The 72,089-nt window shown below is 32.5% G+C and overlaps 6 protein-coding genes across 15 annotated transcripts in view; 4 read left to right on the top strand and 2 right to left on the bottom strand.

The window, feature by feature from the left end:
* The window catches only part of LOC130824146 (centromere protein C), a 7,367-nt gene extending 16 nt beyond the window's left edge, over window positions 1–7,351 (top strand). The window contains exons 1-11 of the mRNA XM_057689037.1: window positions 1–433; window positions 1,743–1,921; window positions 2,066–2,154; window positions 2,252–2,363; window positions 2,464–2,636; window positions 2,753–3,540; window positions 3,653–3,725; window positions 5,008–5,072; window positions 6,550–6,766; window positions 6,869–6,976; window positions 7,072–7,351. The exon at window positions 1–433 is cut by the window's left edge and continues 16 nt beyond it. Coding sequence (XP_057545020.1) covers window positions 299–433; window positions 1,743–1,921; window positions 2,066–2,154; window positions 2,252–2,363; window positions 2,464–2,636; window positions 2,753–3,540; window positions 3,653–3,725; window positions 5,008–5,072; window positions 6,550–6,766; window positions 6,869–6,976; window positions 7,072–7,199 — 2,067 coding nt within the window. The 5' untranslated portion in view covers window positions 1–298 and the 3' untranslated portion in view covers window positions 7,200–7,351. The remainder of the gene's footprint in view (window positions 434–1,742; window positions 1,922–2,065; window positions 2,155–2,251; window positions 2,364–2,463; window positions 2,637–2,752; window positions 3,541–3,652; window positions 3,726–5,007; window positions 5,073–6,549; window positions 6,767–6,868; window positions 6,977–7,071) is intronic.
* An 11,033-nt stretch (window positions 7,352–18,384) lies between these two features.
* Window positions 18,385–19,863, top strand: LOC130826449 (F-box/kelch-repeat protein At1g80440). The gene has a single exon (XM_057692040.1). The coding sequence runs from the start codon at window positions 18,535–18,537 to the stop codon at window positions 19,624–19,626; it is 1,092 nt and encodes a 363-aa protein (XP_057548023.1). The 5' UTR covers window positions 18,385–18,534; the 3' UTR covers window positions 19,627–19,863.
* A 13,631-nt stretch (window positions 19,864–33,494) lies between these two features.
* Window positions 33,495–39,212, bottom strand: LOC130822659 (uncharacterized). Its single transcript, XM_057687676.1, has 5 exons — window positions 39,085–39,212; window positions 37,404–38,583; window positions 35,465–36,291; window positions 34,830–34,886; window positions 33,495–34,073 (listed from the first exon to the last, which is right to left on the bottom strand). Exons 2-5 carry the CDS (start codon window positions 38,410–38,412, stop codon window positions 33,828–33,830), a joined length of 2,139 nt encoding a protein of 712 aa, XP_057543659.1. The 5' UTR covers window positions 38,413–38,583; window positions 39,085–39,212; the 3' UTR covers window positions 33,495–33,827.
* Window positions 39,213–47,639: 8,427 nt separating this feature from the next.
* LOC130814187 (protein MLN51 homolog) lies at window positions 47,640–55,625 on the bottom strand. Of its 2 annotated transcripts, XM_057680258.1 has the most exons (12): window positions 54,675–55,625; window positions 52,523–52,625; window positions 52,174–52,379; window positions 51,455–52,086; window positions 51,248–51,370; window positions 50,819–50,924; window positions 49,716–49,838; window positions 48,904–48,959; window positions 48,763–48,808; window positions 48,445–48,665; window positions 48,194–48,280; window positions 47,640–48,091 (listed from the first exon to the last, which is right to left on the bottom strand). In XM_057680258.1, the coding sequence occupies exons 1-10, from the start codon at window positions 55,199–55,201 to the stop codon at window positions 48,638–48,640; spliced, it is 1,950 nt and encodes a 649-aa protein (XP_057536241.1). In that variant the 5' UTR covers window positions 55,202–55,625; the 3' UTR covers window positions 47,640–48,091; window positions 48,194–48,280; window positions 48,445–48,637. The 2 variants fall into 2 exon arrangements, with proteins under 2 accessions (XP_057536241.1, XP_057536249.1); XM_057680266.1 differs by having other exon boundaries at window positions 47,640–48,280.
* A 2,771-nt stretch (window positions 55,626–58,396) lies between these two features.
* LOC130817670 (uncharacterized) lies at window positions 58,397–59,449 on the top strand. The gene is made up of 2 exons (XM_057683544.1): window positions 58,397–58,744; window positions 58,839–59,449. Exons 1-2 carry the CDS (start codon window positions 58,397–58,399, stop codon window positions 58,986–58,988), a joined length of 498 nt encoding a protein of 165 aa, XP_057539527.1. The 3' UTR covers window positions 58,989–59,449.
* Window positions 59,450–63,196: 3,747 nt separating this feature from the next.
* Window positions 63,197–68,425, top strand: LOC130814147 (nuclear pore complex protein NUP50B). Of its 9 annotated transcripts, none has more exons than XR_009042324.1 (3): window positions 63,197–63,401; window positions 63,531–63,568; window positions 65,037–66,568. XR_009042324.1 is itself a non-coding variant. In XM_057680213.1 (3 exons), exon 3 carries the CDS (start codon window positions 66,613–66,615, stop codon window positions 67,900–67,902), a length of 1,290 nt encoding a protein of 429 aa, XP_057536196.1. In that variant the 5' UTR covers window positions 63,197–63,458; window positions 63,531–63,568; window positions 66,575–66,612; the 3' UTR covers window positions 67,903–68,425. The 9 variants fall into 9 exon arrangements, 5 of the variants coding, with proteins under 5 accessions (XP_057536196.1, XP_057536204.1, XP_057536188.1 ...); XR_009042321.1 differs by having other exon boundaries at window positions 63,197–63,458; XR_009042323.1 differs by lacking the exon at window positions 65,037–66,568 and adding an exon at window positions 63,957–65,030.
* The last annotated feature ends 3,664 nt before the right edge of the window (window positions 68,426–72,089 follow it).

The raw sequence follows: 72,089 nt of genomic DNA, 5'->3' as shown, positions 1-72,089 counted from the left end.
GAAATGTAGCTGAACCCAATCAAACAAAGACCCATAATCGTCCTTAATTATGGCTTGATTCTTGAGAGTTGTCTTGTAGCCGACTAACCTCCCGCCCTTTCAAATTTCAAAACTGATTTCGTCGGATAAATCAACTAACTTACTCTCTTCCATAAGATACTCTATTTTTTTTCCAAATTAGGGCTAACTTCAACGGTGTGAGATACTCAAATTTACCCCCAAATTCATTTCCAATTTCTATTCCTTCGCCAATTTAGAGATTAACGCTCTTAAAAAAGCTTACATACATTTGCAAATTATGGAAGCCATCAGTAACGGCGACGTTTCTGATCTAGTCGACCCACTCGCCGACTACCCCTCATTGTATCTCTTTCCTCGCACATTTCAATCTTATTCTTCTTCTACTTCTGTCCAAGATTATTTTAAAGAAAGAGTAAGTTGCTTAACTCATTCTCTTTTCCTTTTTGTTTTTGATAATTTTCGTTAGTTTTAGAGCTGGTTTATTAGTCCGGTGTTCTGAATAATTGTGATTATTATTCAATTAATTAGTTCATATTACTGTACTTATGGTTTATTATAGTTATTTATGAAGTTTAAATTTTAGGGTTCTGGCTGTAGTTTCGTTTCTGAGAATTTTAGGAAATTTTTCAAGCACTTGTTGGTATGTTAGTTGATTTTGCTAGTTGGTTTAGGGCTGGATATTAGTCTGGATTTCCAAATAATTGTGATTATTAATCAATTAATTAATTTGTCTTACTGTGTTATGGTTGATTGCAGTTTTTTGAAGTTTGCTTTTTAGGGTTTTCTAGCTGCTTTTTCGTTTTGAGAATTTTGGGAAATCTTCTTTTATTTTTTTTATTAAATTATAAGTTTGTTATTTGATCAGTTTTGTAGGTTGTTGGAAAACTTGATTTTTTTTTTTTTTTCTTTTTTTCTTTTCCAAAACTCTGGAATTAGAGATTTCACTTTAAAATTGGTTAAGTTCAAAAAATTTGAACTTTTTGTTTTTATTGGAAAGTCTGAGTCGGTAGTTCTGGAATGCGGTATAAATAGGAGAGCTGACAAGGCGCTTTTATGTATTAAGACTATTGCTAAGTACTTGTGGAACTGCTTGCTATGTACTGTTGTTCCGTTAGGTTTCAGATGCTGTATCACCCGTATGCATATTTTAGTTTATCCCTACGAGGGTATTTTGATTTCTGGACTTGAGTTGATGGTTTTAGTAACCTTGTTTGAGTTGAAACTATGTATGTTGTCGACATTGTGATATCTATGATAATTTTTGGACGTGTGATAGTATTTTATACGACAATCAAATTATTCAGTTCGTCCCTTGTTTCATACTTGTATTTCCATTTGCTTTCAGCTTTGAAAATGGTATGAAATTCTATTACAGATATATAGTGCCTTCAACAAGTAGGAATTTTGGCTAATACGTAACTAAGACCTCCATCCAATCTGGAGAGTGTATAGAAACGCTTAAAACTTTCCTTATTGACGCCTACCTACAACTAAGCGGGTCTGATGTTGCAGCTTTCTGTTCCCTGCAAAACTCGATGCAAAGTTGTCCTTAACAACCTTACTTTACTCTCCCCGAATTTTTAGAAACCAAATCGCTGATGTTGGTTAATTGGGTTGTATTGTTTAAAATTCCTATCATGACGATGTTTACAGAAGGAAAAAACCTATAGGTCCACTTAAATTGTTTATATAGATTTCTGCTTACGTTGCTTTGATTGCAGTTGTTGAGTAATCCCGAGAAATGGTTGGAGCAAGGAAAGGCCATCCTAAAAGACAATTCAGATCAATCAAAAAATGATAATTTAGCAGCGGTTTTTGCTGGAAATGAAAGAGTTCCCCCAAAGAGGAGACCCGCATTAGGACTTAAGCACTCTAAGTTTTCTGTAAAGCCCATGAATAGGTAATGAAACAAGTTAAAAATGGGTTTACCCTCCATTTTGTAGTTGTGTTGTTTTACATATTCCTACATCAAACTAGACATTATAACAAGCTATAATGCATTAATGCATATCAACTTTTATTGTTATTGTTGTTTGTACTACAGTCTTCCTGCTGCGACTATGGACTTTGATATAGATGTTGCTAAGCTAAGTGATCCAGTTGAATGTTTTGCCGCCTTTGAAAGGATGGAAAGTAAGCTATAGTATTTTAGTCTTCTAACTTAGAATTTATGTTCTTAATGCATGGTAATTTACCACTCATATCACTTGTTATTGCTGAATAAATATAGATGCCAGAAAGGAAGTACAGAAACTACAAGGTGAGCCACTCTTGGACTTGGATCAAAATGGTCCATTGTTGGCTTCTAGAAAGCGACGACCTGGTATTCGGGGGTTAGAGCGGTTAGCAGTTCTTTTTTTCTTCTCGTGTTTGCTATCTGTCAACTAATGCCTTAACGAGTGATTGGGAATGTGTGAATTTGACTATTTTAATCTGTTCCAGGCGGCCATCCACCTACGTGCATCATCCTAGCCCTTTTAATATCTTGGCAGATGTTCATAGGACCTCTTTGCCTTCGCAAGAGTCATTTGATAATGCCATACGAAGCCCGAGTCATAATGATCTCCTAAAAGATGCTAATGTTATGGATGATTCACAAACTGTGAGAGCCACCGGTAGGTCAATGTTGCTAAAGATATTTGTTCAATTTTATTTTTGAGAACTCTTATTTTCCGAACACTCATGGTACATGCTAAGTAGGATGATATTTAATCTGTTGTCTTGTTTATAGGCTCCAAATTGACGACAACTAGCAACCACAGTGAGCTTGATGAGCTACTATCTTGTGATTATGAAGGATTAGATGAGGACGGTGTACAAAATCTCCTTTTAGAAAAACTACAGATTAAACCTGTGGACATTGGTAAATCATTCCTTCCTAACTGGCGTGCTCAGCGACCTGAATCTTTGGCTTCAACCTCAGTTTTTTCAAAGAGGAATGATACTATATATCATCTCAGTGCTGGGAGTAAAAATGTTAGGAGCAGAGACCAATTATCTCCTGCAAAATCAAAAAGTCCGTTTGCTTCCATATCATTACTGAATAGACACATTGCAGAGCGTACCCTATCGAAGGACCCCTACTTAATTAGCCACTTTGATGCATCACCATCAGAGGCTACTGATCCTTCAAGAGAGCCTGAAAAAAGATTGGGTCTGGGCTGGCAATCTGCTGAGCTTGATGCAGGGAAGATTTTGTGTGAACTTAGGAGATCTTCTGCACTTGGAGCAAAAAAAATAGCAGTTACCGGTGAGAATTCTTATGTCTCTACCTTGAACGATGTTGATGCCAGTACTGAGCATAACGAAATGAAGAATGCGGTTGGACAATCTGATCAACATGGTAATAGGATGGATCCACCTGAATTAGAGCGACCTCCAGAAAATAAAGAAGATACTATTACTGTTTCTGGTAAGGATCCACCTGTCCAGGTACCAAAGGATGTCGATCAAAATTCACCTGCCTTGCTGTTGAAGGATGTTGGTCAAACTATTGAACCTGAAATGCAGGAGGATGAGGTACATCTGATTTCAGAGCTTGGCGATATGTTGAAATTTCATTGTTGTCATTCTATTTTTTGAGATTGTTTTAATTCGAATTTGGTTTTGGGACACTTAATGGACTGAGCAGGTAGCTGCAGAACAGTTCTCTGCACGACAACGGCTCATGTTCGAGGATGGTATGACCACAAGTTCTACTAGAGGTAACTAGTTACTGGAACAGTGTTTGTGTGATTTATATTTCAATAGGATTTGTATTGTGCCTTGTGCCCTTGTTAGCTGTTTCTAGGGTAGAGGTATAATTCTTAAGCAAGCTAGTATCAAGAATCTCTCTGTGTGATATATACATAAAAAGGAAAAAGTAGCTTCATTTAAAACAACAGGCTCAGTCTTTGACTCTGAATGGAGACATACAATTTGAATTCTGTTCATGACAAGCAAAGTGTTGATTCTTGTATGCTGATTGTCACTATTTTATGCAATACTGTTCCTGTACTTGGGCTTGGGACCAACAATGAGTGTAGGATCACTCACTTGCGGTTACCTTATTTTTCTAAAATCATTGGACTCTTGATGCAAGAAAAAATATTGATATACAACAGTGTGTACCGACGTTGCTTTGTTGGAATTTGTCATAAATTAAAGATGTACAAGAGCTCTGATTACCTGTAGTAGTATTAATGTGAGGCGTGAGCAAATAATATTTCTTTTCTATATGCACTTGAAACTTGCAATAAAAACTGACTCTTTACTGTTCAAGGTGTTGTTTGGCCTTTGGCTTTATCTTAGACTAGGTATTGCTGGTTAATTATTTACATGCAAAAGGTCTTCCTGTCCTTTCTTGGGAGCTGAACTGAGGAAGTTCCTGGAGTCGCTTTTATATTGATGATTTTTAAATGCAGAAAACATGAATCAATCATGTATATTCTATAGAATTGATAGTATATAATCATAAAACAAAATTTATAGGACGTTTTTTTGGTAATGGCCAATGAAAAATTTAAACATCAATGGCATTCCTGAGCTGCCTGTTCTGTGATAGCCCTGATAAATGATGTTAGCAATTTAATTTTTCTTCTGCTGCTTCTATTGAAACATGCCACTGTTCTTTTACTAAAATAGACATACTCCCTTTGTTCCTCTCATTTAATATCATTTTTCATTTTGGCTTATTCTTCCCATTTTACATCCTTTCTATTTTTGAACAATGGCCCACAAATTTCTTTAAATGTTATCCATACGTTTTAACCCTCTTTTGTTTTCATCTACACAGTTCAATGTCTTTCTACATTTATTACCAAATATCTACATTTTCATTAAAAATATACCAATTTTCTCTTTGCTATTATCTTTGATAGAGGAGTATTATATTGTTCTATTTTGATGTTATTGAGATGAGTTTAAGGTCAAATTTTGGGTTTCATGCCTTTATTTACTTCTACACTCTCTTTTGTTTTCTGATGTGCAAAATACTAATTATGGCAGTTGGAAAAGCTGGAATGAATGAACCATCAGATACAGAAAACATTCCTGTTGAAGGGCCTTCAAAGGTTAGTATATCAAACTTAAGTTCATGAATGAGTAGGATTTTCTGAATTAGCTTTCAACATCATGAATATTAAAATGCTGTGGTGATCCGGTGGATACAAGCCCATTTTACCACCTCTGTTTCTCTATATTTAGGTTACTGTAGCTTATAAAAGTGAGGAAAGTGATGTCATGAATATGTAAAACACATGTAAGGTAAGGAGGAGGAAAGAGAGAGAGACAAAGAGAGTGAATGATCCTTTCTCCTCTGTCCAATTTATACTAGTTTTTCCTTTCTCTAGATTTACCTTCTAGAAAGATACTATCTAATTGACTCATACTAAAATACCCAAGATAAATCCTACCCCTCCTACCCAACATATCACATGTGCACACAAGAGAAGTTTTTGTATACTGGGATTATGTGTGAACGACATTAGGAATTAGGCAAATAAAAAGAAACGTTTTAATATGGAAACATGGACAAGCAAAAAATAACCAGAGAGAGTATTTAGTATCCATTTGCATTAGCCTCAGCCATATAAGCAGTTTCTTTTCTGAAAAGCTTTGTTTTTTTGTATGTCTTGTTGCAAAATTTTTGTTCATAAACAATGTATCACTGGGCGTTCTTGGTTTGATCCAGATGACAGCTTCTACAAGTGACCACCTTCTCCCACCCTTCTTTATATTTATTTTCAATTCCACTTAAACCTGCGCAATCTTTAAGTTGGCACTCTGTCTGGGCCATCTGTATATCACACATTTTCATCTCATCTTAATAGAAAGTAGAAGTGTAGAACATTCAGTGTGGTGTTTTTGTTGATTAGATATTCTGCTCCTTGAATGTGAAATTCATTATTACTACTGAACAAATATGAGTCTTCTTGGTTTGTTCGTTTCTTATTTTTTATGTTTTTATTGACTGCATTTTTGTTTTGGTGGTCGTTGAAACCACTCAAAGTACCTCGAAGCCTGTATATAACTTTTGGTTCCCAAAGACATACAATATTGAAGTTTGATTTCTTGGGCATTCAGCTATTGTTAGCAAACACTACTTTTGTATTTTTGTTGTTTGCCCCCCTTCCTTGCCCCGTTCCCCTCTTTATTTTGTTAATAAGTAAAAGTATAGTAAAGATGCAATTTTTATTTGTATTTGTCCTTGTTCATACCAGCTATTTCTAGCAGTTAGAAAAGTTGTGCAGCGGACTGAAAAGGGTGTCTGTTTTTTTAATAATACTAATAAGTGCCATGCCCCTCGTCTATCTGTAAACCTTCTTGTTGAGCTATGCCAGTTTATATACTACCCTCAAATTGTCATGTGTTGTGGAAGAAATATGGGAAGGGATTTTTTTCTAGTGCCAGATGGTGTTCCTTGTGGTTTGTCTAATAAATGACTATTTGGATTTATGCTTTTGTTCAAGAAAGCTTTCCTTATCTTTTTCGTGAACCTCATTGCAGTATTGGTGGTATGTTTTACAAATTATTACGTCTGTATAACAGGGAACTATAGGATCTTTCAAGAAGAGAAATGCGAAGGGGATATTAAAGGCACCATTTGAAACAGCTGACTCTGAGGAAGCAGTGATGAAAGACAACCAAGTCGTAACGTCTGAACAAGATGCCCCTGTTGCTAGAGAAACTCGGAGTAAAAAGAGTAAAATAGAAGGTGCTCAGCCTGGACGGAGTAAATTGGAGACTCGTCGATTCAGCTTATACGGTAATACTTCATTCATTTGACATTACTGTTTATTGCCTTTCGAGTTTCTTGACGTATCTGCTTAGGTATTTATCATTGTTCACTTTCTCAACCCACTTGCAGATGCCGGTACGAAATGGGATGGTGGGGTCAGGCGAAGTACTAGGATAAGGATGAGGCCATTGCAGTTCTGGAAAGGTGAACGTTTTTTGTATGGGCGTGTTAATGAAAGTAAGTTTTTCAATTGTTAGTTGTGAAGTTTCGGATTGGAAAACATGTAGGACTTCTATTGTTGATTTCTGATAATTTCAAACATTGATTGGCAGGTCTAGTGACCGTAATTGGGGTGAAGTATGCCTCTCCATCAGCTGATTCTAAAGACCCTGGTATCAAGGTGAAATCCTTTGTATCTGATAAATACAAAGATCAGCTTAGTTTTGCTGCCTTATGCTGATGTAAACAAAATAAGTTTAGGACTTCTATTGTCTGTAATACAAAATTATGAATTTTTCCATTTGAATTTTCCTATCATAGGTTTAAAAAAAAGAACCAGTATTAACTTTAATTCCTTTCTGGTGAATGCAAAACTCTGGCCGAGTTTGCCTCCATGCAGTGAAGTCGATAGAAAATATTGGTACTCCTTATGTTTATAATGTAGTTTTATGAACTTTTTTTTTTTGAAGTAAAGTGTTATGAACTTATGTATATATATAATTCCCCTTTTGAGGATTCACTTCCCTTTCATCGTTTATTTTATCGGGTCATAGTAGGAGAATTCCCTACAGACAAGGGAGAAGAGAAATGAATTTTTATTGCATTGAGAATCGAACACAAGGGTGAAAACGAAAAAGAAAAATCTACAACCAATAGCTTAACCCATAATTTTCTGCATTAATTGTTATTATTATGTCAAATCATTGATAATTACTTAATAAATACGGAAAAGTTAATTAAGTTTGGAATCGTGATTAAGTAAAAATCAATAGTGTTACGATCTGTGAGTCCGGGTAACTCGTGTCGACTTAAATTGATAGTAAATTGTGTACAACTCAAAAGAAATATTGAATTGCTCTAATTCATGTGCATTTGTCAACATTTTTCTTATTTGCTTTATGGCAATAATAAACTATTGCACCACCCTCTTATCCCTATTTTCCTTGGACCATCTCATTTTTTAAATCTCTATTCTCATAAATTTAAATATATCCTTCTCTCCCTATCTAAACTAAAATATTATTTGTATTATCCACGACTCTAAACAGTATCCAACATGGCAACAATGCTATTAGCATCATTAAAACACCCATTACCCATTACATAAATAATGGTGTCTGGTGTATTTCATACTAGTTACTTACTTTAAACCCTCATTACTTTCCTAATATAATTTTATAATTAATTAAATAATATAGAACAATCATGTTACACTAAAATGGAGTCGTGAGAAAATATCCACAAAGACAAACAAGAATACAAAATATAAGTGGCAGGTTGAATACTAATTTTACATGTTTGCTGAACCAACTTAATTGTCACTCTTTTTTTTCATATGTAACAATTTATACAATTCAATATTAATAAAATTTTTTAATCAAATCATATAAGCTAGCATCTAAATATGCTTAAACCTAAATTTATCCATACTGATCGATATCATTAGGCATCTTACACTTGTTCAAAACTGTATTTCACTTTCTCCCCTCACTTGCCCTCTCCTCTTAATTGTAAAAGCTTTAGTCAATATCAAAGCAAATTGGAACAATGCATATTGGCCTACTCTTACAAGGTTACTATTTCACTTAAAGACAACAATTGTGTTGATTGTTGAAGAATACAATTGAGCACTCCTTTCATATGTCTTGACAAAACTATTGCTTTAATTTAACAATGGTCGTCTTAATCTTTTATCTACGTTTCAATTTTGGCTACCTTTTTCAATTTTTGTTTTACGTAGAACTTTTTAATTTTCTTTCAGATAATGATTTTCTTTTAAGTATGAAATCGAAAATTATAAACAGAATAGTCTTTAATACTTTTTTATCTTATTATTTTTATTTTTTAATTTTTTTATTACGGAGTAGGCTGAGGGCTTGCAGTAGAAAGCAATAAATCGAATTTAAGACCTGGCCTGAGAAAAATATTACTTGTTCCATACACAAAAGGCATATTAGTAAAAACAAAAAAAAAAAATCAATGAAAATTGAATTTTCATTTGCATATAGAAAGTGGTTATTTTTTAAATAGTTTAGGCTGACCTAATTAAAATCGTCTCACAGTGAAATGACCTTAATAGAAAATTAGTGTATTTCTTATTAGTGATCTTTATCATACCCAATGTCATTTGAAACGTAAACATTGGAATCAATTCCTTAAACAATTCTTCAATAGCTTGGTTGATTAAACATCTCCTTGAAAAGATTGTACGCAAAACAAGTATATTTGGACTTGTTCAAAAGGAATATAACGTGATATAGTTCATTAAAAAAAACAAAGTTGACTTTTAATTTTCATACATGAAAAGGTTATAATATGAGTGAATGACGTAAATGGATAACTAGAGTGAAAGAATCAATTTGAAAGCCAGAAATACTTAACCAAAAGAAATATAAAAGTGTTTAAATATAAACATAAAAAAATATTAATGAGTATAAAATATCAGATATTATAAAATTTCAATCATCAGCATAACTTTATATTTTATTATACGATTCTAAGTGATTCTAAATTTCTAATGATTATACGACCGATTTTTAAATCAGTTTAGTATCGATTCGAGCAATCCAGATATTAGAGTAAAATTTATAAAAATTGTTAAGATTTTGGTTCATCAAGTATATGGAAATTGATTTGCTTTAATAAAAAAAGGTGTATACTTAGTGAAGGGAAGAGATTGAATGATGAATAGGTGAAGAAATAGGAGTAAAATTGATTACAAATGTCATTATCAATCGTTGTATGATCATTAATCATATTATCTAATATCAATGGCTATGGTTGAATCACCACCACTTTCACTCTAATGCTTATTAGCATGGCCCATGCTTAGTCGATCGGGTAGCCAAATAATGCAAATTTGATAAGATTTGATATTTTGTTGTCCTCATCCTTTTAGATTAATTTGCCAAATATACCAAAACAATTATTAATGGCCAACTTGTAATGTTCTATTTAAAATATAAAATATATAATCTTTCAGATAGTATATATACTTATTATTTAATTGAATAATAAATTTAATGTAGAAAAAGTGAGGAATCATATGTATCAAAAAATATTAAAATAAATTTATGTGGATAAAATATGGGATCACAACTATTAAAATAATTTTTTAAATAAACTTAGTGAAAACACGTAGAGATTATAACCAAAATAAAAATATTAAAGTGATGTTAATGAAAAATATATAAGACCATAAAACATTATTAAAATATTAAAATAACGATAAATAAGATTAATTATGTCATTTGTTTTTTTTTTCATTCTAATTTGTTTGTTGCTCATTATGTGCTGGCCTGGTGGGCATCTATAGTTAATGTATCCGTTATGTGTTTGCTATTTTTAAGATTTTTTTTTTCTATATATAGTAAATAGGATCATGTTATAAATTTTAATATTATTTACAAAATCATTCACAATTAAAAATGCTTATGAGTCCGTAATTCTATTGAATTTTCTCTAGATTTACTCCTATTTTTCATTTAGATTTAATTTTTTGAGAACCAATAGTGGTCAGCTCCCAAAGGCCAAAATAGAGGTTTTGGTCAAGCTCTAGGATCTTCAAACCCAAATACAAATCTATTTTGGACTCATTTAACATCCAAACCCGCTAGATTTGTCCTAGACCTGCCGTACCCACTTTAGACCCGACGTATTACACAACTGAAAACCAATTTTAAGTTCGTTGAACTATTTCTATATTAATTTAAACTCAATTCAGATTTATATATAACCCATAAATACATTTTAGTACTAATGAAACTTTCAAAATATAAAAAGTTTAAGTATGAATAATTAAATTGAGACCCATTTAAGATCATAGATTCATCAGACCCGACAGACCTAGATTCGGGTTTGAATATAGGTCCACAAAAAATAGTCTGGATCTAAGTCCAATTAGACTTGACTCATGACTAACCCTATTCCTCATCTTTATTTCATCTATAAACTTCTTGAGTCTATTTATCTTGTGCCTCATTTTAATATTTTTGAACCCAATTTTATTTATTTCAATTAATAGACTATATAATTTTCACATTTTATGAATAAAATAACCTCATCATTAGGATAACTGATAAGCTATGTCGCAAACTATAAATTAAATACTAAATTGTCTCGATTAAAATATATACTACTTTATTTAAGAGGAATCAAGGTTAATTATCGTATCTTTCTCTTTTGGCCTCCCCTCCTTTCAGTCTATCTAAATTTGGGCATAAAAGAAACAAAATGAGGCTAAAAAACCTTAAAACTCCAATGACAAACAATGTTTCTCTATTTCAAACGTTGAAGTGCATAAGAATGTCCTAAGTTAGGGATACAATCATACAAAATGTACATTGACCCTAAATTAGAAGCTCAAATTATTTTGGACGGTTTCAAGAACTCATGCCAAATACGTAAATAAGGATAGATACTTGCCAACAATTAGGCATATACAGGTGTGATTTCTTCAATTGCTTCATCTTCCTATTCCCTCCTATAAATCGAAAATTGATGTTATAAATGTACGAATATGGGAAGACATTTGCATGACCAAATATTGATTCTAGTCGTACGCTACTTCATTTCCTTAAACGTATGGGCGGTGGCCTTTTATATATTGTTGGCTTGCTCAATTCTTTCCATAAGACTTTAAATTTGTGATACATAAATTGTTCCTTGAGACGGTCTCAATGAGACACACACCTTATATATGGGTTAAATAGTTCATCTTATACATATTATGAGAATATGAGCGCTAGTTTGAGATCGCCTCACTGAGAGATGATCTTTTACAAGAATAGCTCTCTGTGATATTGGAAATACAATATAATATAAAAATGGTTATGGGTCGATTATGAGTAAGATAAGTCAAATTTAGATCCAAACTCATTCAATCTTAGCAAATAGAAGTATTAACTTATAAGATATGAATGTTTTAGATCGTGATCAAACCTAACCATTGTTATGGTGCAACATTGTCTTAAACTTCTTAATTTATGTTAAAATGAATCATAACTTAATTATTCTTATTCCACTATTTATAATAAATGAATTTTAAACGTTAAAATTGAATTCAAAATGAGTGAAATTATACTTAAAAATTTAAATTAGGATCAACAAACACAATTATTATTATTCTTATAAAAATCAAATGTTAATTAAAATCGGATCAGAACAATCCCAATAATATGTTACACTCATAACTTAGGTCACGTTTGTGGGATAAAACGCAGGTTGCGGAGTTAACTTCAGATTCATTAGGTCCTTCTCGCTGTAGAATTTTTTTTTTTTTTTTGAATTGAGAAACTCTTTGGCCGTGCTTTCTTTTATGGGTATGAGTTGCCGCCTTCCTTCCTACCCAGATCCTGATCATAATTTTCTATGAGTTAGATACACTATATATGATGATGATCACGACTCATTACCTACAGCTTTTTCGTCCCAATGAGACAACTAATTTTAATGAAAAAAAAAAAACTAATCTCAAATGTAGCTTATTCAATGAAACACAAAACTATATTTGTATGCATGTGTGTATTGCGTTAAATGGAGATAAAACAAGCAACGTGGTAAATTTATTGTTCAGCTCCGCAAATATGTTCGGGCAAGTAGCCCATGATATACGCATCCCCGTTGTACATTATTATTATTATTATTATTATTATTATTATTATTTATTAGGCCATTTTGTCTCTTTTCTATAAATTATTCTCTGAATTCTCATATGCAAGTAAAAAGTAGTGCACTTAACTTAAGGGTGGAATTTCTATCTGTCTTCTTTCTTTTCATTAAGGAGCCTAATCGTTGAATTAGGCCAAGTACACTTATACTTTACTTCAATGAATATAATATAAGTATTTTATTATCCACTTAAACTTCATAGTCACCACTTATATATTATCTATGACGATCGATGGATAAAATTTTCATCTTTATATCTGCTTACTTAAGTATGTATTCAAATTTATCTTTAACTACTATGCACAACTTGGTATAATTATTAAGTCATCCTGTTATACCTACCTTATATTCGCCTCATATTCACTCAATGTCTGCTTCATATGCATGCGGCTATGCACCCACATCATAATCACTCCTTATAAATTTATTTGCCTTTTTTATTTTTATCAAAACTTGTTTGTTGATTAGAGAAATCAAATTTGTGGTGAATTATTCATCATAGGAGTATCATTTATATGGAAACTAAAATTTAAATTTAGAAGTACAATTTTGAAAATTTCTATAAGTCAAATGAATATACCACTTTTAACTAGCATAGGAGTATCATTTATATGCAAATTAAAATTAAAATTTAGAAGTACAATTTTGAAAACATTTTTTCTATAAGTCAAATAAATATACCACCTTTAACTAGCCTATTTTAGGGAATTACTATCATTATACTTTTGTCAATTTAATGAATAGATAATACTTTGAATATCAATTTTTTTGTATGTGGCCCTTTATGAACCAAAAAAGACGTAATAATGTTATTATAATTAATTTTGAAAATTAAGAATTTAAAAAAATACATTGATTTTCAATGAGAAATTCCACATTGTAACATCGAATTTTCATAAAACACTAGTGATAGTACTTTTGTAAGATTTTTCCACATGGTAGCATCTAATATATGCCTTATCTAACTGCCGCAGCATTTTCAGTTAAATTTTTGTCAATTTCCGTTTAGTTTACCATTTTAACGTTTCTATCCTTAGTAAGTGTTGGTTGTCGTCTTTATAATTTTTCCTAAACCATTTTTATGCCCTCAAATGTTTAATTTACCATTTAATTCATCAAAATGCTCAAATGTTGAAACAATTTTGTTTTCATTCAAATTGTTGTCTTTATAATTTACCCCACTTAAGTATATATGTATTAGTGCTTGAAATGCACCTTTTGAACATTATAATCCTAGTTAAGTACATTAAGTGAATATTACGGCTTATGTAATAGTTCTTAAGGCACTTTTTGTCAACAATGCGAACAATTTGAATGAAAACAAAATTACTACAACATTTGAAAGTGTTGATGAATTAAGCGGTGAATTAAATGTCAAAATGGTGAATTAAACATTTGAGAGCATAAAAATGGCAACAACCAACACTTAATAAGGGTAGAAACGTCAAAATGATGAATTATATGGAAATTGACAAGAATGTTACGGAAAATGCTACGGCAATCAGACAAGACATAAAGTGGATGCTATCATATGGAAAAATCTTACAAAAGTGCTACCACTAACGTTTTATAAAAGTTCGATGCTACTATGTTGAATTTCCTATTTTCAATTAACATCAACTTTTCATATGTCAACCTTTAATAAAATGTACAAGTATTTATTAAGTATAAGATTATGACTAAATTCTGACACAATTTATATCTAATTGTTTGTGACGGTAATTATATATTTACTCTCTCGGAAGTAGTAAATGTAACTAACAAAATGATATTATATTGAACATAAGTCATCAGTCAAATGATCATCCAATCGTTATTTAATTATATTTTGTACACATTGATTATTATTTTATTTTATCAAAAATATTTTGTTTTAATAACAATAATAAATATATTATATTTTTCTATTTTTTTATAATCTCAATACTAATAATTCAGTGTATGGCAATAAATGAATGTAAATAAACCCAAACATGGAGTTGGGTACGGCTTTTTTTTTTTCACTTAAAAAAACCTTAGCCTCTATTAATCATTTTGGGGCTACTACGTTAATTATGGTTGATGTAAGTCCTTAATCTCTTTATTTTTATTTTTTTGTTTTTGGTTACAAATAAAGTTCATTCTCTATACTATAAAATTATTCTATTTATTTATTGGATTCAATCTACCCATATATTGGGTTTTAAAGTCTCTCATGGTGAGGATTTAAAGTCTTGTTATCAATTCGATAGTAAAAAATATATGACATCATCAAAGGTATTAATTTGGCCATTAAAATCAAACAACGATGTTGAAGGAAACCCTTCAGTCGTCTAGATTCTTTTACTCATCGCTTAGCTAACGAAACATCAGTTTTTAATCAAACATCACTTCTTTGCCTAAAATTCTTATCCGTATGCGTATTTGTTTTGTGACATGTTCCATGATCTATACGCCTTTCAATATTTCTATTTTAATTTTTTCAAGTCAATAATTAACAAGAATTATTTATTTTCTCATACTTCAAAGATTTCATTCTATTTGTCACATGAAATAAGCCTTTTTTCTTTTTAAATATTTTATTAATTTACTTTATTTTTAGTTTTTGTTATAATCAATAATATTTTATTTTCATCCAAACATTTTATTGAATTTTTAATCTCGCCAAAATATTTTTTTGATATTTTTTATTTTTTCAAATGACTGTGAGATAAATTTAGTAGCACTAGGTAAGTACTGAGTAGCACCTTTTTCTTGAAAAAGTTTGTATACTAAGTAGAAGAGTACTTTTCTGAAATAATGCTTCTATAATATGTTCCCTATTTTTCTAGTAACCTCGTAGGATAGTTTTGTTTATTCTGCCACTTGCAAATTTCTAATGTTCTTTTGAAAAGTATTTTAGACCAAGTGTTGAATTTTTATAAAAGCTAAATATTTGGAAATAGATAAAAAATGAAATGAAATGAAATTGTATAATAATATTAAAATATAGTTAGAATGTGTATATGACATTAAAAAGTGATGGATCTACTTTCAATATTAAAAATAATGTAAAATAAGGACATTTTAAAATGAAAAATAATGTTAAATGAGAGGGACAAAGGGATTATGAACTTATGTAGCATAGTGTTTTCTATATAAATATTCTTAAAATCTGAAAAATTTAAAAAAATAATGTTAAATGAGAGGGAGAAAAGAACATTCCAAAAATTTTCTATTTCAACTCGTAGGTTAGATTTTGTTATTCTTAATTATTATACTTTTAAATTTTGGTGTAATTTACTACTGGCAGCAATCTTCAAATTTATTTGGTAACCAACTTAGTGTAATAAATTATTAAAAATAAATTTTAAAAAATTAAATCAAGTGTCAAACATTAAAATTTTTAAAAAACCGACTCAACTAGGAAAGTTTCAATTTTTCCTCTATTTTTAAAATATAAGACTTTTACATGTTGATAACCTAGAAAACATAATACTCGTACTAAAGTGATAACATTGGAGCTTACTTTGATTCCGGACTTGTGTATTAGATAAAATAAAAAGAAAAATTGTAAAAAATAAACCAATGAAAATATACTCAATAATTTTTCATTTTTAAATAAACTCACACAATTATTGTTTTTCCTAATTATTGACTTACAAAGAAACTTTGAAGATTATAATAATGAATAAGTCGATTCATTCTTAGCAAATATGTCTAATAGCTGGACATACTTAAAAATAAATATTAACTAAATTTATTTTAAGTGAATCAAAAAATATTGATTTATTATTAACAATTTTCCAAAAAGAAAAGGTTTATAATAGATTATAAGTGTATGTGCTGGAACATGACCCTTAGTCCCAAGACCCTGAAAGAGAAGAAACCCCAATCACTACCATGAACGAAGGACATGACGAAGCAACCAGGACCCCTTCAGAGGTCCCAACTCTCTGGAAAAGACGACTTAGCCCCCTGAAGGACTAAACTTACTCCTCAGCTAAGATTCAAAACAATAGAACTCACAGAAGCAATAGGGTCATATCAAAAGGACCCTGACAGAGAATGAAGAACATAAATACATGCAAGATGGTTGATCCTGCAGAATGATGGCAATAAAAACGATGACGTGACAGGAGACAACTGCAGTTATGTGCAGAAAAACTGTCAATGCTTGTATAAGACAAAACACCACACCTACCTCGTACCTTACCCATATAGGTGTACTAAAAGACAAGGAGGGGGGGACCATGGTGTAAGGATTAACAAATCACTAAACGCCACACAAGCTTACAAAATATACTATTTCTCTCTCCATTGATCTCGAGAAAGAATCCACTTAAGGTAAAAGTCTAAATTACCATTAGAGTTTTGGGGACCTTTCCTAAGGCTTACCATTATAAATATACGATGCTATGCATCACTAAAGATAATGTAACTTTTTACACTGAAATCCAAGCATTATTTTCCTATAAAAAGATAGGTCAGATTTCTTGCTAGCTTTACCAGAAATTCTTCCATAACCCTTACTGACTTAATCATCGGAAGAGGACTCCTAGAGGACCCCTCTCCAGCCCTCGTTTGTTACCTTGTGCATGAATACGGAGTGAAATAGCCGGAAAAGCAACTCAGATCTCCCCCAGTAGTTCATAGATACTGTGAACCCTAAAAGGCATTCTCTTCATCATTGCTGAGAGTGTTGATTGTTCTATTCACAGCCGGAACAATATGAAATAGTATTCACAGCAAAATCAAGTAAACATAAAATTTTTTTAAACAAATTGTTTTTATAGAAACCAAGTTGCACAAATTATGATACTGCTTAAAAATAAAATTATATCCAATAGAGTATAGGATTGAGATGTAACATATTAAAGAACCATGTGACAAGAATTACAGTATATCACACTGATTACCTGATTCAACACATAATTTCTAAAAACTTTTTACACAAAACTCAATTATTGGCTTTTTAAAAGGGTGTTGCTAAACTTCGCCACCCTTTTCATTTTTTCGCCACCCCCTCCAAATAAAATTACGAATTTGCCCCTGATTTTTTAAAAATTACAATTTTGCCACTCATTTCAAATTTTTTATTTATAATAATAATAATAATAATAATAATAATAATAATAAAAACAACAATAATAAAATTAAATAATAATAATTATTATTCAAAAAAAAAAAAAAATTGAGTCGCCCAAAATTGGGCAACTGAACCATGGTCGAGTCGCCCAGATCTGGGCGACTCGACCATGGTTCAGTCGCCCAATTTTGGGCGACTCAACCTTTTTTTTTTTTTTTTGAATAATAATTATTATTATTTAATTTTATTATTGTTGTTTTTATTATTATTATTATTATTATTATTACTGTTATTATTATTATTAATTTTATTTATTATTATTATTTAATTTTATTATTGCTTGTTATTATTATTATTATTATTATTATTATAAATAAGAAATTTGTAAGGAGTGGCATTTTTGTAATTTTTTAAACTACAGGGACAAATACGTAATTTTAGGGGGGAGGGGGGTGGCGAAAAAATAAAAAGGGTGGCGAACTTTAAGAATTGGGTTTTAAAATACTCTAAAGCCGTTACCACTAAAACAAAACCCATCAAAATCTAGACAAACTGCGGATATTTCCCTCCATTCAAATACTTGCACCACATATTCCATCATTTTTTTAATTTTTTTTTTAAATTTCTTGAAACCGACTTGACATCACCCCTTTATTTTTGTTCTAGAATCTTTAGCTCTATTTTCCCTACTTATCTTCTTTCTGCTTTTTTCTTTCTCTATAAATAACCAAATACTTTATGCTACCTTTCCCCATTTCTATAACGTCCTTCAATCAACAATTCTAATTCATAATCTTCTTTTTCTTCTCAACTCCATCACTGTAGTCCCCACTTTCTAATTTTAATTTTGCTACAAAATATGGATTCTATAATTCCGGGTTTGATTGATGATTTGGGTCGGGAGTGTTTAATTCGGGTCCCCTTTAATGAACTTCCAACTGCAGCTTCTGTCTGTAGAAATTGGAAGTATGAGATGGAACTTCCTGATTTTTTCCGTCAAAGAAAGATGGCGGGTGTAACCCGACCCGTTCTTGTGTTGGCTCAGGCTCAAGTTGAAGACCCGAATGAGAAGTTGGATCCTGGTGTGAAGCAACACCCATCAAAACCTACTTACCGGTTGACGGTAGCTGACCCGGGTTCTGGAACTTGGGTTCATCTACCTCCGATTCCGGGGTTGCCCGAGGGATTACCCATGTTTAGTGGGTTAGTTGGGTCCGGGTCGGATCTTGTAATCGTTGGTGGCTGGGATCCGGTTACATGGAAAGCATCGAACGCTGTGTATATTTACAGCTTTTTAACAGGTAAATGGCAGAAAGGTGAGGATATGCCAGGTGTACGAAGATCGTTCTTTGGATGCTCTGCTTCTGATGATGATCGTACGGTTCTCGTTGCTGGGGGCCACGATGAGGATAAAAACGCCTTAAATTCAGCATTATTGTATAGCATAGATGAAAATAGGTGGGTCCCACTTCCCGACATGAACCGACCACGTGACGAGTGTAAAGTCATCTTCCACGGTGGCAAATTCCACGTCATCAGCGGTTATCCAACGGATATGCAAGGATGCTTTGAAAGAAATGCCGAGGTGTTTGATTCATCCACGTGGCAGTGGTGCCCAGTCATCGAGGAATTTTTCGAGACCGGGTCAACTCCGGGCTCATGCATAGCAGGGCCAGACGGGCGGATATACGCTTGTATAGGAAGGCGGAGTGCTGATGTGGCGGTGTATTTGGGGGACAAGTGGCAAGTGGTGGCGGAAGTTCCCGGTGAAGTGAGAAGCTCACAATGGGTGGCTACATGTGGTGATAAGGTGTTAGTAATAGGGTGCTTAAAATTTGGGGAACCTCTACAAGGTTACTTGTTAGATTTGAAGAATCTTAAGTGGAGCAAAATTGATATGCCTAATAAGTTTTCTGGTCCTGTTCAATGTGGTTGTGTATTGGAGATATGAGATTTTTTTTTTTAATGTCAAAAAATGTTGCAAAATCAAAAAAAATTGGTATGAGATAGTGTAAAATTTAACTAATTGTACATGAAACGATGCAATTCTCTAGTATAGTGTATACCATAGTCCATAAGCATAACTTTAGGCTTAGATTACAAATTACAATACTATTTTTAGTCTACTTTTTTGTTTGTTTTGTTTTGGTGATGAACTTGCAATATAAATAGTACAATTTTGTCTTAATTTTGCTTCACTTTAAATATTGAGTACTTTTGGATTTTATTACATTTTTATGTTTTGAGTTGTCTTACATATATTTTAATAATTTATATTTATATTAATCAGTTAGGTGTTTGACAAGTGTGAATGAGAATTAAATTATTTTAAATTCAAATTTTAGGGTTGAAAATATTATCTCTTATTTATTATATTTGATTACCACTTGAAATTTGAGACTAAATAGTTACCCTTACTAAGGATATGGTTTTGGGGATTTTGGTCAATTTAAGTTCCATATATATTTCTATTTTTGGTTAAAAAAAGGATTTTAGAGTTCTTTTCTTACATTTTGATTTTCTTCCTCCGTGTTTTTCTATATGCTAACACGCCTAAGGAAAAGATATTGAAGGGATAAATAAAACACCAATTCTTTAATAAAATTAAAAGAAATATACGGATTAAATGTACATATTAATTGGACTGCAAAGAGGTGTTTTAACATGGCCCAAAAAACTCATTGAACTCTATATGAAAGCAGACCAATTTGGAGTTACCGTACATTATAACACTTATAATTCATTTGGTAGTCAATATTGTAAAAAATTTGGAGTTAGTTGTTTCCCTTTAATCATTTCAATTTTTTTATAATTTTTTTTAATGTTTTATCATTTGAAAATATGTTATTAAGTAACAAAAGAAAATTATGAACAAAAAAACTTTTTTATGATTAAAAATTTATTACTATAAAAATAGCACGGTACAATTAATGTAAATTTACAAAATAAATTATTTTTATTACCATTAATTAGTACTAATAAGTCAACTGTATATGCCACTAGTAGGAAGTAGTAACACAAATAAGGGCGTTTAAATTTTATAATAATGGATAATCAAGTCAAACTCATAAATTTATCTGACTGTCTCCTATTTAACATTGCTTTTTGAATGCTTTTTTTCGCATGATTTGTGTCTCTAAGACTCTAATTGTTATTCTCAACTCTCTTTCTTGTTTTTATTACTTTTAGTGAAATAATAATTAGAGAAAAACCAAGTTACTTGAAAATTTTTGTGAAGATTAAGAGAGAATATTTTTGTAGATAAAATAAAGAGAGGGAAATTGAGATATGGGCGAATTTGGTATAGAGCACTCGGTAACACATAATATAGCAATTAAAATAACATTCTATGTGTCCCCAATAAATATATTGACTTTCAACACGATCTAAAAACTAAAACGCGAGCATATGACATTTTTGTGAATGTTGTCTTTGTTAACTTTGAAGCTATATCTCGTGAATAAACATCATAATTCCAACTGTTTGTCATTTTTTTTCTAGATATAGTTCAATATACATATATATGTAAGTGTCTAATCGCATCATATTTAATAAGAATGATATCTATAGTGTCAATACATGCTATTTTAATACTGGGTACAAAGTTGCCCATCCAACATAGGCTTTTAGTACTGGTTTTCAGGATAAGAAATTAAATTGTAGAGAAGAAGGTCGAGTTTAGAGAAAAGATCATGTGGGGGAGACTCAAAGGGGATATGGTCACAACCCCATCAAGCAAGATAAATTTATTGAGCTCCCAAGTCAGTCAGAGGATATGAATGAAATGTTGGTGAACATAGCAAAAACGATTAGAAAAGTGGCAAAAGAGACCTTGGGGGTGTCGTTGGATAAACTAAAAGTGTTCAAAGAGTCGTGTTGTCGTTGGGTAAACCAAAAGCGGTAACGGAGGCAAAAAAACCATGGTTATGAGGACTTGTATCGGAAGCTTGACACCAAAGAGGGGGAGAAGTAGATTTTTAAGTTGGTAATGACTAGGTCCAGGCAGCGGCAAGACTTAGAGGCAGTGAAATACATCAAGGATGAGGGAGGACGAGAGGATAGCAAAACCAGATAGCTTCAGTATTTCTCTCAGCTACTCAAGGAGTCTAGGGGGCCAAAGGAGGCGGATAATCAAATTTCTGACGTCCAAAGACTACTGGAATATGGGTAAACGAGTGATATTACCACAGAACAAGTAGGAGAAGCTCTCAAAAAGATGGGGAGAACAAAGGCAGTCGGGCCAGATAACATCCCGATTAAGGTGTGCAGAGGTTTAGGAGAAGAGGGAATTTGTTGGCTGACAAACCTCTTTAATATTGTTTTGAGGACTCATAAGATACCAGAAGAATGGAGGAATAGCACACTAATACCTCTGTTTAAAAACAAAAGCGATGCGCAAGTATACAGGAACTATAGAGGTATCAAACTTCTAAGCCACACAATGAAATTGCGAGAAAGAGTGATAGAGAGGAGAATTAGAAAGAAAACAGTGATTAGAGAAAACCAATTCGGTTTCATGTCAGGAAGGTCAACCATTGAGGCAATTCATGTTTTGAGAAGATTGATGGAAAAATATAGAGAGCGAAAGAAAGATCTGCATATGGTGTTCATTGACTTGGGGAAAGCGAATGATAGCATACCACGACGTGTCATCTGGGATAGCCTCAAGGCTAGAGGTATTTCTTCAGTGTACATTGAGGCTATATGGCATATGAATGACAAAGTTTCAACTAACATTCAAACACCGGTGGGGATAACAGAGCCTTTTCCGGTTAAAGTTGGACTACATCAGGGATCGGCTCTAAGCCCTTTCATTTTTATTGTCATTATGGAAGAGATTTCTACATCTATTTGGGAGACGAGACCGTGGTGCATGTTATTCGCTGAGGACATAGTGCTGGTTGCAGAAATTAGAGAGAAGATTAATAATAAATTGGATGAGTGGAGGGAAGCTTTAGAAGGAAAAGGGTTGCACATTAGTCGTACGAAGACCGAGTATTTGCGCTGTGACTTTAGTAGGACATCACCGGTAGGTGAACTAGAGGTTTCCATTGATGAAGCAATTGTTAAAAGTACGACCAAGTACAAGTATTTGGGATCGATCATTCAAAGGGATGGGGAGATTGACGGAGATGTCAATCATCGTATACAAGCGGGTTGGCTCAAGTGGCGAGCAGTCACCGTGGTGCTATGTGAAAGGAAATTCCCAAGCAAGTTAAAAGGAAAATTCTACCGGGCGGCAATCAGACCTGCTCTGCTATATGGGAGCGAATGTTTGCCTGTAAAGAAGATTTTTGAACATATGATGGAAGTTACAGAAATGCGTATGCTGAGGTGGATGTGTGGGCACACATTGATGATCGAATTAGAAACCAAGAGTTTAGAGACAAACTAGGGGTAACCCCTATTTCTAGAAAAATGTACGAAAATATATTGAGGTGGTTTGGACATGTGCAGAGAAAGACTTTCACCGCCCCTGTGAGGAGGGTAGAAAGCATTATAGTAGAGGGTAAGAGGAGTCGAAGAAGACCTAGGAGAATTGGGATGAGCAAATAAAAGTTGACTTACATGAGTTAAACCTCTCGGAGTGCCTGACTAAAGATAGGGATAGTTGGAGGTGCCATATCTATGTTTTAGACTACTGATGTCCTCTTAGATTAGCTTTTAGTGTTCTTGCCATCTTGCTTCTCTTGTTTCTTATTATTAGTTTTTTGTTTTCTTTTATTTTGTAGTTGATTCTACTTATTTATTTTACTTTTATGCATTTAATTTATCTTTTCTGTGTAGCTACGTCTCCTTATCTTTCTCGAGCTGCGGGACTCTTTTGGTCGCACTCTCCTTTATGGGTATGAGTTGTCGTTGTCCTTCCCTCCCCAAATCTTATCCATAGTTTTTCTATGAACGGAATACACTGGATAGAATGATGATAATGATGATAACATGCTATTTTTTTTAATACCACAACAAAAAAATGATTTATAAATGTCATAAATGCAAACCTATAAAAAGTATTCTAAATTTTAAAATATATGCATAGAGATGTGGAATGCCTAAAAACAAGATCTTACATAATTTAATATTTAGTTTATTTAACGGTGAGAAGGTAAAGTTGAAGCTGGTTGAGAAAGTAGCATTTTCTTACTCATTGTAATAGAGTATTTAATTATAAATGAAAATAATATAATAAATATAGTTATATTATAAATTTAATGTTAACGTCAAATTGAGTGTGATTTGGATAGAGTTGTGTAGGAAAGAGCAAACAAAAGGAAGCATGAAATCCGTAGAAAAAGGGAAAAAGGTAAATCTATGGTCGCCGTTGACTACAAAATCCAAATGCTTATATTGGCGCACTTTGGTGCAACTACTTGCATGCTACACTAATTAATTATTCAACTCTAGTCCTTTGTCCTATTATCTACATCATTAATGAAATTGAATGATTTTGGAATTCACTACTTATTTGATATTAGATCAAAAGATACACTAAATTGTGTTTGAATTATATCAATTATTATAATATAATTATAATTATGTATGTTATTTATATGAAGCTATGTATGATTATTATAGTTATATGTATATTGAAATTCAATTGAAAATAATTTTTTATTATTACTAATAATGATAAAATTATATACATTCGACCTTTTAGTATTATCAAATGACATTAGATTATGGACATCTAATATTATTTTTTTATTTTTCCCATTTTAAATTTTGATTGAACTATCGGCTCGGATACTATGTTAAATTAGGCTAGACTTATTGTAAATATTAGCATATTAATGGGGAGACACGAGGTGCACACAGTTCATAAGCCAAAGAGATATATATCATCCCAAAACCATATAGCAATGGAAAGACCGATTTCAATAACTTATAAAGTGTATACACCATCTTTAATTTTATTCTACTAATTCGTTTTATTTTATTTCTAAATATGAGGCCACCACACCTCATTTTTGTTTTTGAATATGATCTATCAATTTGAATTTTTGCATTCTCTCTGTCATATTTAAATATACCACTTTTAACCTTTAATGATATATTCAATTTCTTAGTATACATATCAATGAGGGGGGAAGAGTAGTACATGTCATTTTCTAATTAAGAGTTAAGCGTAATTAAATTATGTTCTTATTGAGATATGAACACAGTTTAGAAATGCCACTTGTTAAGTTGTAATTATCGAGTAAAGTGGTTTCATACCCTTTAAATGGTGGTGGTCCTGGAGCTACATTCTACTACTATTACTTGTCCATTATCGTCATCAGGTTACTCATTTTCAAAGATGAAACAGCTGCTACCTTTGGCAACTTATCAATATGTAGTCGTTTTGCTTTAAATTCACCCCATATGACTTAAATATTTTAACAAATTCGGTATGAAATTGTCTCATTTTGTGATGAATCTATATAATTAACTAATTTATCTGATTAATCATTTTAAAGTTATAAGTAATTAATTTAAGGCAATAATGGTATATTTAATCAGCCTAATAAAGACAATCTCATCGTTAAACCGTCTTATTTGAAAATAAACCAAAGAATTTATTGAATAGAGATATTACTATTTTTGTTTTGTCAATGAAATTGATTTGATGGTAGTTATTTTAAAGTGCTATTAATTAAAGGTTTCGTAATACTAATTAAGTCTTGGTCGTTGTAGACTACTCGTACTTGAAGTTCATACTTCTACTTCTATATACTCCTATCATAGTTTGAGACTTGTGTTCACATTTGAAGTGAATGAGGCGTGGTGTTAGAAAGGAGTATGTAATTAGCATTATTAGGTATTTTATGATTCGGGATGATTCTAAACCCGACCTTTACTCAAATCGTTACTTGAGGGTTGGGTCAAAACTTGAATTCTAATCTTGGAATTATGTTCCTACCAATAAAAAATACCACAGCCGTCTTGAAAAATTTTGGGACTTTGTGTAAATTTTTTATTTTGTGTCTTATTTATAGTAAATGTATTTATTTTATTGATGAACTTAACATATTTATTTTTTTGATTAACTATGGGAGAAAGAGGAGATCATGTGTGGTCGATTATCTCGCACACCCTCAAAAAAACCCCCTTGAAAAATATTAGCAATACTATTTTAATATGCATCGATCTTAAAAATATTAAAATAGTAAGTATTTTTTAGTTCATAAGTACAATTGTTGATAGATTCAAATATTATAATTGAAGTGCTCCCCAAAAATGCTCATTAATTACTTTGTGTTTCCTCCATTTTACTTTTATGTTTATTGTGTTTATAGTTTCCTCTAGCTTATTGACTTATTGTCATATTTTCTTTTAAATTCTGACATATTTAATGATTTTAATCATGCGTTTTTGGTTTAATTGGTTTTTTATATTTTTGTACGTATTTCTTCTTCTTATCTTTCTTTTGGTGGTCCGATTTCACAATAAATTAAACTACATTTTACTTTTTATGAATTATTTTTACTTAAAGATAAAAAAAATCTATAAGATATATAGGCAATAATTTCTTGAAGTTTATCGATGAAACATTTAGTGCTTCGACAAAAGAATGGCCTAGTTTAAAGATGTTTCAAACGTAATCAATGGTGCATAGTTTAAAAATTTATAAACCCTATATAAAAAATGAAAGACTAATTAGATGATGAGAATAATAGATTAGCCCAATAATGATTATAGGTTCCCTATTCTTCACTCTTTTGATAAGAGTTTAATTCTCACCATCTATATAAAAATTAATTCAGCAAGTTTTGTATAAGACTGTCTCACCGTAAGAAAGACCCATACAAGTAGCCCAAAACATTAAACTGCTATAACTTAGAGACAAATTAATAAAACTGAAAAGATAACCAACACTTTAGCTTTTAAGCCAAATCATATTATGTCGTCTGCCCGTCTCACAGTGAGACGGTCTTAATGAAGAATTTGTCAAATTAATTCCATTTTCCTGGCGATTCCAAATAAAAAAATAATTTAAGTAAGATGTTTGCCTTTTAAGATGTAAAAGGGATAGGAGTAAATCATTAAAAGATAAGATTCCATTCTTTAATGTATGGTGAATATGGTGATACATGTTGTACGACTTTTATAGTTAGAATGTTACAATAAGAGATATCAATTGACAAATGCTTGCAGTTGTACTGGAAAAACATGTCTCCAATTGCCCCAAAAGTCTACCAATTCAGTCACTCTTGACTAACATTAACTCGACTAATGCCTCGTATTGGGGCTTACAACTAGTCAATTACCGATTACGGGTAACTTGTTTGATTAATGCTCCCAAGTCCCAAAACTACAATTCACGAAAATTTAAAACAAATAAAGTAATTTTAATAATTTTTTTTTTTAAGTTTTAGGTGAATTTAATTTCAAAAATAAACATCTTTATGTTCGAGCCTAAGGTCATATATGTTCGCAGTTATTAACAGAGAACAAAAAAATTGATAAAAAAGTCAAAATTGTTTGCTCGCATTTATTAATTGTGAACAAAATAGAGACAATGTTATAACATTAGATGAGCCAAAAAAGGGCCATGTTTGCAGTTACTAATTGCGAACAAACATGATCTCCCTTTTTTGTCTCATCTAACGTTATAATATTGTCTTTCTTTTGTTTGCAGTTAATAACCGAGAACAAATAATTTAACAAATTTTTTTGTTCGCTATTAGTAATTGCGAACATACCTGACCTTAGGCTCGAATATGAAGACCCTTATTTTTGAAATTGAGTTTACCTGAAACTTCTTTTTTTATTTCTTTTGTTAAAAATACTTATTTGTTTCAAATTTTCGCAATTCACTCCCGAACTTCTTGGAATAGTTGCTTGCTGCTTTTGATACCATATGTTAATATTCTATCACGTCTTTTTACAAAAGTAGATTGTGTTAGAAGTGTAAATACAACACATATTTCCGATCCATATTTGATGCTAGATGCTTCACTTGAAAAAACAAGTGGAAGCACATTTTCTCTAATACCATGTCAATAAATTAACCTAATTATAAGATTAAGTTCATGGTCAAAGCCTAATAATATCTTTTATATTCTGTTACATCTACAAGAGAATCAAATGTAGCAAAATTAAATCGAAATAAGATGTAGAAATACACCTATAGTGTATGTTGTGTAGTGAAAAAAAATTGAGCTTCAACAATATGTTAGAGTTTATAAGCAATTTTAAAGATAGTGATCTGAATAATTATACTAACAATTTTGTATATTGCACGAATTTTTATACTAGTATTTTATATTATAATTTAGAATAATTCTCTACTATAAATATTGATGTTGACCACAATTATTATTAATGTAAATATATAGTATCTCTTATTAGTAGTAAGTAGAATAATATTGATTATGTAATTAATACAATGCATTTTTATTTATATTATTGTAGTATAAAAATGATGTACTCAAGTAAAACAAAATAAAATAAATAATCTTAGATCTTCTTACGCATGCTTAAATTGATACGTGTATAAACTTAAAAATGATTAATTAAAAAATAAATATGAAATATTAGTATATGCATTTAGTGATGTTACGATGTAGACTTCACGGAGCATGAAAATGTCAAAGAATGATGAAACATATTGGAGAATGTTAAATGTTTTAAAGATTATGGTTTCATTTCTATTTGATACTTTTTACACATAACAAAAGGTTGGATATATAAGAATGAGCATATATAACCAATTAACCATATATTAATTCAATTGTTTTTTAGTTTAATTTCAATTAATAAATTTTACTTTGACTTCTTACTATTTTATTTATTTCATTTTAGTTTCCAAGTTGATACTATATCTACGAGATCGGTGCTATACTATGCTCATTAGAAGATGTTGCCAACTATCCAAAATAATCTTGTATATTGCGTGCCTTGTCATCCTATTTTTTTCTGTAACCGCCTTAAATTATAAAGGCAAACACTAATTAGAATTTAGTATTAATCAAGTGAAGTTTACTTTTACCAACATAATTAAGAGGTTGCTTAAAGGTCAAACCAATATCCAAGTATAATACTTGAACCATACCAAAGCAATATAACGGAAGTCTTAAATGTCCAAAATATAGGAAAATTACAACCAAATCGAAATAAGTCCAAAGTTCAAATTACATCCTTAAAATAGTCTAAGTCTAAAATAATAGTCTCTCAAATACAATAAAGAGATCTAAACAAAAGGGGAGTCATACTCCAACTCGGGTTCATCTTCCGCTCGCATATCCATTCTCCGTCGAGGTGCCATAAGGGTTTACTCTAAATACAAAACCATTGAAAAAACATACAAAGTATAGTATCAGCAAAAGGCTGAGTATAAACACACTGGTGTCCGTCAAACAAGTTATTAAAACCTTTTTTTATTTGAGTAAATTCATTTTGAAATATGCTTTTTCATTTGATAAATCATATTATCATTCAAATCCAGTTCAATGGCTCTATAGTCATTTCAAATTCTCATTTTTCATCATAAATCATAAGATCTCAATGGATCCAAATCAATTTCAAACTCATATCATAAGTTTACATGGGTACTCTGTGAGTCATCCTGTGACTTGTTTGGTAGTCGGTCTACCGTCCACGACATGTCCGGCAAGTGTAACACAATGGTATTGTGAATAATACGCGCTCTGCATTGGTGAGCTGTTTAATCATGCACACAACATTTGCTGTGGCATATGTACCCGCCATTTAGGCTAAAATATTTTTTGTATATAATATATATTTTGTAATTTTAATAGATTTTGAAAGTCAAAAATATTAACTTTTTCCATGTGATAAACATCTTTTATTTGCACATAGCAAAACATACTTTATTTGCGATTTAGCAAAATCAAATCATAATATTTCCCACATGGGTAAAACATGCTAGCATAATCATATCATTAAACATAATCTTTGTATTATATTGGGGCTCACTAGCATGTATGAAAATGCATCGTAACAAAAAGTGATTAAAGTTCAATACGATTTTTTAAGGAACCACTAAAATGTTTCGTTTCAATCCTTCTTAAAGTAAATATAGCTTAAAAGAGTTTTGAAATTCATTCAAAACAACTAGAATATGATTCATAAGTCTATAAAATCATTATGATAGAAGATTTCATAAAACACTATTTTCTTAAATACGAGCTATTTTTGCCAGTAATAAAATCGATAATTGATTTACAAAATACATATTAATTCTCCAACAAGGCCCAAATTAATCAAGTCATTATAATACCTTATTTAAAATGAATTTAAGGTTGTCCCATCAAATTATAATTGGTTATGTGAATTTATAACGATCTTACAATTATTTTCGATAATTTGGGTATTTACCGTTATTTAAATGGTGTCTTAAATCCGCAAAATTTATAAACCATCTAATTTAAACTTATTTTATACTATGAGGCAGTAGGTTATTAATATAATTATAAATTTTTGATATAGGTCTATTTTTACTTAAATTTAATTAACAATATTACACCTTTTAATAAATAAACATTTTCTATTAATTTGATAATTTAGTAAATAATTAATAATTTATTTTATACCAAAGTTCTAGAAGTCATATAACATGTTTATTAGGCCATTTAAACTTATAAAAGTCATGTATGATGTTTTGTTATTTTGTATAGACATTTTATCGATAAATTAAATAAATTAGGTTTAAAATTATTTGAGTCCGAATAAAATATTATAAAAATTATATCATATTCCAGAAGCTATTTTAAAGGGTATAAAATTTTAAATAACCATTAAAAATCATGTGGGGTATTTTTAATAATTAATACTTCCTCCGTTCTTTTTTGATCTTCCACCTTGGGTTTTTCCACACATATTAGTATATTACGGAAGATAGAATTTTTGGGTTGTAATGAGTATTATTTTAATTAAATAGTAGTGTGAAGTAATGATTGTATTGGAAGTATGAGGTTGTAGTGGGTATTATTTTAATTAAATAGTAGTGTGAAGAAATGATTGTATTGAAAGTATGAGAGAGAAAATAATTATAAATAAAAGAAAAAGGGTACTTTAAAAGAAAAGAGGGGTTTTAAGAGGTAAAAGTGGGATAAAAACTTTCTAAAAATATAAAGTATTCCAAAGTGGAAGAACTTTTGAAACTACCCGTTATAGTAATATGGAAGATTAAAAAAGAACGGATGGAGTATTGTTATTTTACCGATAAAACGAATAAAATTTATTTAAATCCATATATGGTCACGAAAATCCATATAAATATTTTAACATGTATCTACTGTTTATATAAGTGTCTCATAAAATTTTCATGTCCAAAAAACGTCATTTAGTATTTATTTTATATTTTACCGTTTTCAAACTTACCGATTATTAATAACCGAGTAAAAATTATTAACGTCCTTAAATGTCAACGAAATCTTCCCAAAATTTTATCAATTTTACCTACTGTCCATATGAGTATGTGATAAAAATTTCAAGTCCATATGTCTTTCTTTGATAATTATTTTATATTTTACCATTTTACAATTTACCGTTAAACGATTTAACAATTATTCAAAAATCATAAAAAAAATTTGAAACTAAATATACTCTAGCCAAATTTTGTTGGAGACATTATAATATGTTTTTATTAATCAATTTTGATGATGAAGAGTTCATCTAATACCATGTTTTATAATAAGAGTATTTAACACCTTAAAATCCATTAAAATATCAATTTAACGAATAATCTCAACAAAAAGTATTCAAGAAATTTTCTTAACATATAGCTACTGGAAATCTCTTTTAAAATGAATTTCAAATATTTTCAAATTTATATAATCATTTCCATCACAATAACTTTCACAAAGTAGTGTTAAAAATGTCTTTAAACATACAATAATTTATAAAATCAACATGCATGATGCCCACAATAATAATACATGTAATAAATTATTCCCTACTCAAATGTATCATTTTGACATCATTTTTCAAGATTTAAGAACTTCTCTTTGGGAATTTTATTTTTTTTAAAAAACAAGTTTATACATAAACTTTCTCAACTTGTTCTTAAATCCTCTAAAAATCACCCCATGTGACATATCACGACTCCAAGCCTATATAATTATTCCGTAAGCTCTTACGCGTTCTTAGAAATAGTTTTAACTTCTGGTCCTTGCCCTTCAAGTCTCAACTGCAACTCTTCAACTAAACATATTGCATTCATCCAAAAATCAATAATAATTTTGGATTTCTAACATGCATTTAATTTTCCCTAGTTAGAGGTGTTGGACTAATACTTGTGATGATTTTAACATATTTGGAGTATACTTATTATGTTAAGCAACACACTTAGTTAAGTCCCATAATTTTACTTGAATCCTTCAAGTAACAATATTTATATGTTTGTGGAAATACATCTTCTTACTTTCTATTATGACCGATTTTTATAGATTTATAAGTGATGATTTTCTTAGTTTAGAGATAAAATACTCATTTTATAATGATTTTAGTTTATAGAAAGATTCATGTAAAAAAAATGTTTTACATGAACAAGTTTTAACAAAAACTAGTGGAATAAAGAAATAAACATAACTTACTCTATACTTGGTGGACTTCTTCAAGTTTGGTGTCTGTGGAAAGCTCTTAAGATGAAGATTATTTTTATGGGAGATTTGAGTTTATAAAAATAAATTTTTAGAAGTTTTAGATGGGTTTTTGAAGAAGATTTGATGAAAAAAGAAGGTGTTTTTGTTATTGAAAGTTTGAAGGATTCTAGTGTTTGTTCATGGGTGAACTTGGGAGTAATGTGTTGGGGTTTATGGCTGAATAATTTTTCAGAAAATAGAGTGTTTTTGCTTCAAATATTTGCGACTTGCATGCTTGTAATGATGCACAAGCTTTGAGTAGAACAAAAGGGGTTCTTGGGTAGAGTTTAAAGCTTGTGTATGTAAGTATACAAAGGGCTATAAGGGGGTGTAGGACAGCTTTAGCATGGCTGGTTGGGGTTGTTTTTTTGGTGATTTTTGTCCATCATTTGATCTATTATAGTGTAGGAAAAGTTTATCTAAGATAGTTTAAGGTTTGGGTAAAAATTGTTATACATGTAACAAGTTATGTAACTTATACTTCATGTTTAAAAATCACTTGTATATGTGTAAAATATTTAATTTACTCCCATCATGGTTATATAATATGCTTGGGTAATAATTAAAATTTTCTCGAACTGTTATGGGTAGTTGCTCACTTTCAAGTTTTACCTTCAAAGTTTACGTTACTTGTTACGATTCATAATCACATTACGAATTAACAAGTTTCTAAACATTGTAGAGATTTTTCAAATTACTACCATCACTAATTAAATTATAATTAGTAACGAACAAATATATAAGAAAAATTAGACACTAAAAACGACTAATGAAATCTCCTAATAATATAACTGTTTCATTTTCTATATAACATGATAACTCCAAAAATAAAAAATAAAAAAACATTTAAGAATCAAACTTAAAACATTTCTTGTAAAGTAATGCGTTCTTTAACGACTCAATTCTCCCAACCAATCTTTTAAGCTCACACCATTTGCTCTAGTTTTCTTCTTTCTTTGCATTTCTTTTATCAACATTCTTTATCAACGTCAACCAAATACTATTTTATATATTTGTTCATTCTTTTACTTACTAATAGCTAGTAGATGGAAACTAATTGAATTTAGAGTGGCTGATTTGAACAACTGATTGTATCACCTGTTTTGAGCAGCTAATTTTGTTGAAAAAACATTTATTTCATAACAATAAGTTACTTCAAACAGTTAATTTACTAAACATTAGAGTTAAATGTTTTGAACATTTAACCCTCTATTTATGCAAAACAAGCTAAAAATATCCGGTAAACTATTTCATCAAACACCCTCAATTGTCCGGTTGTGGTTATGAACACAAGAGGTAAGTTGTGATTGCTACACGAGAAGACTAGAACAATCTAATGTTCTATACTATGAATGTGTTGTAGAGATTACAGTATCAATGTTACGAGAGAATCAAGTGTATACAACAATACAAATAATTCTGCAAGAAGGAATGGAGAACTACCAGGAATCCCGATGGTCTCCTAGAACAAATGGTGTTCCAATATCGTCGAAACAGTTGCCTTAAGATCTGAGATACCAGATTGACGATTGAATGAGTGGAAATAATAATCTCCGATACCAAAATTCTACTTGATTCGCATGCACTTGAATAAGACCTCGAAGAACAACTTGTACATATGCCGCTTCAAGTACATTCTCTCTACCTTTTCCCTACCTCTCTGTCCCATTTGCTGTCTAGCTGATGGGTTTTTCAGCATATACCGAAGATTTTCAGCCAGGATTTTAGTCCCCGGATGTCCCACTGGATGGAGTAGACCTGTAACGTTTTGCTCAACGATTTCTTTTGTACCTCCTGCATCTGTTCCAAGAACCTGCTCATTATAATTCAAAGAATGTATCATGATCTGTTCTATGACTATGAGTGCAGCAATTAGTAAATTTAGAAATGCATGTTTCATATGATGTGAGTTGTTTTAATGGGTATTGGGTATTGACTATTGACTAAGCCACCCACATCTACTTATTATCCACATGCGAGGTTGTCCTACATCGAAGACAGAGAAATGCATGTTTTGTTAAAGTGCCCATTTATTATCCACATGCGAGTTTTCCTACATCTACACCGGAGACAGAGAAGAGTGTACATCACTTTATGAACCTGATGAGTAACTTCTACTACTACCAGATTACCTATGTAGAAAAAAACATTGGATGTAAAAATTAAGATTTTTACACAAATGCAACGCAGCATGTGAGAACTATGATTCAAGGATCATTTGCAGGCTACTCTCCATTGCGATGATTTGATTTCAAAACCAAAATCCCGCGTTGAAGCAAACTGGTTGTGGCAAAGCACTTGTTCCAGTGTGACCACTCATTGGGGGAAAATTCTATGATTTGCCACTAATTCTCAGTGACTTACTCCAGGATCCTAGGAAAGGCTTTAATACTTTGAAAGATCAAGTTTCGTTCACATAAACCTCATCATTAAAAGCCACGTACAAAGGGTAAGGGGGAGAGGAGGAATCAGCAAACTAAAGTATATGAAACAGGTTAGGCAATCAACCAATATCTCGCAAATGGAGAAATGGAAACAATTTAAATGCGAAGAAATAAGTCAGACTTACAGGTAAACCAAACGCCATTGCCTCAATTGTCACTCTTCCAAAAGTCTCTCCAAGCCCCTATATTAAATAGATCAATAGCATAACTGCATTAGCATACTCCAGGACAAGTTCCGTAAAATTCGGTTTGTGGAGAATTATGCATGTACTATAATACAAAAGGTTTCAGCCTGGAAACCGTGACAAATCGAAAAACCTTAGGAAGTAAATCCATGATAGATGTCAACAAAATAGCATCCAAGAACTATCAAAGATCCAAAACCAAAAGCTTAAGCTAATGGTTGAGGCCCCAAGATATAGACTTTAATACGCCTCCTCACATGAGAGCTCATTGGCTAGAAGTGTGGATGCGCATAGGCGCTGAATGTTCCACTTTAAATGAGGGGTGGTTGAGATTTGAACCCGTAACCTCTTATCACGTTGGCTCTGATACCATGTTAAAGAACCAACTCAACCAAAAGCTTAAGCTAATGGCTGAGTCCCCAGGATATGTTGTATACTCTAACAAGAACATAATATACAATGTCGAACCAAAAGACAATATAAATTAAAAACATCAAATTATACACGTTAATCAGATTGTTACTGGGCTGATGAAAATGCAGAATCAAGTAGGGAGATAATATTTATATGTATACCTGCGAATTGGTGACATAAACATCTGCAGCCGAATAAAGTGAGGCAACACGTGTTGTTGTCGGACTCCATAGGATGGATTTGGACACGTTTGAATGTTCTGACACAAAGTCAAGAATTTCTTTCACATACATCACCTTATTGCTCTTAGATCCAACTGAACCAATAAGAATCTTAAGTTTCTCTATGGAAACTTCATGGCTAGCATCGACAATTGAGATGCTCTGAGAAGTATCAGATTTTGCAGGATCCGTGCGGTTCACCTTATGGGATGCACGAATATTACGGTTCTTCTTCGAGACTAGGCCTCTTAAATGAAACTTCCTAGCATATTTGGATGTCTTTTTATCCGATTCCTGTAAAGACTTTTGTATGACTTTGCTTTGAGAAGTTTTTTCTACAATTGCCAAATATGCTGATTCAACAAGCAGGAGCTGACCCTTAGCAGCATTTATGCTACCGAGAGATATGACAAGCATATCATCATCAGTCAATCCCATCTCCTGCCTCACAGCTTGTCGTAGCAGCTGACGTTTCTGTAACATTCTCTCTGGGTTTGATAAAGGAGTATTAAGTGAGCAGGGGATACCTGCTACAAAGGCCAATTCATCATTGACAGAAAGTGGAATCAATGCTGTTTGGGTTGTCAACGTAATGTTTTCCTCTTTAGCCCAGCCAAGCCACTGCTTAGACTGTAATTCTGAAAGGAATACAAGCATTTTTACTCGGTTAAGCATGGACTTTGATCGATCAAAGTACTCACGACGATTCTCCATGATCCACCAGGCAATCTGATTAGAGCCAGCATTGAAATAAACAAGATATCGCTCTGCAGAGAAAACATCACATATATTGCTTTGAGCTTTCAATGAAGAAAATTTAAGTTCTATCTAGTTCTGATCAATAAATGATGTGCCAGAATACATAATCAAATGAGTTCACATAACCCCCCTATCACCCCGTATAGCCATTGTCCTTTTCATGTTAAGCACTATGGGAGTCTTTGGTAAATGGCTTATGGGTTGGCTTTTGGCTTATCACTTTTGGTTTTTTCGCTTTTTGGTTGGCAAAGCCAAAAAACGTGGTTGGCAAATAACTTTTCAGTCAGCTGAAAAGCTACCTTTCAAGCCAAAATAAATAAATAAAAACTAACTTGGTTGGCCTTTTTCATTAGCTTTTGACTTGTTGGCCTGTTTTTCTCTTATAAACAACCAACAACTAATACCTAATTTTATCAAACGTCTCCTGAAAGAGCTGGTTTATCCAGCTAGCTTAAAAACCAACAAAAAAGCCAACACTTCAGAAGTCAAACAAAGCAATTAAAAAGCCAACATACAACAGTCGTTTGCTAAACACTTCTATATTTGTTAGGTCCTTACAAGAATGAGTTGTACTAAGTATATCTTCCGCAGCTCACAGCACATCTAGCCTCGGAGGGATACAAATACACATTACTATCACTATGAAAACATCTTATGATAACCTCAACCTTTTTGCATCAAACCTAACACAATTATCAAGGGCAAGGGTGCCAAATTGCAGCCACATGTAGCTTTCCAAAGTCGCTAATTAGATTCTAAAAAACTGCTCCAAAAACCAGTGAGTTTGTATTGTTACCAAAATCCATGATAACAGAATTACTAGTTAATATAATCTTCATATTTGGCATTATGAAGCTTTGGAATTCATACAATCTCACATTGAATAAATTAGAAGGGAGAATATTCCAAGGAAAGGAAAAAGTACAAACAAAGGGAAAGCCTATATGTACTCATGGAAACATATATGGAAAAGAATCTTACAAGCTAGATTTCTCTTTTCATGTAGATAAGATGCTAACTCTACACTTTAGTCAAATTTGGGTACATTAAAGGCATCCAGACGCTGGACAAGGAATAATATAAATTGTTAGAATCAGGGCTTTGAAAAATGAGGTCATACCTATCCACTGTGCACAAACTGCTGATCCAGCGATTACAAGATCGGCTTTCATGGCAATTTTGAAGCTGTGCTCTGCCTTGTCATCAATGATCTTGATCCTTCTCTTTGTGAGTTCGGACATTAAACCACCTCGTCTGCTGAGAACTACAGCATGAACTGTTGCCCCACAACTTAGAAGTTCCGTCGCAAGCTCAAGCATGGAAAGGGGAGCTCCGGTCATTGATAGCTCATGAAAAATCAACACAAAGTTTCTCGACCAGACTAGGCGTGCAAAAAGCTCATTTCTATCACATGTTCCTGTTCGTTTCTCAGGGCTCCACTCAAGAATTCTGTCCTCAGTAGATCCAAATGGACCCACAAGCATCTGATAGGAAGAATTGCTCCTTGGAATCTCTTCTTCTAGTGCATCTTCATTTCTTGTTCTAGCATACTCCACACTCTGTTTCCGGGGTGTTTTTCTCTGTGAACCACGCCTCCCTTTCTTATTCCTCTTTTTCATTGATAAAAGCCGAGGGGGTTTCACTTTAGCAGGTAATTTTTCATTTGCTTGTTCAGCCAAGGATAGATTTATGCTTCCATTTAACTTGCTCCCGTTTCCTATCAGACTATGACTAAGGTGATCCGTTATGTTAACATAAACATCATCTGATTTCAATTCACGACGCTGATTCTGAGCTGAATCAAAGACCTCATTCCTGGAATTACTACCGAACCCAACTTCATTCCCTCTATTATCTTCATGAGCCCACCTAGACTGAATGTAGAACCCACCATAAGTCCACAAAGTAATCAGAAGTAACCAGTACACCAATCGATCATTCCTAAACCACTGAAACTTACCCCAACTAGATCTACCCTCTCGTCTAGGTGTTCGAGAAGAAGGAAACCTCCGAAACGTAGGAGAAGACCTAGGGGTCGATCTTCCTGACAATGTAGGCTTTAAAGTCCTCAATGGTGATGGCCTAATCACATTTCCCAGCAAATCCTCACCATTATAATTGTCCTCCATCAAAACTACCTACTAGCTACTCTAACAATCCTATCATTAAACCACTATCATTTGCATTGAACATATACAATCAATCATTGAAAGAAACCATCAGAATTGTTCAAGAACCCTCTTCTACAAACCAAAATTTGTCAAAAGCACAACCAATTAATAGCTTCTTAATCACAGATTCTGCAAATACCATTTTCAAAGTAAAATAGAAATTAATCTTTTGAATGGATGTATTAATCAAGCACAAAGAAAACCAATCAAGAAAAAAAAATTGCCCCAAAAGCTTCATCCATAAGGACCATAATAGCTTCCTTCCACAAATGTAAGCAATGATTACATGAAAACCCACAAACATCACTCATAATTCACTTCAATAACATAGAAAAACAATATTTCACAGCAATGCAAGTTTAGTTTTCCATCAAATTCAAGAAACATGAAAACCCATAAATAAAATCTCTCAAAATTACATTCTTCACTTTGCATTCAGATTGTAACAATCATTTTTGTGGGTATTCTGTGGGATAGAAAAGGAAAGATAACCCACAACACCGAAACTACAAACAATTAGACAAATACACTAAAAAATAACTTAGTCTTATACTTCAATTGCTTATAAAAAAAACCTGCAATCTACATATAAAAGAAACTTGACAGATAAAAAAAGGAAAGAAAGATCACCATTAAAGGAAGCCAAGAATCTAATTATTGGGAATATTCAAAGATTCAGAAGAGCTGTAGAAGTTGGAGGAGATTTAGCTGAAGCTGCTTATACTACGTTTACCTTTTTTTGATGGGTTTTGTTTTATTTATCCTGTGTTTTTATTTAGGTTGTTCAATAATTAAAAATAAAATTAAATGAAATTGACGAGTGGGGTACCACTGTCGGAAGCAAGAGAATTCATCTACTTTAGACCTTCCCATTATTTTAGACTTTTTTTGGATTTTATTAACATGTTAGTAATTTAATATGCAACAATTTTTTATTATAGAATAGTTCGAGAGAGAATAACTAAGAATTGAATTTGTGATGATTTCTAAAAAAATGTATTTTGCTTTTTAATTGAGATAAAATTTATTTTTAATATACTCGATTTTTAGTGAAACTTTATTTTTTAAGAAAATGTGCATACTCTTAAATTTTATCTTATTGAAATTAATGTATTTTATTTTAAACGATTTTATATTGATATATGTAATTTAGAGATCTCAGCGGAATAAAGGGAGTAAACTCATCTTAGAATTACTCTTACCATTTTTGATTTGCTATATATTTTATTCATAGATATGTTGTTTATTGTGCTACATTCTTGTTTATGAACATGAATACATATTTTCTCTTCCATTCTAATTATATTATCCACTTTCTTTGAGAGTAAATGTAAATTGTATGTTCAATTCATGCATTTGATGTGAATGGAGTGGAATATAAGGTGATGTGATCCACATGCTGTATTTTGCAAGTTTTTGAAGGCTAATATACTAGAAATCCATCTCTTTAAGCCTTTTTATAAATTTTTATGACAATTTTATATTTGGGCATTATTAAACACTTAAAAGACATTATAAATTTTTTATTGTTTTCGTGTCAAACGATTTTAATACTTTATGCCCAAAGAAAAATGCTATTGATTTGAGACTTTAAAATTAGGATAAAATACACGGATTTGAAGTTATTGTTTCCGTCTAGACTGAAATATATAGTAATTAGTGACCCAACACCTTCATTAATATTAAATCCTTTTAGGTAGATACTCTAAGCTTTTACAAAATATTAGAATAAAAATTAGTGAAAAATATATATTAATATTAATAAAGTTATTATGTAAAAATAAATTTAGTAAAAAAAAAATGATGACCATAAATATTATGAAGTTATTAAAATATTTAATATTAATATTAAATCCTTTTAGGTAGATACACTAAAACATATGATGACCATAAATATTATTAAGTTATTAAAATAAATTTAGTGAAAAAAAATAAAAATTAATATAATTTAAAAAATAATAAAATTATATTATATAAATATGTTATATAGTTAGAAAGATTTTTATTGGAAACATCTATCAAAACAACCTAAATAACAAGTGAAAATATCAAAAGTAACGGGGGAGTTCTAAATATTAATCACGATCAACTACAATCATTACTCTTCACTTCTATTTTAGAAACATTGAAAAAAATAAAATTTTTTAATAACTTTAATCAAAAATTAAGTTTCGGTAAAATTTTATTCCCAAAATAAGCGTCTTTGGCCCCAAAGCTAGACTCGGTATGTAATTGCTGTTACTAACGGCGAGTATAAAGAAATAGTCAAAATTTTAGTCAAGCTATATGTCGTTGTTACTAACAGCGAAATAAGGCTTTGACCGGTCAATGATCAAGTCGCTGTTAATCTTTAGGCTTGTACTGAGGAAGAAATTCTCTTCCTTGTTCCCGACAGTTTAAAATTCCTCGAGCTCTGGACAATCTTGTATTATGCAGATCTTCAAGCCATTAAAGCATTCAATCCCAAATTGAGATAGATAGCAGATGCTGAGATGATGGTCTAAGTAAAAAGAAGTAGCTCGTGTTAGTACCTCTACCAAAGAAGGAGGTATGCTTTCCCCATTAACGAATCTCAAACATCGCAGACTTTCGTTATGGAAGAGTTCCGCTTCATTTGAAACCAAAGGTACAATGCGCTTGAAGACATGCCCGACAATAAACTTGAATTTACTCAATGTTCTGTCTTCCAGGATTGGCTTGCATGCACAAAATAGTCGAGATCATCTACATTAGGAAAGCAAAAATAGAGCAGAGACAGCTTTAAGCTACTGATCTCTTTAGTGATACCTGAAGCACTCAATGTCCAACATCGATCTCCAGGATATACAAACATGCCAAGTTCTCTAAGTTTAAGGCTCGAAAATATTCCATCTGTCACCAGCTTTGATGGTAGCTTCTCGTATTCAGAGTGATTCATGGATCCGTAAAATGATATTCTCAACTGCTTCAGGCTTGCTAATCTATCAAAATTGTCGGTCAAAACTTTACGAGCCTAAAGTCGCTGTTATTAACAGCGACTTGACCATTGACCAGTCAAAATCTTATTTCGCTGTTAGTAACAACGATATATAGCTTGACTAAAATTTTGACCATTTCTTTATACTCGCTGTTAGTAACAGCGATTACATACCGAGCCTAGCTTTGGGGCCAAAGACGCTTATTTTGGGTATAAAGTTTTGCCGAAGCTTATTTTTTGATTAAATTTATTAAAAAATCTTATTTTTTTCAAATTTTCTCTATTTCAAAAGTTCACATTGCATTAATGGTTGTGTTTTAAATGTATACTAGTATAATACCCGTGTCATGCACTGAATGTATAACTTTATATTTGTATAAAGTTTTTATAATAATAATTTTCTTATTAGCAACTTAAATTTATTGTATTTTAGCTTTTTTTAACCATCAATTATGACTTATGAGCATTGACAACAAAAATAAAGATATACTTCACCTGTATGGTTTAGCATACTTTTTACAGATATCTATACAACTCCCTATTTTTGTCAAAGAAATACTAACTATTTAGTTTACGCTAAATATACTTTTAGGCAAAAAACATTTCTTAACAAAAATTTACCCTTTTGAAAGATTGGTAAATTTTAATTGAAACTCCAATATAAGCATATAACTAAGTTGAATGATTTCAAAAACAATCAAACAAAAAAATAATCAACACCTTTTTATTAGAAAATTTGAATAAAATAAGATTATCTAACAACTTAATTCCAAAAATAAGCTTCGTGAAAACTTAATTCCTAAAATAAGCGTCCGTATATCCAAACCTAGGCTTGGTGTAAATCGCTGTTACTAACAGCGAAAGACCAAAAAAAATAAGTAAATAAATAAAAGCCATAAGTCGTTGTTACTAACAGAGACTTATGTCTGTTATAATTTTTCAGATTCCTTCTCCCTCATTTCACTTCACGCGTATTTGTTTTCCTCTATCAACCTACGAGATCTCCCTCTTCTTTCCACCATTAAAATCAACTTCAATCCTTCAACTAAACTCATCAAATTTCAAGTTTGTACTAATTAGTTCTGTCATCTTCCTACATGAACCTAAGGTACTTTTTTTGTGTTTTTTTTCCATTTTCGAAAATTTAGGGTTTACTGAATTTTAATCAACTTTCACATTAATGTAGGTTCATAAACTTGCAATTTACTAATTCTTGTTGATCTACAGCTAATTGAGGTACGTTTTTATTATAAATTTTTTTATTTGGTGTTGATTTTAAAATGTATGTCATGTATAGTGGTCATTTACACTTAAAATCTACGAATATGTCGAATTTAGTTGTTATTTACCTTGATCTTCATAATTAAAAGTTTGTTCGTGAATTTGTTGTTGAATTTAAAATGTATAGTGGTCATATATTTATGAACCTGATGGTGATGTTGATTTTGTATGTATTGTTGTAGAAATGGATTCATTTCGTGTGACTGTTGTATGCTTTTGGAATGGTTCAATTCGATCAACTACTAACAATGTTAAGTATGTTGGGGGAAGACGTAAACTGTTTGCATGCAATTCATACATGGATTTGAATGAATTTAAACATTTTATATGCTCTAAGATTGGCATTGACACTACAAGAAGTACTGTTAAATTTAAGTTTTAAGTACAATCTGAGTGGAGATTTGTTAGCTTTTCCGGTTGAGGATGAGGAGGCTATAGATACAATGTGGGAGTATTCAAGGTCTACCCCTACTCCTTCTTTAGAGTTATATGTAGAAGAGGTACCCCTAGGGAATGAAGATATCAATGTTGTGGAAACAAATGCATTCATGAATATAACTTCTTCTGCTCCTTCTCATACGCCCTTCCCTACCCAAGAAAGCCAAAATCCCTTTATGTCATCTTCCTCTTATCCTTCTAATGAACCCAATCAACTTCAATTTCATGTCACAAGTGATGATACTTTTAACTTGGAAAATACAAATGAGCCGTGGGGTGATGTTAATAGCGAGAGTAATGAATTCGTAGAAGCTCCTTCTGAGGATGATGTGGGTGTTGACGAGGAGGCTCTAGCTAATGACATGAGCTTAGGCAACATTCCAACAATCATTGCTCTTACACCCTATGCACTAGTTCCCCCTCTAGATTATCAAACAAATAAATAACATAAGTAAACAATTTGAGTACTTCTTAAGTATTTTTACAATAAATAACGCTTAGTTATTGTTGAATTGCAGCAGAGATGGATCCAGTAGCTTCAAGCCCTCGCGACCCTAGTGTGTTTACGATGCAGGCGGATCATAGGAGCAATGTGCTATGGGATGTCCAGGTTATTGAATTTACCCTTTTTGAATTTATATGCCTTAATACTTTAACTTTAAGCTAACACAATATTTGCGTTTTGGTGTCCGACACGGAGACCATATACACCAGGCATCCCGATTTTGCTTCGTGGGCGATTAACGCACGGATCGTCCCGTACCTTCAGCTCGCGAGGTTGTATGACTTCCACCTGATCGCGTACGGGAGAGTCGATCGGGCGCTAGTCACGGCTTTAGTCGAGCGGTGGCGCCAGGAGACCCATACCTTCCACCTACCTCTAGGTGAGGCTACCGTCACTTTACTTGACGTAGCTGTGCTTACACGGCTTCCCATCGAGGGACATGCCGTGTGCTGTGTGCACCAATGGACGCCAACTCGAAAGTTGGCAAGACAAAGTCTATAGATTATTAGGAGTCCGACCTCTCATTGGTCAACCGATGAGGAGTGTGGGACGTGGTGCATTTGCGCCACCAATTCTTCCACCCCCACATGTGCCGTATGGATCACGGTGTTCCTTTGAAAGACGAACAAGGACCCACACAGGATCGGGCGTGAGGTTCTACCTCGATCAACTCGATCTACTACGAGCTGACCAGGTAACAACTTCACTACAACTTGTTTTGTAACTATCACATTGCGTAATTTATTAATCGAATTTTTATGTTTAGTTTCGATGGAACCCTTACCCCGCTGAGGCATACGCTGCATTGCCTCAGCACTCGGGCATATTGTCAGGGGCGTGGAGAGCATCTGTACCTTTGATCAGCTTCGACATAGTCGAAGTGCATCTCCCTGAGCGCGTACTGCGCCAATTTGGGATGGTACAGGGCATCCCGCCGCCATGTGACACAGAGGTGGAGCTCCATCACTCTCGCAAGGGTCGGGAGCCCAAGAACTGGCTCGAGATCAACATGCGCCATGTCGCTCGCTGGGAGCACAGGCTAGAGCTGCTTGCCCAAGGTGCGCCGATCGAGGCTGTAGGCGCACCTACTTCGGCGGATTACATGTCGTGGTTCCTCTCTATCACTCGTCGATGGATGACACCACGAGGTATCATGGCGGCAGCCCAGTACGCTCCCCCAGCACCGACGATGACACACTTTGTAAGTATTCTTCAACGTTGATTATTATCCATAGAACTTACACGTTATACATTTCATTAATACTTAAGTCATACTGCAGGCACAGGGCATTGCTTTTGTCATCAGCTTCTCCCAAGAGGAGCCTGTACGGGAGATTGCCCAAGGCATACTCCTAGGGACGCAGTTTCAACACTTCATTCCAGAAGTGACTGCGCCCGACACCACAATGTACGAGTACGGGTCATCTCCTCATCATGCCAATGTTCATCTTGAGGAGGTTGACTTAACGTGCCCGGACTACGGTGCCGGGTCCTCACAGGGTGCCACATCATCACAGTATCAATCACTTCCCCTACCCGAGCGTCATGCGACGGCCTCTTACTATCGTAGGAGGCGTCGTAAACCGTCACAGTTAGACATGGTACAGGAGGAGGATTAGCATTAGAATACTGTTTGTATATATTGAACATTAGTGACAATTTGTATATATTGAACATTTGTACATACTCAATATTTGTAGCATTTGGTCTTTTTTGTATAAATTGTAATATATATGTAGATGTATATACTTTTATCGTATTATCACACATTTATTATGAATGAAATGATGTTAAGTACTCAGACTTTTCGGCGATGAATCATTCCGCGAAGAATGCAGTATGAATTTAATCAAAAACAAACAGACAATCATATTCAAATAGGGAAAATGCTCTCGAAATTCAACACAATTTCATTCATGTTCAACGAATCCATATCAAATTACATAGTTCATTTGTTAAGTTAAACTACCGTCGCTAACTAAGATTGCTTCGTAAACTTTCTCATAATCCTTTTAGTCTCTTCTTTCCTATGTGTCATATCATCTATTTGTCTCTTTAGATTAAATACCTCATCTTTAAGCTCTTGTTTTTCCTTTTCAAGCCGTATTATTAAGTCTCTTTGCCATTTGGTACCCTCCGGAGCAATCCATCTAAAGTATGTGCATCCTAATCCTTCAACCAAGTAGAAAGGGCAAGCAACAAAATCACGCCCTGGATCGAAGTCGCTTCAATCTGTATTAATCTCAACTTCATAACCACAATCACAAAGCTTTTCAATACAATGCTCCTTTGACATCTACGAAACACATATAATATAGTAACGTAAGTAAACTTTCAAAAATGATATTAACATTTATAAATTGAGAGTAAGACTAACATAATACCTTATGTTACCTTTAAAAATTGATTCAATAGAACAAGATTGATGTAGATTAGATGTAATGAAGTAGGAAAATGATGGAATTATTTATAGAACATCATTACAACGACTATTTTCAAGTTCGTAACAGCTATTTTTCTAATTAACAACGGCTAGTTTAATTCGTACAAAAAAAAAATAAAAGCCATAAGTCGCTGTTACTAACAGCGACTTATGGCTTTTATTATTATTTTTTTTTTTTGTCTTTCGCTGTTAGTAACAACAATTTACACCAAGCCTAGGTTTGGATGTACGGACGCTTATTTTGAAAATTAAGTTTTCACGAAGCTTATTTTTAGAATTAAGTTATTAAATAATCTTATTTTATTCAAATTTTCTTTTTATTAAACCCACAACAAAACCCCTATGGCCCTATTATACATTCCCCAAATTTAAAGCTAAAAATCAAAAATTAAAATTTTTCTTTAATCATAAAAGTCTCATATTCACGATATATCTTATCAATTTTAAAACCCAAAAAATCTTAATTTCACAAATTGTAAATTGTAAACCATGTTTTTAAAATTAAAAGCCCCAAATATGCTATTTTTTACACCGAAATTGACTCAAAAATAACATAATTACACATATACCTTGAAGAAGCTTAAATTTATTTGTATTCTTCATGGTAGATCTCTTCTTTTTTTTTTCTTCAAAAACTCCCAAAATATATCAAAAAATTAAGCACTACGAGGTTTTTTCAGAAATAATACATAAATAAAAAAAATAAATAAAAATAAAAAAGAATGCATATCTAAAATAAACCTTATGGAATAGATATACTAATTATCCTTTTTGAAAGATACTACCATTCTACCAAGTAATCCATGAAAAAGGCAAGTATGTAGTAGCTTTCAGCAAAAGCTTTTGAATTGGCTCGATTTACCTTTATAGGATAATTCATTCTCAAATTTATTTTACAAGGTACACGTGACATCTTATTATTTTTCAGTTTTGATTCTCAAGCAGCCACGTGTCTAAGTGGTTGTTGAATTATTATATTATTATATTTATATTATATTATATAATATATATTCAATATTGTTTTAAATTATACATATCATATTTAATAGAGCACTTATTAACATATACAGGTTATTTGACAAGTTGAAATGAGAATTGAGAGACTTTTAAATAGAGATGATAATTGAGGGTGGGAATGTTATGAAACAATTTCAATCCCTTGTTTGGCATTGAAATGAAATTGTTAGTTGTTACTTTGTTATTAAAAACAAAGTTACCAAAATGCCTTTAATAAGAAGTTGACATCCAAGCCTCACCTTATCCTCCTTCCCCCAAGACATAAATATGTGGGACTTAAAACTTTGCTCCCATGAAACCATCTTATCGTGAAACGGGCTTATACAAAGAGCCTATTAGTAAAAAAAAAAACGTAAAAATCTAAATTTCAGCATGTACATGAAATGATTATTTATTTTCAAAAAGTTTGGGCTTACCCAATTAAAGTCGTCTCAATCAAAAATTAGTTGAAACTTTTGAGATACAAATCTTATTTTCATTCTCCTTGGCCAAACAAGATAGTTTTGCTATTATATACAAAAAAAATCTCATTCACATCCCTAAAGTCCCTCACAACAAACAAGGATCACAATCACATATATCAAATATCAAATATCAAATATCAATGTCCTCTTACATTGCCCACAAGTCACAAGGAAAGAGATTAACTCAAAAGCATAGGAAGAACACAAGCAGAAAAGATGCACACAAACGTCTGTCTCATCAAGCAGAAAACCAATTTGTAACAAAACAGATTGCCCTAATCGACAGTGATATGGCTACTGATTTTTTCCTTATAACCACATTTAACTCGAATGGACTAGAACAAAGAAAAGACCAAGAACAAATTACCAATAACCAACATTAAAGAGGAAAGAACAAAAATAATCTCAATATGTATACAGCAAATGCATATTGCACATTAGGTTTGGCTTTATGAACATCTTCATCAAACATTTCCTCAAAACAAGCCTTCTAATTGAAGGAGCTTCATCAAAACCAAGCCACCCGAAAAAACCTAAAAATCATACAAGCATGGAACACCAACATACTTATAATGCTATTATCAAAGGCAACAAGCCCAATCAATGAAAAAAATAGTTTGGTCCATAATTTATACCGTATGTCAAACAGAAAGCAACAAACCAACTCTTCACGGCAGTGATCTTCTAAACTGAAACAGCTTAAGCCGATGCACACCGTAAAACTGCAAGTGATCCAAAGACAAGTGAGAATATGATAATCACAGCTGAAACTTATAAGATCAAACATTATCCCATTTAGACCTTCAAATTCAACACTTTAGACTTAAAAGGTATGCAGTGTGATGAACTTCTACAATTCATGACAACCATTTTGGAAATAGCTCACCTAACATTTCTCTGAGACATGGAGGGCCCAATGTGGTCTCACACAAACGTGCGAGAGCACAACGGTTGTTAGAAAGGGAGCCCTATCATGAGGATGAATCGGGGTTCATAAGCCAACCACGCAGTATTTTCAATTCCAAGGAAACAACTTCCATAATCTTATTTAAACAAGGCAGAAACGTTCATTATGTACTTCATTGGCTAAAATTCATCTCCGAGTATCTGCAAACAACAAAGCCGGTAATCAATAAGATAACAAAACTAGAATTATCGATATAAATCAACCCAATTTATTTCACGGCAACAAAATTCTATCCACCTGCGAGGCTTAGTTTGTCTCTGACTAAACTCATCATTCGCCAGATCTGTGAACAAGCAAAATCATATCACAACTGAAATTTTCTAATACAAAAAGCTAACTGAAATTACGATCTAAAAACAGTTTTAGTTAAATACTTACCACATCTTTGCTGAGGCTTTAATTCATTATTAGGTTTACTGAGATTGTTATCCTTGCTGCAAAAGAAAGATAAGAATTACACTCAAAGCAAAACAACACACAGGCAGCACAAATATTTGAGCTCTTCTATCAATTTGGTCAACAAATGCTTAGCTGCACAGGTAATGCGGCATTTTTGGACATTGGGCAAACACACACAAATTCCTTAAGCCTCAAAAGGGAATCTTGAAAACATTGAATATATATGACGAGAAAAGCACTAGTGTATTGAAACAATGATTTTATCAGCATAAGCATAATCATGCACCAGGTTCTCATCCTCTACAACTTTCACAACTCAAACATTTTGTAGCATAACATCTCTTGGCCTATAATCTCTAAAACTTTCACACTCAAGCTACTCCATACGCACCTTGAAAAAGGCCTCAAACACCCAAATAATCCAATTATTTCCGAATTTCGCATGATCAAAAAAAGGCAACAATATGCATTTAGCACATACATTGTCAACGATTTTACAAAAGCACATATGATAAAATATTGTAAGCATGATGCCATGATCTACCAGACATGGTCTCAAAATCACAATAAGCCTTAGTTTATTTGCTAAAATTGTAGATGACAGAGAAAGGGTACAAAGTTGAACACCATCCTCCCATAGACTACATGAATAGGCTCAGTATACCACTTTATCACAATGGAAAATTTTAGACTTATCTCAATTCGTATTAAATACAAAATCGCTTACCGAAACAATAAAGTACTAGTAACAGTTTGATACGTAAACATAACCATTATGTACAAACACATACCTTGGGGCAGGAAGGGCAGACGTTTGCCCTGTTGGGTGGGTATTATAAGAACCATCAACAGCAATATAAGGTGGACAATATGATGCTCCCAAAGCACCTGCAGCACTTGCTAGTACTGGTAACCTAAATAAAACAAGGAAGACAGGGTAGACAAATCCAAAACAAATTAGATAGGAAACTGAAACTCTAAAAGGCAAAGAAATAACGCTCAAAATGCAAAATATTCTGGGATAGCACAAGCACAACAGTGATTACATGTATTTTTCATTATCATTAAATTTTTCAAAACTGTCTATATATAATTTTTAAATTTTGCAAAATTAATTTCATTAAATTAAGTTTTTTTTTTGATAACTCAACACTAGTCAACACATCAAGGGTTTTTTTTTTTTTTTTTGTCAGTCAAATTTTCAATAATGTACCATATATAATTTTTGAATTTTCTAAAATGGATTTTAACAATAGTGGTCTCAAGTAAAACTTTAAAACTACAAAAACTGACCAAATTTTGAAAAGGACAAATCGGATAAGAGTTGCTTTTGACCCATTTATTCTGATTTATACATGTCGGGTCATTTTTGAGTCATAGGTCAATATTTTTGGGTTATAACACCATGTTCGGGTCAAATCCAAATTTGACAAGTACTAAATAATAGTAAAAATTAAGAACATCTATGAGTAATATTGGATACATAAATTACATTGAGTATCATAACAAAGATGGTTTAGTTAACATATAAGCCAAATGCAGCCATTCATTCCTGATTAGTCAACATCTGTCTTTTAGGATTAAGCATAAATAATGAATATTGTTCCAAATTGATGCATCCCATTGCTTTTTTCACATATGATAACTCCTGAATTGTATCTCCTTCCTAACATTTCCCCACAATTATTCTTTCTCTCTCCTTGTCCGCTATAACTCTTTGCTACAATAACACGGTTCATCAATTTCGAACAAATGGGACTAGGAGTTTTAATAGCATTGGTAATGAAACTAAACGCTACTTTGTCCGTTAAAATTTAACAAATAACATGTTAATAAATGTCATTTATCTCACTGATCATCCTTGTGGAAGTGATGCGAAAACAAGAGTACATACCACGTCATTTCAGAATTTCCAAGACCGTTCGGTTGAGCAACATATCCAGGAAATGCCATCCCAACAGCAGGAATTCCACCACGATGCTGAGCTCCAAATTGCATGACTATATAAGCCAAAGAAACAATATTAAGAAAAGCTGACAAGAAAAAGAGAAATGAGAAAACAAAGACTTCCCGCATTCCTATTTACTTGCCATCAATGTGTGCTATTTACTTTGATAAGATAAAAACTATTTACATAAAAACCAAAAACAGAAAATATAGTTATAATGAAAGTATTCATTGATATGTATCAAACAAGATCCTACTTGATACAAAAAAAAATGATGCATAAATAGTATTTTCTATGCAAATTACGGAATAAAACTTGGGATATATTGGGCATCATTAAGTTTCAGTATGAATCACACCAACAAATATACTTTACCTGGGAAGAAAGCTGGAAGATTTGGATCACCATGACCAGTACCTACATTTCCACCTGGCGCCATTACTTGTCCACCACCATAAGCGAGCGCACCCCTCCCAATCGCCTGGGCACTTCCTTTGCCTTTTCCATTTACAGAAATCTCAGATTTACCAGGTCCCATAGGAAAATACAAGTTTTCAGTGACAAATGTATTTATCGACAAACCTGCTTTTGGTGGGGATGGAGTTTGAGAACCACCAAGAGGATGTTGGAAAAGTTGCTGACTAGGAGCTTGCTGAGAAGATTGACCTTGGCTTTGAACAGGAAGTCTCTGAGAAGCTTGAACTGCTTGTGAAGAAACTTTGTCAACTTTGTTATTTGTTTGAGGTTGAAATACGGCAGATCCAGATGGTGCTATACCCCTTCCATGTGGTCTAGATTGAGCCATCTGGTTAGCACCTACTGGTGGAGAAGCAGAAGTGGACAAGTGCATATTACTCAATGGCTTCACACTGGCCCGAGAAATAGAATCATCAATGTGCAACTTGTCCAAAGCCATGGAATCAATAACATTCTTCCCTCGCGTTAATGAAGTTGAATGTTGCATAGAAATGTTATGTTCCACAGCAAAAGAACGAACATTTCGGTTGTGATTACTAGCTTGTACCTCCACATCCCGAGTCAAGGGCATGTTGTCCTTATTGGATGAACCCGATGGATAAAATGGAGGAGAAGCAGAGCTTAGGTTGGAGGCAACTTTCTTAGCAGGAACTGGTTCATGCTCCAAATTTTGGTTTGCTGTTGCAGCAACTCTGCCAGAACCAGAATGTGAATTTTTATCTTGTGACTTTGCCGATCTGAGAAGCGAAACAAGTTCTATCATTATGCAATTTGAAAATCATAAAATGCACATGCACATATGAAAAAATTCAGAGAATTCTCACTGTTTGGTATGCTGTGGGAAAGCTTCACTCCTACTCTTCATAGCAGGTTGATATCTTCTAGGACCTCTGCCTCGCACATCCTTAGGAGGGGTAATCTGGTTGTAATTACCACCATACCCTCTCATCCTACCACCTCGAGCATATCCACGCTCTCCACCTCTAGCTTTCCCACGGCCACGATACAATCCTTTAGAAGACCTCCTTCTCTGATAATAATTATGATCAGCAGAAAAAAACATGAGAAAAGCAAATTCTTCAACATGGATAATTCTCCAAATGCAGCATGAGTTTGAACATGACATGAGAAGGGAGTATAAGGAAAATGGAAGGCCAAGAGAAACAAAATTACCTCATCAGGATGCCTGTCCTCGGTGTTCATTTCCTCAAATTTATCATGCCCCCACTTCCTATCATCTTTAGATTCCCACAATTTTCTACCACCAAAGGTTCTCCTAATAGGGTCAAGCGATTGAAAATATTAGTTTATAAACAATGAGAAAAACTCTAAATCAGAAATGCAACTCCATTTAGAATAACAAATGAAAAATAAACTTGTACACAAGCTAACATCAAAATCAAAACATACAATCTTTAAACTGTAATTTACAAAAGCACCAAGGTCTAGATGGTTTCACATGAGCACTAAATAAAGAGCACTGAAAACCGAACGAAATAGTCGTAACTTCACACAATAAAAAGTTCCTTCTCAAATTACAAAGCAAAGTATTGTTTCCCACCACTAGCAAAAAAGTAAAGGAAAAAGATCATCACCAAGTGAGAAATCGGGCCTCCTCTCCAGATAACTTTTAAAAGTCCTATCGAATATGGTCACATAAACCAGATACCAAGCTTTCACTACAATTGCAAACAAATGATCAACTATTAACAAATAGCAACCAACTAAGGTGAAAAATTAAACATCACTAGTCGACGAAAAAAACTAAGTTCAAATCTTCACCTCTCCGAGTCAGATGACAATAGAAGGCCACAGGAAAGTATGGCAGTACCAACAGCAAAAAAACTAACATTCAAAACAACTCTACTACGCCATATAATAGTTGGCATTTCATTTAAAAGGAAAATGGAAGTATATACAAAGCTCTTTAACTGCAAACGAATAAAAGTGAAGAACATAGAAAAGCAGAAACTACAATCATATTGGCAGGAGGGGGAAGGGATGTTTTGGGGGGAAGGAATGCACATGCTACAGTATGCTCAAAAACACTCCTTTATACATTTTCACCAACCTTCACCAATAGTTCTTATGTTCAAGAATTAATGAAACTCCCATCTCAAGAAAAAAAAAAGTGTTACTAACACGAAATACATCAAAAAGACAAACATGATTAAACAAGCATGTAAGAAACAGAATCAGAACAATTTTCAAATTAATTCTGTCTTTTTTGGCATTAGGTTGGAGATAATACCATAGAGTTACAAGTGTAACACTACTGAAATAAAAGTTTGAAATCCTCTTCATTCATTATTCAATACTATCCAAGTATCCAAAGTAGTTGTTAGAGTACCGTTTGTGGTTTGGTTTTTTCATAAAACCAAACCACCTAAATTTAATTCGATGTTCATTTTTCAATCCAAACCACATTTAATCACAATCCAAATCAAACCAAATTCTATGGTCCAAACAAACCAAATCATATCAGATTTTCAATAAAATAAATCTAAATGCAAACTAAATAATCAAAGCCAAAATATCAAATCAAAAAATTTGAAAAAATCACATTAGCATAAGTGAAGTTGAAAAATGAAGCTTAAACTTTTGAATAAAGGGTTACTTATGTTGAAGAGCATTCAAGTTTTTTGTTGGCACACCTACAAATCAACAAGCACTTAAGCTCAATTTAAAAGGTGAACTACTATTATAATTAGATTGGAATTTTGATTTTGAATTTTTAATAAGGTCATCCCTAATCCAAACCAAAAAAAATACTTTGCTTTTTAATTACTTGGGATTTTATTTTTTTCAACCTTATTATAAAAATTCAAATCATATTTCTTAATCAATTTAGATTGATTTCACTTGCAATTTTTATCCGAAAACCCCATCCAAAACAAAAAATCACTATAACTAGTAAATCAAAACTTAATAGGTTCACAAGTAGGAACATAAACCATAAAAAGAACCTAAAAATCCCAAGTATCTAACTTATCAAACAAATCAACATCACTCTCCCAGATTCCACACTATATCACATTCTAAAGTTTTAGACTTTGGATTCCAATAATTCTCAACACCGCAATCCCCAAAACCCCAAGAATGTTCCAATTGTCCCCCACAACAAATCCAATTTTCACAATTAAATTAACATAAACGAAAACCAAAAACGTATAAAAACCACAATATATTTAGTATATATAGTACATGTATGGAAAAGGAAGGAGAATTTATGTGGGCAACTATTGTATCGGATCATGTAACCAACCGGATCTTTGGAAATAAAGGCTTTTGCATAGTTGCGGATACTAAAAGGGAAACAAAGTACCTATGTTTACCAGCAGCATTATCTTTGAAACGATCATCATGCATATAAAATGCACCAGAAGTAGGAACAGAAAACGGCTCATTCTCCTTCTTTTCTTCTCCACCTTCACCCTCTCCATAACCTTGCTCCGCGTATTGGCCCTCGTCCTCTTCTCCCACAGACTTTGCCTCCAAAACCTCCTCTTCACCCTTCGCATCAACACCACCACCGACACCGACATCTCTCTCTTCTTCTTCATACTCACGTTCACCAATCACTCTCTTTTCTACATCATAAACTTCCTGCTCATCATAATACCCTTCATCATCCTCTTCCTCTTCCTCTTCCTCTTCCTCTTCATCATCATACTCAGCCGCAGCTCCTTGATCATCCGAATCAGCATCGGAATCAACGATTCCAGATGGTCTCCTCCGTTCATCCTCGCAATCCTCATCGTCGCTCGCTTCTCTCCTTCGCATCTTCAAAGACATCTTGGCTTCTTCTGGATCACTCTCATACTCTGTCTCTTCTTCAGCTTCTCCCGTCATCTTCTCAATTGTTATTAAACCCTAACGCTTCACAATCAAAGTGAAATCTCTCCCGTAATCGAAACCCTAAATTGTTTAATCAAACGAACAAACGAACCCTAGATATTTTTCCCCCTTTTTTCGGCTTCGTAGGTGAGAGAAATAGGGAAAGGTTGGTAATGAATTCTGATGATGATGATATTGATGAGGATGATAATTAGAAATTTTTACATGGGTGGGGGGCAATTCGTCAGCAACAAATCGGGTAAAGAAAGAGATTGGGTCTTTGATAGAGGCTTTCGGAGAGGGACGAACGTTTGGAAAAGCTTTTTGATTGGTTTACTTTGTAGCGGTTTATTATGGTTAAAGAGAAGTCTTGCTAAACAACAGGTAATTTGTAAATTTAACAAGTCATTCTTATGTTGTAGGTAGGATTTGATATGATGAGTGTTTTTAAATTTTAATTTATATTTTTTGATTTTATTTATTTAATTATTAGTTTTTTTGTCTTTTATGGTGATTTACAAATCACGGTTATTAATTAAGAAGTATTGATTCTTAAATGAGACAAACTAATGGTCATCATTTCTTTGGGTCGGCCAATATATATTTAGTGTTTTAACACAGAGACTTGTATGCGACCGTTTTATGCGTGAGATAAAAAAAATATACTTGTTGAATTCAAGTGTTAAAACACCCACTTTAAGACTAAAAAGGTTAAATCTAACACTTAAAACTCATATTTCAAGCCTCAAATTTTCTTCTTTAGAAGCTTAATTTAATTTTTTAACTATTGCCTTCAATGCTTAAAACATCAATTTCCACCACTTAAAATGTCAATTCTAACTGTTAAACCCCTACCCCAACCTTAATTTTATATTTTATTTATCTACTCCAACTGTAAAATATCCATTTCAAGACTAAGAATGTCTATTTTTATGATTTAAACTTTGTCAAATTCAATACTTAAAATCTTTATTTTAAGGTCTAAAGTGTCTATTTCAAGGTACAAAATGCCTAATTGAAGTTTGAAAATGGCAACTTTAAAATTATGAGCTAGACCTATGAGTAGTCGAAGATATGTGGTCGTCTCACAAGAGATTTGTTGGTGTGTTAAAGTAATCAAATATGAAGGGAACGATTAAAAAAATTGACTAATCATATGGGCTTGTCTAATGGTAAGACGGAGTCGTTGGTTAAAACTTATAAAAAACAGTTACTCTTGTGAGAGATCGTATCTTAAAGAGACGACCTTAAAACAAGAAACTTATTTTCTTATTTTCTCTTTGAGTTGTATTGATTGGGGGCCATATATATAATATATCTTTCAAAGTGATCAACTCTTATAATAATTTGTGATTAAAAAATATTAGTGTTCCGCAAAGTAGCGGGGACCGTTCAAGGGCATAATATTAGCATCTAAGAAACTTAGGGGCCGTTTTGTTGGGGATAATAATCAAATGGAAAGAGAATGGAAATACCCCATTCCCTTTGTTATTGTTTGTTTGTCACTTTCTATCATTCCCTTTCCCCCATTTTAGTTTTAGGTTTACCCCAAACTATTATACCCTCATTCCCCACCCCCCTACACTTTCCCATTCCATTCCCCCCTTCATTCATCACCTTCTCCTCTCGAACCCTACGTACGCTGCTGCTGCGCCTCCTCCCTCAAGTTCTCGTCTCTTCCTCACGCCTCCTTCCTCAAGTTGTTGCGCCTGCCGCCATTGTTCGTATCATTCTTCTTTTCAATCTCGATTTTGCTGCCGCCATTGTCAAATGTAAGTTATTCTTGCTGATTTGAATCTCTTTTCTCTTCACTCTTTTTCCTAATTTCTGCTGCTTTTTTGATGGATTGGAATTCATATTCGTGTTCTTGATGAATCTCTATTCTACCGCCATTGATGAAAGCCTGCGTTTTCGGTTCTTATTGTAATTTCGGTTCTGCTGCGTTCTTGTTCTACCGCCATTGTTCTTGTTGTTTTAATGACTTATACTAGCATTTGAATTGTTGAATTGTTCCTAATCTCTGAGTCAAATGAAATTTCTGTTCGAGTGAATGAACTTGCATCGAAGATTTCTGTTCCTAATCTCTGGATTTCTGGGATTAATTGGATTTCTGGGTTCAAATTGAAGTTGGATTAATTGTAATTGAGTTCAAGTTGCTCTACATAGTTTTGTTGCTTGATTGTATTTTGATGGGTTTAATTGGATTCATTGATTTCTTAATGATTAAAGATTTGCTACATGAAAAATGAGTTGTACTAGTCAATGATATGGTGTTATTGATGTTCATTTCTACAGAAAATGGCTCGCATTGGTACTTCTTTGAAAAGGAAGAGAAATTGGGACTTTATTCGGTTCATAATTACTATGATTAATTGTGTTGTGTTACTACATTTGATGTTGTACTCGATGAGAAAAACTATATACGATTCCCATTATCTTAAGCTTGATAAAAAAAACTAGGAGAAAAATGAGATTGCACAACTTGAATAGAATGATTAGAGAAAGTGACACTTTGTGTAGGAACTATCTTCGTATAAATCGATACACATTTGGTATACTTTTAGAGATGGTTAGAGATATTGGTGGATTAAATGAAACAAGAAACACATGTTTGGAAGAGATGGTTGCGGGTTCCTTATACACATTAGCTCACCATAAGAAAAATAGAATGATGGGTGCACATTTTTATAGAAGTGGTGAAACTATTAGTAGACAATTTCATGCTTGTTTGTTAGCAATCTTAAAGTTACATGCTATTCTTCTTAAGAAACCAACACCAATACAAGAGGATTGCAACGATGAAAGATGGAAATATTTCAAGGTAAATAAAAACCAACACTTTAATTTGAGATAAAATAGAGAGACTATTACATAATTTAAAGTGATATTGTTTGTTTTGTAGAACTCATTAGGTGCCCTTGATGGTACAATGATTCTAGTGAATGTTCCTTGTGAAGATCGATCCAAATATCGGACTAGAAAAGGTACCCTTGCTATGAATGTATTAGGAGTATGTTTACCCGAGATGGAATTTATATATGTCTTACCTGGTTGGGAGGGATCGGCACACGATGGTCGGATTCTTCGAGATGCTATTTCTAGGACTAGAAAATTTCCTTTGTTTACTTGTATTGAATATGGTTAATTTCATTTTTATATACATGCAATTTTGTTTTTACTATGATTAATATGGTTCAAATGTTATAGAGGATGGATGAAAGTAGTGCAAGTGGAGGTGGAAGGGGAAAAAACAAACGATTTTGGACTGCTCAAGAAGATAAAGTTCTTGTGGAAGCATTGTCAGAGCTAGCTGTTGATCCTCACTGGAGGTGTGATAATGGATTCAGAAGCGGCTACATGGTTCGCTTAGAGGAGGTCATAGGTAAGGGTCTTCCTAGTTGTGGTTTGAAGGCTCTGCCACACATTGATTCTCGACTTAAGACACTTGGAGCCAAGTTTAGGGCTATTTCTCAAATGTTAAATACAAGTGGGTTCGTTTGGGATGATGAAAAAAAAATGGTTTCTGTGGACCGGGCTGTTTATGACGAGTTTTGCAAGGTATGATAACCTTTGTAAGGTCATTTTAATTATGTTTGAGATAGTTTGATGATGTTGTATATTTGATCATTTTGAGCATTTTTTGGTTTTTCAGAATCATCCGAATTGCAAAAACTTGTTTGGAGTTTCATTTCCGCACTATCATGAACTCATGAATGTTTATGGCAAGGATTATGCTACTGGAAAACCAGCTGAAGATTATGTTGAAGCAATCAAGAATTTGCAAAATGTTGCCCCTCCATAGGTTACACTTGATTCAAGTGACGATGAGGGAGTTGCTGCTAGTGGTAATGCCACTCAGACTGTTACTTCTCCTCCTGCAAAAAAGATGAAGACTGAAAAACTTCTAAAAGAAGTAAGAGAGGACATGGTGGTGATGGAAGTTCTAATGAATTGACTAGCTTACAAGCATTCATGAAAGACATGAATGTTCTTCGTTCCACTATGGCAAATGTGATGGCACGCACTGATGATCGTGAGCAAAAAATAGTTGAAAAGACTGAGCAAGTGCTAGAGGAACTACTCTCTTTTAATTTAGAAGGTGTAACTCCTAACCAAGTTTTTGAAGTGGCTAACATTCTAACCGCACAACCAAACAAGCTCATGATATTTTCAAAGTGTCCCCATGCTTTGAAAAGTGCTTATGTTAAGAGTCTTCTTGGAGGAATTGGAAATAGTAATGCTTAGATCTTATGTTGTGGTTTCATGAATGATTTTGAATTAGGTGTTGTTCACAAACTACTACTTTTGGCATGAATTATGTTGTGGTTTCATGTAATCAATCGAGCTAAAAAGATTTTATTTAGAGTTATGTTTTTTAAAAATAAGTTTTTCAAGTTTATCATATAGTAACTAGTTATTTTTGGAAAAAATATAATTTGATTCCTTAACTTGAACCAAACAGCCACAAAGGGAATCAATGAACAGTTCATTCCGTTTCCTAAACACAGCCAAGCGACTAGGCTAATTTAGGGGAATTCATTCATTTCTCCTTCATTCCCTTTCCTCATTCCATTCCGATTCCCTTGTGCGAACTAAACGGCCCCTTAATAAATATTAATACTGTAAAAAAATTAAAATAAAAATATTTATAATTTGCACGCAATTAACAAAAATGTATTTTATTTAGAAGACTCCTTGATTTGTAAAATTGTAACTCATTACTTTATTTTTAATTCAAATGCCCCTTTTCATTTTTGTTACTAGGTATGTCAAAAAAAACATTATATGTATTGCTTCCATCTGTTTTATACTCGTATGTTTTTCTCAAATAAGATTTACGAATTTTAATGTCAAATTTTGACTATTATTTATCATCGATCTATATAAAAAACATAATTATGTGGCTTGATAGATTCATCTCAATAAATATTTCTAAATATCAACTTTTTAGATTTTTTAAATACTTATAATTAAAATTATTTGATTTAATGGGAAGAACAAATGAAAATAGAGGGAATATATTTTTTTGCTAATCATCCAAAGTTTTGCAACGTACTGTTCTCATTTAGTCATACTACTATTAAAATTTAATTAAAAAAATTAACAAATAATTTTAAATTCACTAAAGAAAATTAAGTATTTAAAATTAATTAACATGAGTAAATTACATTCAGATTACTAATTTTTCCAAACAGTAACACTTTTGGTAGCAAGTTATACCCACAACTAAGATAATATACACTATATAATACCAACACAATTTTTTTTACTATATTAGTACGAGCTAATAAAATATTTCAATGAAAAATTAGGAAAATTTTTTTTTTATAATCTTGAGTATTTGACTTTTCTATGTGGTAGACAAATATTTATTAAAAATTTTTATGGTGACAAAAGCTTTCTACTTTTTCATTTGGTAAACAAGAGGCTAAATTATTTATTCAGTTAAGTACTAATTTTGAACATATGTTTGAGAAGTGTGCCCCATAATGGTGATCGTGATGTTTGTTTTTATGAAAATACTCTTTGCCAAAGGTATTAATAACGTAAATTAAAAAAAAAACATTAACATTTTAGGGTCACATCACATAAAAAAAAAATTGTCTACCAAGTGAAAAAACAAAAAATTTAGGGTTACAATATGAAATTTTCAATAAATTATAAATACTTATAGCTTGAAGTTGTATGCATGATATTATATTTTTTATTTAACAATTAATTATAAAAATTTAATTCATGTAGAATATTTCATACCAAATGATTAAAAACATTCATTATTTATCTTCTCTTATAATTATATGTTATGTCATTTTTTTGTCGTATTTCATAACTCTTTAGACTTAATTAGAACTTCAATGAAAGATATTTACTTTAGTATGATGATGCTTATTAGAAAAGTTATTTATTTAAGAAAATTTTCTTAATGCATGTTATTCGTAGGTTACATCATCATGTTGATACCGAAAAAATGTAATTAAACAATTTTAAGAATGATGGCTTAAATCAAGAGCATCCACTAGAGAAAGTGCACAAAATTAATGTCTTAACTGCCTTATTGTATGGTATTGAACAAAATGTAAGAGGTATATGAATGATATGAATGAGTTGCACGTCTATGGAAATTCAACTAGGATAAAACTAATTGGGAACACTAAATTTGTATTATAAGCCATTAGTTATCTCTGCCTTCATTATTGTTGGTCTCTTATAATTGATATATAATTTTCATTTATTTATTTATGTTAGTTGACTTGATTTCTTCGCCTTGTCATTTATTGTCATAATTTGTTACTTATCTTGTCTTGCTATTGTTGTGTTTTTAGGTATTTTTTGAGTTAAGATTATCACTAGTTGCTACCTCCTTTGAAGTCTTCTAGCCCTTCCCATACCCCGATGATGATGAAAATTTCTAATAGTTTTTCTTGTAAATAGTGATTGCTATTTTTATTGGGCCGTCCTATTGTAACATATATTTTCAAAAGTGATCACTTATAAGCTAAAAGTTATCATTTGTAATCATAAAGTGATTACTTAGAAAAATAAGTTGATTATGCTTACTGATGTAAAGGCTAGTTTTTTGAAAGTTCAATTTTGTTTCACCGCCCAAATCCATTATTCGTCTGATAATTCATCTCTCTGTTCATCAAAGTTGTTCCCATTTGTCATTTTTTGTCGTTTATTTGTTGTTCCTCTAAAAATACTTTTGTTTATATCATAAACATTGAACATAATTAACCTTGTACATCGTCATTTTAATATTTTATTAATGATTATGATCTCTACATATTTTTCACTAAATTCATTTTAATATTTTAAATTAGTTTTGGGCCCCATATGTTTCACAAACTTTATTTCAATATTTTTTTAATAATTGTGTTCCTATATTCTTTCACTAATTTTATTTTATCATTTTTTAATATTGATGGTCCCACGTATTCTCAATTAAATATAAAATTTGTATCTAATAAAATAATACATTCTCACCATATAAAATATTCAAATTTTAAATTCACGTGAATATTATTTGTGGAAACAATTTGAAATGCACAAATTCTTGCATGAGACGGTCTCACCGTAAGACATGCTTCATACTTGAGTTAAATATTAATAGAAACTTTTAGCTTATGGATTTCTTGTTTTGAGGTCGTTTCACCGTGAGACGTTAGACGGACTGACATATTTTTTTTTGTGAATGGGCAAAATTTTTTACTATTAGGCTATTTAATTCAAGTATGAAGCATGCATTACAGTGAGACTGTCTCATACAAAATTCACTAATTCTTAAATGAGACGATTTCACGGTGAGACTATCTTTATTGAGTTGGGCCAATTCATCACTTATAACGTTAAAGTGATCACTTATAATTTTAAGAAAAATATTTTTTATAGTTTATGGTGAATACTTATAACCTTAAAACGATCACTTACGATTTTAAAGTAATCAATTAAAGAAATGGGCAAATATATAGGCCCGTCTAATGATGAAACTATCTCATACAAGACGAGCTGTACAAAATCACAAAAACTTGGGTGAGACCGTCTCACTTGTGAGACGCGTCTTATTGGCTGGACCAATTATATATATTTTATTGACTTTTTTAAAATTAAAATGTCAATTTTGAAGATTTAAAAGACCAATTTTAAAGATTTGAATTTGACATTTAAGTCATGGAGTTTGACAGTTTTAAGTTTTAATACTTAAAACGTCAATTTCAATACTTAAAAAAACAATTTCAAGACTTAAAAGACCAATTGCAGGACATTAAATTCTCATTTTAACTTTAAAATAGGATAATTCAAACATTAAAGTTGATATTAAAAACTTTAAAATCGATCTTTTAAGTCTTAAAATTAGATTTTTAAGTCTTAAAATTATTTTTTTAAGTCTTAAAATTAGTAAATTAGAATATCTTTAAAAAATTATTGGATCTGAACTGGTTGCACGGCTAAGGCTCACATCACTTGTACAAAATTTGTGATTTTATAAACCTTGTGAAATGCGGGCTTTAAGGCAAGCCCATGAAAATAAAAACCCTAGCCGCTAGTTTATACAATCGTCGAAGGAAAAGATTTCAGAGCAGGAGAGAGAAAAAATAGCAAATCAATAAACACCATCGCCGGAGAAGACCACGGCGTAACTAATTCCCGACCGTTAGTTGAAAAAATAAGTTAAAATTTTGCTGAAATCGGTTTTGGAGCTCCAAGAATTATATCGGTACTTCTCTTTTTGAGGTTTGCCGAGTCAAACCATTTACAGTGGATTCGAACAATTGTAGGTGAAACAATAAATGAGTAATTTTCTTTTTTGATAGTAATTAATGTATGTTTTTTCATTCATTTACAGTGGATTCGAACAATTGTAGGTGAAGCAGCTTTATGATTGTATGTTTTTTCATTCATTCAATTCAATATTTATGTGCTTTTCGTCTTTTATATTTTTGATCATGCATGGATTCAGTCACTTTTTGGTACCAATTTTCATTTTGAATGAATAAAGTAGTTGCTTATTGTACACTATTTCCAAAGTAAGCAATATTTCTATACATAAAAAGTTTTAGTGGTTAAGTTGTCGTTTGATTTTCAATAAACATTGTGCTGGAACTGAAAAACATCTTTTTGATGAATACTACTTTTGTTTGGTTTGATGGAGAAACTATTGAATTAAGAAAGGATAACCTGAGATTTTGAGAACGATTATGTGAAGGAAAATTGATTTCTACTCAATTTCTGAGGAAAATGTTCATAGTACCATTGGTTTTCCCATTTTCAGTCTCTTGTTGAAAAACAATGAAAAATACACCAAGGAAGGCGGTTGAACGTTGCGATGGGAATGAGACTGGGAATTTTCAACTTAGGATTTTTGACTAAAGATTCATCAAACAGTTTCCTTCGTCTCTCCTTAGTCATTGTTGGTTTGTGATGGGAATATGTTGGAAATCCATGGGTAAAAAACTAGCACTGTTTATTACTTTCGTGCTCTCTTTGTCATAGGGTCTAACTATCATCTTATTTTCAAATTTAGTTTCAATGATAGAATTAGTGTACTTTTAAGACTTAAATATTGTGGTGTTTCTTCAGGGGCTGTTTATATGGACTTAGCATATAGCCAAGTTTGTGTATTAACGACTTAGTAGGGGCAGTACTGCTGTAGTGGTGATTGTCAGTGCTGTTAGGATTGGCCTGGCTGTTATTTGTTAGTGGAGGAAATTCCCATGGTCTTTGACGCCTCAATGATGGAAATTTCCTGGCTAAGGTGGTGGTTAGTGGTTATGGGTTCATTAATGGTGATGGTGATGCTGATGGTATATAGCGGTGATGTTGGTTAAGGAAAAGGTGTAACACTAGACTTATAGAGGTAATTAAGCGTGCTTTGTACAGGAAAGGGGAAGCAAACCTTTACGTAACTACAACCAAACAACAACTAAGGACATAAAGGCCCAAATCCTTTTTATCTTCATTCCCTTAACCAAAAAGTCCATAAGTAGCTCGTTGCAATTTTCCTTCACACTTGGTGTTCTTTCCTCCCCTTGATAATTGCTGACGAGTGTTGCATGTAGATTGCCCGATTCCATATTACTTGACCATTTCTGTTTATGATGATATGATTGTATTAACGAATTTGCTGATGTCTCGAGTTTTTGTGGTAGTAGACTAGTATTGTCTTAAATGGAGTAGGACGTTTTAGCTTATTTGTTATTTGCTTTCTATTAGTGTCTCTCTTTTATGGGCTTTTCATTATTATTGAATCATATTAAAATGGGCAATGGCTTGCGCGCATTGATAAGGCTAGGTTAGGTGATTTCTTAATGCAATTGCCTCTGAGCTCATTGTGTTGCCTACATTGAAACAGCTTTTGGTGTTAACCGTAAAAGGATCTCGTTCGATGTGTGCACTCATAAGTTATGTTCTCTTTTTCTTATGTGGATTACTCTTCTTTTTCTTCTTTTTACTTCTCTTCTTCTTTGGGGTTTTCTGATGGGTTTGTTTAAGATTAATAATTTATTTTTATTGGCTTTGCGGCGCCTCACACCCAAATGTCAGCTCCTTCCCTATATCTTGAACACCTTTTCCAGTACCCTTATCACCTAAGGACCCCTTGTGCCTTTGCCTGTACCCTTAGTGCCTTAAGACCCCCTGCACCTTTGAAAAACAAGGTCTTAATATGAGTGGTTTAGCAGTTTAGTTCAATAGAACTTCTGCTATGTATTACATTTTTTAGGTATATAAAATTTCTTTGTATCTGATGCACCCTTTAAATAGTATTTGAACACAAGTTTATGAAGTGAATGCTTACTCATAGTTTTATGAAGTGTTTTATTTTCATCACTAACATTTAAGCCAAGAATTTGTTTCTACTTCCTATCAATCATCATCTTTTGTTCCTTATATGCAAGATGAATGCTCATGAACAGTGGTGCACTACTAACTCTTGTAACCAATTTTGAGACTACGCTCTATTTTCGTCTACTCTATGAATGTTAAATTAATTGACTATAAGTTCTTTGTGGCCAGAGGGTTACTTTTGAATAACCTCTTTATAATTTTAATTATAAGGGCCAATTGCGTAAATCAGAATCTCCTTTGGTGGTAACTACTTCATAACATTTAGTTGATGCAATGCTATGTTCTACAATATTAAAATGAAGGGTAGGTACGTAGGTTATTTTAGGGGAAGGGTTCTTAGAGTATAGAACACTGTTTTATTTATGTAGGATGAGTATTTTTTTTTATGGGAGTGCATCTTAGAGTCATTTGTTCATTTCACAAAATAAATTAAAAGACACTGGGGTTGAATATTTTTAGGTGCAGAGTGCAAGTAACTATTTCTATCTTTTGTTCCCCCACTTTTTGGACTCGATCATGTCTCTTTGCTAGTGTTGCACCTATTGGCGACACCTATCTTGAAATCTATTGATGCTTATTTTTTTCCTGTTTGTTCAGTGAATTTCTTTATTTTTTTGTGAAGTATGTTCCTCAATATTAGGCGATGCTAAAATCTCATTCCAATATATGATTGGGATTTTGGATGTTTAAGTTTATCAAGTTGAAGATACGTTGCCTGTGCTTGTGGATGGATCATTTGATGAGTTTTATTCAGTTTAACATGATTTGCCACTTAATTTGATTTTTTAAAATTTGAATCGCTCAAAATGACCTATTAGCCCAAAATCAACCATCATTTACCTAGATTCTAGAGATATTAGCAAATCATGTGACACTGGCCTTGTTTGACAATTTGGATGGGTTACATAGAATAGACTAGAATTTGTATTTCACGCACAACTGAAGTACAATACATTTGTCTCTCCTTTTTCACAAAATGCTAGAGCATTTAACATTGCTTAATGTAGCACTTATGTTGATTTTATTGAATGCCTTTTCTTGCAGTCTTTGCTGGCTTACTTGTAGTTCTTTAGTTGACTCCAATGGGAGATGAAAATCAGCCTTCTAAGAAACGTGCCGCTGGAAGAGAATTGTCTCGAGATAATCCTGGTCTTGATGATGACGAAGTTGATGAACAGGCCACGGGAACTTTCAAGAAAGCAAGTGACGATGTGCTGGCCACGAGACGGATAGTGAAAGTTCGCCGTCAACAAACTTCGACAGCACCTTCTGCTCCTTCATCTAATCCTTTTGCTGGGATTCGTTTGGTCCCTCCTGCTCCTGCTCCTGATCCAGCTCCAGCTCCAGCTCCGGCAGAAGCACAAGCTGCGGAAGATAAAACAGGTAGTGATGATGCAGATACTAAGGATGATGCTAACTCGGAGTTTGAAGCGAGAAAAGTAGAACCTGAAGAGAAAGCCGACGAGGCTACAACAGAAACTAATGCATCAGGAAAGGAGAACAAGGCCTCTACTGAGCAAGTAACCACAGTTATTGAACCTGATCAGGCTGCTGAGCCTAAGTCAAGTGATGAGAGAGAAGCTAATGGCAGTTCTGAGAAAGCAGTTGAAGGGGAATCAGCTGGTGAAAATCAAGTTGAAGAAGAGAAGGTAGAAAATGATCCGAAGAATGAGAATGGAACACCTGATAGTGGTGCTCCTTTGAGTTCATTCCAGCAACTTTCAAACAGCCAGAACGCGTTTACTGGACTTGCTGGCACTGGATTTTCATCCTCAACATTCTCATTTGGATCTTCTCTCCAGAAAGATGGGTCTCCTTCACAATCATCTCTTTCGACTTTTAATTTTGGTGCATCAAATAATGGCAGTACCCCACTCTTCGGTTCAGTGCTGACAAGGACATCCATTGGGACCAAAACTGAGGGACCTGCATTCCGTTCCATGCAGGAGGTACCGACAGAAACAGGGGAGGAGAATGAAGAAACAGTTTTCACTGCTGATTCTGCTCTTTATGAATATCTTGATGGCGGGTGGAAAGAACGTGGTAAAGGAGAGGTAAAGGTGAATGTGCTGAAAGGTGAAGCTCATAAAGCTCGATTGGTGATGCGGGCCAAAGGTAATTTAAGATTAATTTTGAATGCTGGTCTATTTTCCGATATGAAGCTCACGAAAATGGACAAGAAAGGCGTCACCTTTGCTTGTGTGAACATTGCTACCGAGGGCAAGGATGGCTTATCAACATTTGCTCTGAAGTTCAAAGATGGTTTAATCATGGAAGAATTTTCTTCAACAGTTTCAGCTCACAAGGGTAAACCTGCTACTACGACGACTCTGAAGACTCCAGAAAATTCTCCGAAAGCCTCCAATGACTAAGAGTCAGTTTTGCGTTCTTCCGACGGTGTTGTTGTACCATGTATCGGAATCTGAAAAAACAGTTGTTGCCACTTGCCACTGAATAGACGGGGAAGTGAGGAGGTTAACTAAGAACCTTTGTACGTTGAACATCCTTTCTTGGGTGTAAGGTGAGACGAGAGACATTTGCTGTGCCATTTGTTGTGCACTTGCGCTGTAACCTCTCCTGAACGAGGTACTTGTCAACTTAGTGTCTACTTGTATTTCAGAAGGTTGAATAATACGTTAGACGGCTTGTGCAGTTACTCCCTCCGTCATTTGATTTTGCTACGTTATGGAAATCAAATCGAGTTTTTTGTGAGTTATGTAGTAAATTTAGAGGGAGGAGTACTGAATGTGAATCTTTGAGAGGGTTCATGTGTATATCATCAATATATCTTTTGCATGCATTATGGTCTATTGGAGCTCATACTTTTAGATTTATTTTGTGGAACAATAAATTTAATTTGCATATTGTTATGAAATGCACGAGTGAAGTATGGAATTTAGGGAGAAAATGTAGATCGAATGTGGCTTATAAATTAGGATTATAAAAATGACATTACATTTATAGGTGGTAAAGGAAAGAAATGGAAGATGTAGATTGAATATTCTTGACCCACAATCATCATTTCATACTCAATAATCTTGTAAATAGTTTTTTTTTTTTTTTTTTTTTTTTTTTTTTTTTTTTTTTTTTTGTTTTTCCTTGGTGGAAGAATTTAGTTACGTACAAATACTTAAAATATTGGTGCCATGAAAGTTATAAATATTATATTTTTTAATTACGCTATAATTTAAGACTCTACAATTAATGAACTAAATATTTGAGGATAAATAACATAAAAACTTGTGATTCTTAATGAACCAATATATCACAATATTTGGCAAATCTAAATTGTGTCTTCAGCAAATAAGTGATTTTATAAACAATTTGGCCCTAAATACCAAAAATGAATATTCAACTAATTAATGGTCATATATCTATCAGAGGAAATCTCTAAATTCATGTAGGAAACAGTATTATAGTGCATACTTTTCGCCGACGATATAGTTTTGGTCGTAGAAACCAAGGAGGAGGCTAATAGTAAATTAGAAGAGTGGAGGAAAGTCTTGGAGGGTGAGGGGTTACGCATAAGCCGTACGAAGACAGAATACTTGCGATGCAATTTCATTGGGACAGAATTGATAGGGGAGCCAGAGGTAGCCTTTGGGAGAGAAGTTGTTGCATGTACGTCTTAGTTCAAATAATTTGGGATAGGTGATTCAGAGTAATGGAGAGATTAATGGGAATGTTACTAATCGTATACAAGTAGGTTGGCTTAAATGGCGAGCAACAACAGGGGTGTTTTGTGATAAAAAGTTCCCGATGAGATTAAAAGATAAATTTTACTGCATTGCAATTAGGTCGGCGTTTTTGTATGGAACATAATGTAGGCCCGTAAATAAGGTTTTCGAACAGAGGTTGAAAGTAACAGAATTGCGTATGCTGAGGTGGATATGTGGTGATACTATGATGGATAGGATAAGAAACCAGGAGTTTAGGAAGAAGTTACAGATTGTACATCTCTCCGCAAAAATGCTGGAGAACAGGTTGAAATGGTTTGGGCATGTGCAGAGAAAGACATATGAAGCCCAAGTAAGAAGGATCGAATGCATCACAGTAGAGCGCAAGAGAAGTCGAGGAAGACCTAGGAGAACCTGGGAGGAACAGATTAAAAGTGACATGCATGAACTTCGCCTCTCCAAGGACCTGACCAGGGATAGGGGCAGTTGACGGCGCCTCCTATCGTTTGTTAATTTTCATTGCCGTTATAATCGCTCTTTACCTCCTTCTTTACTTTTATCTTTATTTTTAGTTATTTGTACGTATTTTATATACTCTATTTGTAAGTTGCAGGTTTCTTTCTCTTTGAAGACCTTTCTCGAGCCAAGGGACTCTTTGACCGCGCTCTCCTCTATGGGTATGAGCTGTCGTCGTTTTTTCTCCCCAGACCCTGACCATAGTTTTCTATGAGCGGGATACACTGGGTATAATGATGATGATATATATCGTTAGTGAGTTGAATTTCACCACATCTTGACATCTATTACTAGGTTGGATAAATCATCAACTATTAATAAAGAAGTAAAATGTATTTGTTAGATAAATTCTTTATTAAGACGGTTTTATCATGAGACAATTTAATATGGGCTGACTTAATATTTAATTTTAAAAAAACTGAAAAAAAGGTTTTAATTACTTAGTTAATTTTTTTTTAAAAAAGACATTAATTTGACTACTTATATGAACCTATTTCATAGTGAGACGATTTCATATCAGACGCATTTATTTGTTATTAATGAGTTGGATTTCTATGATTTCTTGATATAGTGACTAAATATAGTAACCCTCTTTAGTCCTACTCTCCAACATGGAATTCAAGCTCTTATAATTGTGATAATCTTTAACGTGTTTAAATATTGAATAAATTAGGTAACAAGTTTACTCTTGGCAATAAATTAAAAGATATTCTTAGAGATTATCTCACGGTGAGATAATCTTAAAAAGAATACTTCATATATTAATAATTAGATTAATTATCTTTCAAAATAAGAATTAATTTGTATTAGTTAGATATTTAACCCATATATACGTCTCTCACAATAATATCGTCTCATATAAAAATTTATAATATATTATTTAGAAGTATAATTGTTAACATGTGTTATGATTTGAATTAAGACTGGATGAATTAAATTTAGGTTACGAAGTACTTTATTCTCTTACAATTGAATTTTTCTTCACCTTTAGAGAGCTAGAGGTCTTAAGACTCTTATCCATACTCGCTATTTCATAAAATTTGTCGTTTGTTACACTAAAGTTGGTTTATTTTTATTTTTGGTTATGATTTATATTTTTTTTAATTTTTTTTAATTTTTTAATATATTTTTTAATATTATTTATATATTTTTCTGACTTCCTTATAAGATATCAGTTAATTCTTTTTCTTGAATTCTCTATCAAATACCTAAAAATAAAGTAAAAAGTGACATTAATAATCTAATATTTCACTCATTCAATATAAATAATCTCACTTTTAGATTATTTTCTGATAATCTAACATCCATCATACATTTGTCCACAAACTAAGATAAGAATTTGAATTATTTATAACAAACTCAGGGTAAAATATTACTCTTTGATTATTAGGAACGCTCCAAAGATAAGAATATTCACCGACAAATATTTAATTATTAATGTCAATTTTTTAAAATAAATTTAATGTGAAGGGTACATTCTTTTTAAGTAGATATGTTATCTTTGATACCTAAAAAAGCCACATGTTCGTATCCTAGATAGTCGTAGCCTCGTAGGTTATCGGAATTTTTCTATAAAATTTCTATAACAGTTATAGTCGTAGCATTAATACGATTTTTCTATAAAAGTTATACCTAAAAGATTAAATATGTATTAAATTTCATCATAGATAAACTTTGAATGATCGTTATTTCTTACTCGGTTATCAGAATTGGGCATATAATATATTATTGGAAAGATCTTAAAGTCTAGGTTCTAATGCTGCAAATATTGCAGTAATGTGATTTTCCTATCAAAAGTTCGGCTAAAAAAGTGATTATGTATCAAATTTCAACACAAACCGTGTGATTAGGTTTATTTTCCGATTTTAAAAAATTGTTTTCTTTTTTAAAATTAATATTTTTTATTTTAATTTAATTATTGTTAATAAATTTAGTTTAGTAATAATAATGATTGATTTTATAATTAAAAATAGATTTAAAGACATTTTAGTAATTTTATTAAAAAAAGTGACAATATAATAAAAAGGTGTCGAAGTTTAAGAATTAGGTATATCTGTATAAGAGTCTATTAAAATATCGTCAGTGTTTTACTCATTTCTAAATGTAATTGAAAGTGATACATGTACTATATTTGTAGAAAAGAATTTATTCACATCACCACCATACATGTGTACCTAAGTCCATTAAAATCTTTTAAATGTATACAAATAGTTTCTCTGTTACATTAAATTTATTTCATAAACATTTTGTGAATAAATCAAGAAAAAAAGGCAAAATTAATTATTATAAGGTATTAAAAAAAACATGTGAAGAAAGATAAGTTAAATATATGGATTAAAATTAAAGAAAAAATATGAGTTATATTC

Source organism: Amaranthus tricolor, chromosome 1 (genome assembly GCF_026212465.1).
Source record: "Amaranthus tricolor cultivar Red isolate AtriRed21 chromosome 1, ASM2621246v1, whole genome shotgun sequence".
NCBI lineage: Eukaryota > Viridiplantae > Streptophyta > Magnoliopsida > Caryophyllales > Amaranthaceae > Amaranthus > Amaranthus tricolor.
Note: the sequence above shows the minus strand (reverse complement) of the source record. Positions and strands in the feature narration are given on the sequence as shown.

Excerpts from the sequence above, each read along its gene's own strand:
- LOC130826449 (XM_057692040.1), top strand. The coding sequence starts at position 18,535 with ATGGATTCTATAATTCCGGGTTTGATTGATGATTTGGGTCGGGAGTGT.
- LOC130822659 (XM_057687676.1), bottom strand. The coding sequence starts at position 38,412 with ATGGAGGACAATTATAATGGTGAGGATTTGCTGGGAAATGTGATTAGG. Across the intron at positions 34,887-35,464 it reads TTTATGTCACCAATTCGCAG|GGGCTTGGAGAGACTTTTGG; the intron begins GTATACATATAA and ends TATTTAATATAG. Across the intron at positions 34,074-34,829 it reads CAATGGCGTTTGGTTTACCT|GTTCTTGGAACAGATGCAGG; the intron begins GTAAGTCTGACT and ends TATAATGAGCAG.
- LOC130814187 (XM_057680266.1), bottom strand. The coding sequence starts at position 55,201 with ATGACGGGAGAAGCTGAAGAAGAGACAGAGTATGAGAGTGATCCAGAA. Across the intron at positions 52,380-52,522 it reads AGGACAGGCATCCTGATGAG|AGAAGGAGGTCTTCTAAAGG; the intron begins GTAATTTTGTTT and ends AATTATTATCAG. Across the intron at positions 51,371-51,454 it reads TCCATCCCCACCAAAAGCAG|GCAAAGGAAGTGCCCAGGCG; the intron begins GTTTGTCGATAA and ends TAAATGGAAAAG.
- LOC130817670 (XM_057683544.1), top strand. The coding sequence starts at position 58,397 with ATGGATGAAAGTAGTGCAAGTGGAGGTGGAAGGGGAAAAAACAAACGA. Across the intron at positions 58,745-58,838 it reads TTTATGACGAGTTTTGCAAG|AATCATCCGAATTGCAAAAA; the intron begins GTATGATAACCT and ends TTGGTTTTTCAG.
- LOC130814147 (XM_057680213.1), top strand. The coding sequence starts at position 66,613 with ATGGGAGATGAAAATCAGCCTTCTAAGAAACGTGCCGCTGGAAGAGAA.